The sequence below is a fragment of the Quercus suber genome, unplaced genomic scaffold (genome assembly GCF_002906115.3).
Source record: "Quercus suber isolate HL8 unplaced genomic scaffold, Cork oak 2.0 scaffold_257, whole genome shotgun sequence".
NCBI lineage: Eukaryota > Viridiplantae > Streptophyta > Magnoliopsida > Fagales > Fagaceae > Quercus > Quercus suber.
In genome coordinates this window covers 793414-862446 of record NW_027069713.1, presented here as the reverse complement: position 1 = coordinate 862446, position 69033 = coordinate 793414, and the positions used below count along the sequence as shown (strand labels likewise).

The following is a 69033-nucleotide window of genomic DNA, read 5'->3' as shown; positions in this document are numbered from 1 at the left end:
GGGCCCCACAATAGCCCCTCAAAACCCTGCTGCACGTTCCCTCGGACGGGGAGGAGGGTTTTGATACCTGCGGGCTCTCTAGACGAGTCGCCCCACTTCGGTTTGTGCTAACGCTGGCGGCTTTTTGACTGCCCGATGCGCGTTTTTAGCGTTTCAAGACTTAATGGGTGCCCACATTAAATTTTGGCGGCACCACGTTTCCCACTTTCAACGGCATGATCTTTTGCTTTTATGAGCAAGCGGTTACATTTGGGGAACCTAAGGGGAGTATAAGTACCTGTTTGAACCGCTCGATTTCATCATTTTCGCGCTTACAATTGTTGACGCGTATGATTTGAATCTGGTTGGACTTGTACACTATCTGAAGAGTACCGTCATACTTCTGTAAGTCTTCTTTTTCTATCGATCTCAAATTTCCTTGATTTTACTCCTCCTTTCTTCTCTTAGAACTTTTAGTCATCTTTGGGGAATGGGTAAGTTTAAAAAGTTGGTTGAGTCTGACGAGATGATGAACAAATTCATCGTCGACTATGGAATACCCAATAATGTGAGTTTGAAGTACTGTGAAGAAGGGGAGTGGTACCTTAAGAGGAGAGAGGGTGAAGTTGTGATCCCAATATTCGCTTTTGTAGAAGGAGGGATGAGAATCCCTATGAGGCCGGTGACCCTCAATTATCTTAGGCATTTCCGCCTGTCTCCTACCCAGTGTGCCGCGAATGTGTTTAGGATATTAGGGTGCGTAGACATCTTGAATGAGAAAATGGGGCTGAGACTACTCACCAGATGTGAACTGGTGCTATAACCTTCATCACCTGAGGGTAAGACGTATTATATGAAGACAAGGGACGATAGGATTCGTCTCATCCAGTGTCTTCCTGATTCCAACAGGGGTTGACTCAAATTTTCTTATAGTGTCAGGAGAGTGGCACAACGGCTTTCATTGCCCAACAGTAGAGGGGAGCCAGGTAGGACATCCGAAGTAGGAGATAATTTAGGTTTCAGTATTCTCAAGTTTTATAACTGTATATTCGATTTGGTTGACTAACCATAAGAGTTTCACTTTTCTTGCCACAGATCCGCACGCCTTTGCACGTCATTTCCATCTGGTTAACAAAGCGGATTTGGAGACCGTTCTTAGGTCGGACCTTTTCCTAAACGAAACCGATAACCAGGTCAGAGCTGCTCATCACATCCTCGGATGCGACCCAGCTCAGAAATCATTCCCAGTCTCGTAAGCACGTAATTAGAGCTCGTGACCCTCGCTTACGCAGATCACCGTGGTGGAAGACGGTTTTGCATTTACTGAGGGGTCTTATATACCTGAAGGCATTCGCTAGCAGGTCCCTCCTCATCCCAGCAAGTAACGGTGGCCGAGGAAGGACTATCTAAGAAGGCAAGGGAGGTGGTTGAACTGAGTTCTTCTGAGGACGAATATAGCGTGTTCAACCTAGCTGATCAGTCCGAGGATCCCTCTGGTGATCTAGGAGACCTCATTTGTCCGAAGCCGATCTCCAGTCCCTAAGAGTTGGTACTCAAGCCGAGATGGGTTTAAAAAGAAAGCCCCAAACCAATCTTCTTGACTTACTCGAAGGCGGTTCAAAGAAGGGTGGACCAGAAGAGTCGCAGCCCCAGCCTCCAGCACCTCCGCCCCAGATTTTAACTGTGCAAACTAGGTCGTCTTCTGCTCCCACAGTAACAGACCCTCCTACCGAGTCTCATGACCCGAAAAGGAAAAGACTTTCCAAGGGTAAGGAGCCAATGGATGGGAGCAAATCCCATTCCCCGCCCGAGAGGTAGGTTTCGCAGGCCTCCGAAGCAACTGAAGCTCGGTGATCAACGGAAGAGTAAGAAGGCCAGCCAGCAGTCCGAGATTCAGGCCTGCTGCCCGCTGCCATGCTTCATGATCAGCCCCTGATGGATAACGCGTGATGCGGAATCTCAAGGAGCCGAGGGCTCTTGTAGCCGAGGCCCTGAGAGAAATCTCTCTTCTTCCCACTGACATGGCCGGGCTAAGAAATATGACTGGAGTAGAGGTTGTCCTCGACCTAAGAAGTATCTAGGAATGGTGGGTCCTTTGCACCTATTCACTTTATTCAAAGTTTGTCGCTTAGTACTTTCTTTCTCTTTACGGAGTTACTTGTTTTATCGGCAGGCTATCCAGGCTCTTTTCAGGTTAGGCGAGGAGGTCGATGACCATAGCAATGCCTTAGCGCAAGAGCGTGACAAGTTCTTGGAGGCTGCCAATACTCTTAAGAGATCTGAGGCCGACCTAAAAAGGCGGCCGATGATCTGACAGAAATGACGAAGGCCAGGGATACTGCTGTCTCTGACCTAGCCGTGGCCAGGAAGCAGCTGTAGGATCAAGATAACGTGCAGTAGGGTTTTGAGGGGCTATTGTGGGGCCCGTGGGCCCGATAGCCTTGGCCCATCGGGTATTAGGCCCAAGGCCAACGCCGAAGAGGACTGACCAGCCAAGGCTAAGTTAGACAAAGCCTCTTTTGTGACCCACGCCGAGGACCTGTTCGTCCTCGGCATTCTAAGGATAATCTTTGGGAGGGGACAAGCTCAGAGCAAGCTGTCACATTCGCATTTAATGCATTCACCTAACCCCTCTGGCTGTATTAATGGGGATATAACCCCTTAGCAGGGCAACGTTGGTCAGAGTGAACCACTTGAGTACTGATAAGGCCTCTGATGGGACAGACGGCCAGAAGAGCGGCAAATGGATGATCAACAGATGGAATAAGGAGATAGGCAGATGAAAACTATATAAGAAAAGCAAGTAAAGTAAAAGGGAGGGGGGGGAAAAAAGGAAGAGAGAGAACAAAAAGGCCTCCTCGGCCACAGGCCGAGGAGCATTCCCCCATTTGTAAAGAAACTCTTAGTATTTTTTATAAAGAAAGTTCATGCATGGTGATTGACGGCTAGCGCCTAAACCTTTCACCCACTCTCTACAAATTTATTGTTTGGGCTTGATTGGGCTGAAAACTCATTCATACTCTACTCAGGGTCAATCCAAACCGAGTCCCTACATTTACTTATTTTATTCTATTTCATTTCATTCCAACAAAGTGTCATTCTTTAAAACAGAATGTCTAAATTTTACAATTTTTCAACCATTTTGTTTTACACAATCTGTCTCCTTTTATAATGGAACTAATTAGTATTTTATCTAATTAGGGGCTAAAGCATGTATAAGAAAAAATTTACTGTTCAACAAGAATATACTAAGATTCAAAATTAAATTAATATAAGGAAAACTAGTCTATGATTTTAAAAATTTCTTCTAACTAAAATCCCAATTAATGTTGCCAAGTAAAAATAATAATAAAATAAAATCGAAATACTGATATCAAGAAGAGCATAATAAGGGGACACGGTTTTATAGAATTGTACATTGTTAGGACATATATGAATCATATTAAGACCATATGTCATTTAGAATTGGCTAATCTTTTGACAAAACACATTTTACTTGTAATTGTGTAGATCTAAGATGTGTTTAATACTTCAAGAAATAAGAGTTCAAGTCCAAGTGTTAAAACCATGCAAATCTATCTAAGAAACAAATAAAGAAGTGCTGGATTTTAAATCTTGACAGATAGCATCTATCGAGGTTTAAAAGACATGTTTAGTCCAATGCTCAAAAACTGCTCGATAGATAACCTATCTATCGAAATTTATGAAAATCAGTTTTTTAGATCTGATTTCACACCAATCCATTTATACATGTTTAGACTTTCTTTGCTCACAACCCTAAACATATATATATATATATATATATAAGGATTATTTTAAGAGCCATCACAGAAGATATAAGAGAGTGCAAATTAATGCAAAAGTTTTTCACAAGCATATTGTGACCGGAGATATATGTCTTAGTTCATCTTTCTCTTGAAGAAGCTGCTACATTTGTACGCTGTAAGGTTTTGTATCCAAAGAGTTTCATGATCTTCATCGTGTTGATGAACTAAAAAACTTTACAGCTAACATCCTTCTCAAGTTGATGATTAGTCACGTACTTGGATCCGTGCATCAATGGTTAGTCACGTACTAGGAACCGTGCATTGAAAATGAGAAATTGTCACTACAGAACAAGTTCAATTGGGTATTGGGAGTAAGGGGTCCAACTTTAGGTTGGTATAAGGTACAGGAATTCATTTACTTGAAATCACTTATTGTGATAATAGTGGATTCTCGGGAGTGGTGGCCTTAAAATCACCTGGTGAGGTTTTTACCTTGGAGGTTTTCCCCATTTTTATCATACATCATCAAATAAACTAAATAATTATCTCTTTTTTTTTTTTTTTTTTTTTAAAGCTCATATACATAGACCGTATGAGTTTCTTTTCATTAACATATATTGTTTGTTTCTTAGCTACAACTTTTTATCATATTTTGTTTTTTTAACATAAAACTTTAATTCTATTTTTTTCCATAAAAAATAAGTTAATGGAAGTTCATCCAAATGAACAAAGGTGACAATGTCTTGAAAATGCTGCTAAATAACTTTTTGCTAAATTATCCGTTTATGATTAATTTACCTTTTGAAATATAGGTGACAGAAACTATTGAAGGCAAGTTATTCATTCTATCAAAATCATTTGAGAATGACCTTAAACAAAAGGAATGGGATGATATCCCACAAAATAAAATCATGCTTACAATAATGCATGAATATTCAATATGATAAAATAAAACTTATCTGTATAATTGTATACTAATACTATATGTTCCCTTTATTCATTAAGAAAAATAAATATAAAAAATGATATTCCCAGAGCATAGATGGCTTTGTAACTTGCTGTTGCTCAGGATGTAAAATCCATTTGATTATTTCAAGTTCATTAATGAAGATCGACACATTCACATAAAAAGAAGAAAAAAAAAAGTATAATAATTTTATATGAGTATAGAATTTATGTAGAATATCAAATAAATTGTTTGAGAGAAGGGAATGGAAATGTGTGGAATAAATTAATTCTTTTGGATTATTATTTCCATTTAGTCCATTGTTTGAAAGTTTAAATGGAAGAGAATGAAATATATAAAAGTGAATACTTATTCCTCTATATTCTTTTAAAACTTCAAATTTTCATTCTGAATGAAATCATGTTTGATGAAATTTTCACTAAACCTTCCAAAATACCCCCATATATTCAGCTATTTATTTTAAAATAAGATTCTAATAGTAATATTATTATAAAATTATTTCATTCTTTTCTCTTTATGTTACTCCCAAACAATTTTACTCTTTTTTTTATAAGTACTCCCATACAAGTTTACTTACCTTCCTTTATTTTAAAACATCTAAACAATGTTACTTAATTTCATTTTATTCATTTCATTTCTATTCTTTTCTATTACTTAAAAATATTCCCTTTCATTCCATATTTTTCCATATTTTTAATTATTTACTCATTTTATTCCATTCAATTCCTTTATAAACTCCTAAATGAAGTGTCATTCCTTAAAATGCAACTTTCAAAACAGAATGTCTAAATTTTACAAATTTTCAACCCTTTTTGTTTTACACAATCTCTCTCCTTCTATGATTGAACTAATTAGTATTTTATCTTAGGGGCTAAAGCATGAATCAGTAAAAATTTACCATTCAACAGGAAATATAATAAGATTCAAAATTAAATTAATACATGGAAAACCAATCTATGATTTCTAATATTCCTCTAACTAAAATCCCAATTAATCTTGCCAAGTAAAAAAAAGAAACTCAGATACTGATTTCAAGATGAGCATAATATGAGTTTTAACTATATTAGCATTCAAAGTTTGGATCTCAAACACAAACAGTCAAGAACAAAATTGCCAATAAGAAAATTAGTTCTAGAGAGAGAGATTGTGAACCTATTGCTGTATATATAGGTATATACAAAGTAGTTATAATACATGTAATTAGGTTTACTTTGAAACGTAAAAGAGTCGAGGGAATTTATAAATTAAAATTCTTGAATTTTAGTGGGCTGCTAGGAGTCCTGTGTGCCTGTGTGGTTAAATTTTGAGTTGGCAAACAATGTATTTTTTGAAGTGTCGATCGGTAAACATTGCACTTTTAGAAGTGCCAATAGATGAGCAGTCGAGTGAAGCCCAGTCTGCCTAAACAAATTAATTAAGGCATCCACATGAAGCACTCTTGAGTCTTGACAGGTAGCTCAAGCAGAGCTTAAGGCCCACCCAAGTGGACCCTAGGCAGAAAGTTTTTCCACAGAATTCGAATTTTGCAGAATACGATCTTCGTTATCTCAAATGCCTAGTAAAATATTTTTTGTTCAACCAAGGTTACTCTCACAGTGGCGGAGCCAAGATTTTAATTCAGGGGGGGCAAAATTATAGGGAACTTTGGAAACACAATCGTTCATCTATTGATCTTCCACTCAATTTTTTAATTAATTTTTAACACTTCATTGCTAAAAAGCCTCAAAGTTCATTACCAAAACATAGAATTTGAAACAATGAAAGAGAAAGAGATTGAGGGGAAAAAAAGATTAGTGGAAAGATGTAAGCATTAGAGATTTAGTGTCATGAAAAAATAAGACATAATTTGAAAGTATGGATCTGCTACATAGAGTTGGAGCCATGAAATATTTTAAACACAATTTAGTAGACTAGAAACCTTCTACCGCTTCAAAACCTCTGAACTCTTCAAAATATGAACGCCACCTTTTTTGATAAACGAATTCCAGTATGTGACTAACCAATTGCGTGAATCCCAGTACACGACTTAATCACCAACTAGAAAAAGATTACTGGCTCAAAATTCTTCACTTCATCAACAATGAAGATCAAGAAGCACTTGGTTACAAAACCTTAAGGTGCAAAGACGCAGTAACTTCTTTCAGAGAGAATAAGATATCGGTCACCTTTTGCATATGTTCTCCTTATTTTCTTATGTGACGGCCTCTAAAATAAGCTTTATATAGATCTAAGGTTGTGAGAAAAGAAACCCTATACATACATGTCATCATGGGCCAAAAATCAGATCTGAAAATTTGAATTCCCGTAACCTCGATCGATAGAAAGATGTCGAAGAGGTGTCGAGCTTTAAACTTCGACAAATATAGCTATCGAGAAGTTATCGAGGAGACAGGAGCTTTCTCGATCAATCCACCAACTATCAAGAAGCTATCAAGATTGCGATAAGAAGAAGTTGAAAATCTCAATAGATAGCCTAGCTGTCAAGAGGTGTCGAGCAGCTATCGAGCTATCTATCCACAGGTGTTGAGCTATTTGTTCAACTTTAGTAAACAATTTTTCTTCACTTGTTTCTTGGTCCAATCTTCATGGAATTAATACTAAACTTGAACACATGTTTCTTGAAATATTAAACACATCCTAGATCTATCCAAAAACAAATAAAGTGCATTTTGTCAAAAGATTAGCCAATTACATAAATATTGACATATGTTTCTAACATGAATCACATATGTCCTAACAGGAGCCATGACTCATGGAGAGAGAGAGGAGGGGGTGGGGGCAAAAGATTCAAGAGCCTTTGTGACTGTTTTTTCGTCGTGAATGTCCTGACAAGTACCAATAGCCAACAACTATATTATTTCTGATCTTATTAGTATCAAATTTTAAAGGATTTTTTCCCCAAACAAACTTTTAGAGATTCGTTAAAAGTAAACTTTTTTTTTTTTGCTTCGGTTTGGGAGAAGTTTACAAGTATGGACCTCATTTTATTTAGTTTTTTGTTTTTTGTTTTTGTTTTTAGTCTTTTAAAATAAATAAATAAATAAAAATAAAAAACATAAAACGGAGGGCATCATAGCCTTTTGTGTAAAGGTATCTCTCTCTCTCTCAAAATTACAGAACTCTTATTACAAGCTTATACCCTCATTTTTGTAAGGTAAAAATATAATCATATGGAATAATGATAAAAAGACAAAAAGTCTCTTACAATCTAAACATTTCTTACAAAGGGTATGGGTCCATTTTGCCTCAACNAAATATTTTAAACACAATTTAGTAGACGATTTTTATTTAAACTTAAAAAGTGTGATGAAAATTGAATTTCAATTGGTGTAAAGATTAAGTGTTGTGTATCTCCCATTAAAAAAAAAAAATAGAAGTGAAAAAAAAAAAAATAGAAGTGTCAATGTGTCCAATTTAGTATTATCTCTTTGTATCTTTTTTCTCTAGTATGATATTTAGTATAACTTTGTTGATAAAAGTACAAGTGTGTAGCACATTTCATGACAGCACAGCAAGTTCTTGCATGTGCTGCCAGAGAATGACCAGCCACCTCATAAGGCACTAACTCTCACAAACATTCATGATATTAAATCAATAGAATGTAAAATCTCAATTACTTGAACTTTAGGTATTTGATAGAAGCATATTAAGCAGCTCTTTGTATCAGAACACTGAGGTAGCCAATTCTAATTTTGCAGGTGACTCGAACGCTGTTAAACAGCTCTTTGTTTTCGTTTTAAGATATATCTTCTCTTTGTTGGGGGGAATTAATTTCGGCATCAAACTATCAAATTTGTATCATTTGCATAGTTAACTGAAATTATGGGTTAGAATTTGATGTTAATTGGTTGTCTTTGAAATTTGTCCAGAAATTCTTGGTGTGGGGGGCAAAGTAATCCAGAAATCCTATACTAAAGGGGCTTGGGAGGAAGGTCAGGGGGGCAGTTGCCCCCCCTCGCCCCCCCTTGGCTCCGCCCCTGCTCTCAAAAGATGTCATTTGAAGGGCCATATCTCATCATGTATAAATAATGCTAGCCACTGCTACTACATTCAAAATTTTAAAGAACTTTTCCACCATTGCTAAGAAATTCACAAGAATTCTTTTAGGTTACTATTTGTGGAATTCTTGATTTAGTTGTACCTTAGGAATAAATTTGTAATAACCCTTTAACAAAATTTATGATGGATTGAAGAGCAAATATTGTCTAAAAACAACATTAGTACGTGCCTCTATCCATTTTCCTTAATTTGATTGTCTCATTGTTTCTTTCATGATTTACTCCATTGTTCTCCAACAGGCGGAGCATGGGAGCTATTGGGAAATTTAGACCACGGTTGATAGAATTAACAAATTTTAAACCCAAGTTGTTAATTAGATTTATTATGAATCAAACTTGCTAAAACAAATAAACATCAATATTATGTCAAAATCATGCAGCGAAAAAATAAATAAGACAAGATATGATGACCCAGGAAAACCAATGAAACAAACCAGTTTCACAATAAAAAATCTTGGGGAAATCTTCTCGAAAAGCAATCCACTATAGTAATGAGAAGTTTCAGATCTAGTACAAAACCTTTATCCTTAGACTCTATAATTCCTGTAGATGAACTCACAGTAGAAACCTTCTACCGCTTCAAAACCTCTGAACTCTTCAAAATATGAACGCCACCTTTTTTGATAAACGAATTCCAGTATGTGACTAACCAATTGCGTGAATCCCAGTACACGACTTAATCACCAACTAGAAAAAGATTACTGGCTGCAAAATTCTTCACTTCATCAACAATGAAGATCAAGAAGCACTTGGTTACAAAACCTTAAGGTGCAAAGACGCAGTAACTTCTTTCAGAGAGAATAAGATATCGGTCACCTTTTGCATATGTTCTCCTTATTTTCTTATGTGACGGCCTCTAAAATAAGCTTTATATAGATCTAAGGTTGTGAGAAAAGAAACCCTATACATACATGTCATCATGGGCCAAAAATCAGATCTGAAAATTTGAATTCCCGTAACCTCGATCGATAGAAAGATGTCGAAGAGGTGTCGAGCTTTAAACTTCGACAAATATAGCTATCGAGAAGTTATCGAGGAGACAGGAGCTTTCTCGATCAATCCACCAACTATCAAGAAGCTATCAAGATTGCGATAAGAAGAAGTTGAAAATCTCAATAGATAGCCTAGCTGTCAAGAGGTGTCGAGCAGCTATCGAGCTATCTATCCACAGGTGTTGAGCTATTTGTTCAACTTTAGTAAACAATTTTTCTTCACTTGTTTCTTGGTCCAATCTTCATGGAATTAATACTAAACTTGAACAACATGTTTCTTGAAATATTAAACACATCCTAGATCTATCCAAAAACAAATAAAGTGCATTTTGTCAAAAGATTAGCCAATTACATAAATATTGACATATGTTTCTAACATGAATCACATATGTCCTAACAGGAGCCATGACTCATGGAGAGAGAGAGGAGGGGGTGGGGGCAAAAGATTCAAGAGCCTTTGTGACTGTTTTTTCGTCGTGAATGTCCTGACAAGTACCAATAGCCAACAACTATATTATTTCTGATCTTATTAGTATCAAATTTTAAAGGATTTTTTCCCCAAACAAACTTTTAGAGATTCGTTAAAAGTAAACTTTTTTTAAAAGAGAATTTTTGCTCAATTGTTGGTTATTTGTGAGTACCAATACTACAAAAAAGGCCCCTCTTGGGCCGCGTTTTTTTGGGCTGCATTTGCAAAAACGCGGCCCCAGACTAAGTAAAGCCGCGTTTATAAAAAACGCGGCCCCAGACTAGCCAAATCAGCCTATGGTCACGTTTTTTGGACCTAAGGCCGTGTTTTACAAATGTGGCTGCAGAACCTTTTTTTTGTAGTGCAATGGTAACTAAATTGATTATTGAAACAAAAAACAAGTAACAACTAAATGAATGGAAAATTGAACTACTAAGCAATTAACGAAATAAAGTAATCTAAACCACAAATATAAAAATTAACGACAATATTGCACATATGAAATATTATAAACTACAATACCAAATTGAAAGATATCTACGAGTACTTACTTGAATTAACACCTTACCCTAGATCATAAACTAAAAAAGAAATTACAATTGATATAACAAACGAAATTAATCAGAATATGATGTGTCTCTTCTTGTAATATATATGAGAGCCAAAATGAGCTTTTGCCCTTTCTTTTTAAAAAATCCAGCAAAATGTCTCACGTCTGAAACTAATTAGGAAAATACCCCTGTTTGGAAACTCGATTTTCTAAAAATTCAGTGTCAAATGTAAAACTCAATTTTTGGAACATCGAATTATAGCGAACGTGGACTTAGAATTTTTTTTTATTTTTTTTTTGGGAACTCGAGTACCATGTGAAGTACTCGAGTTCCACTTGAATTTTTTCAAGGAACTCGACTTCCATGAACTTGAGTACTTCACATGGTACTCGAGTTCATGGAACTCGAGTTCCAGATTTTTTTTTTTTTTTTTTAATTTTCGGTTCGCTATAACTCGATTGTCCAAAAATCGAGTTTCAAAATAGGGATATTTTCTTAATTAGTTTCAGATATGGGGAATTTTGCTGGATTTTTTTAAAAAGAAAGGGCCAAAAGCCCATTTTCTCCTATATATGAGCCTCTATTTATACCTAAGACCTCAACAATTATTGATTCACATGGAATTTTCATCCTTACTTCTCTATCACACTTGTCGTTGAATTTATATATACTAGGCGCTATTTGTGAAATTGAATTTCAGTAATTGCAGCGATCTTCACATCTTAATTTTATATTTCAAACTCTGGCGTTGCAACTTCATCATCATGTTTTAAATATGCTGTATTAGACTATATTTCTTTTAAAATTAATTATTTTATTAACATATAAAAAAGAAATTCAACATCCTATTGCACCATAAATAAATCCAATTATAGAGCTACGGACCTACTTAATTAATTAATAACTTATCTCACAATTGTTTTTTTTATAATAGAATAAAATTAAACTAGTAGACAATGGTATCAAGTATTAACCATCATGTTATACTTAAAGCTTCATTCCACTGTCGCAAAAAGTAGTGATATGTGGGTTCCTTTTAAATATGGCCTAAACTAGCTAGGCTTATGTATATGTATAGCTTGAATACGATGAAAGAATACTTTCACATATTGGTCCTATTAGATATGGTCTATATACCAGGCTTGTGCTGTTAAATTCCACTTTGATGAATTGGGGTCTCAGCTGATTGTGATGGTCACATGATTTCAAACCACAACATTCTCCGAACAAAGACTACAGAGCTGAGATGTCCTTTTACAAAAAAAAAAAAAAAAAAAAAAAAAAAAAAAAAAAAGGCTACCGCTTTCACTTGAAGGCTCACATATTCACAATTTCACATACATAAAAACTCTCTGATTTTTGAGTTCCTATAACAATTGGTTAAAATAAGCTAAAACCCTCTATTTACTTGAGAATTAGAAAGAGGGTACCTATTTTCTTGTTAATTCAAATGATAAAGCCTCTAATGTTAAATAATAAAACTTGGTTTGAATCCTATTTACATTAACCATTAATGTCTTGATAATTAATAAAGAATAATTAGAAAAAATATATATTCTACCCAATGGCTAATATAGCCTACTTGGCTTGTTTAAACAAAAAGGAAAAGAGAAATTGATATACTAAGAAGAATAGGTATTTGATGCACCGGCAGTGAGTTGACTCTGAAGTTTATATTATCTGATATCTTTATTATGTGAATGACAAGCAGGAAATGATCCGAATAAAGAATTTTTTATTTATTTATTTTTTTCCCACAAATTAAAGTTTGTCTTCAATCTAATGTACTATTTTTGTTTAAACTTAGATAAATAATTATGACAAAGCGTCTAGTGGTTATTCCAATGCCAACTAAATAATGTAAAAAACCAAGTAAAGATTCTGGTTCTTAATGTGACGAGGGTTGTCTAGATACGGCCAAAATGGGCATTTGCCTCTTTCGCCAAAACTTTAGAACAAAATGCCCCATATTTGAAACTATTTAGAAAATGCCCCTGTTTTGAAACTTAATTTTCTAAAAATCGAGTTTCAATTTAAAACTCGATTTTTAGACAATCAAATTATAGCGAACTAAAAATTTAAAAAAAAAAAAATTTTGGACCTCGAGTTCCATTCAAGGAACTCAAGTTCCTTGAAATTTTAGGGAAAAAAAAAAAAAAATTTTCTTAGTTCAAGTTCGCTATAACTCAATTGTAAAAAAATCGAGTTTTACATTTGAAACTCGATTTTCTAAAAATTGAGTTTCAAAATAAAGACATATCCTTAAATAGTTTTAGACATGAAGCATTTTGCTAGAAATTGGTAAAACCCCATTTTGGCCGTCTAGATACATTACACAACGTCTATACTCAGTTAGGATTACTATATATAGGTACAATTTTCTTTTTTACTGTTTTTATTAGTTAATTAATACTGAGTATTTGGATTAGTTTTAGAGGCCGTGGGACTCATAAAGAATTTGTTCGAAGGAAGGGAAGACTTCCATGCATGTAATGATTTAGTTGGTTTGCTTTATGTTATTACTTTTATTTAGCTAGCTATAGCCGCGTTTTCTGTAAACGGGGATAAAAAAGGCAATTATAGCCGTGTTTTTTGGTAGTGGCTCTAGATGATACGCTAATCATTTTTTCTAATGAATTACGGAGTTAAATCTTTTAGTAAATGAAATCCATTATATAAAAATTTACGTGAATAGTTTTCTTTCTGGTCATCAAAACTATGAAATTGAATCTGGTCCTTTCTACGTATGTATGAGGCTTAGCGGGCCAGAACTGAAGCCTAATTAAGCTCAAAACTTGGTATGGATCTGGACAATAATTATAGAACTGAACCAGGAATAGTGAGCCCAGCAATATCAAGATTATAGCATGAAGGAACATGAACAACATGTCAACATGGTCCTTTCTCTCTCTCTCTCTCACACGCACATATATACACGTGCACACACACATGCATGTTGAGGAAAGTGCAAATAGACTAGAGAGAGAGAGTAGAGAGCAAAAGCAAAACTACAAAACTTCATTAGCATTTTCGATAGTGTAAAATATAAATAGCCTACATAGAAAACCAAAACATTCTAATCCCACTAGGGCATCCATTCTTTTGGTGATTACAAGTGTGAATTTTAGACTTGTCAATCACAATATTTTGCCATGTCAAATCCTGCTTCTTTATTTGCCCTCTGCTATCAATTCCTTGAGCGACATGCTGTCTCCAAGGGCCCAGCTTGTCTTGCTTGCTGAATAATTAGACAAAAGAGAAATAATGATGATTGTTAGCACAGTAAAATTGATATTTAGGGTGTGTATAAAGCATCCGCTTAACGAGTGCATGCATGGAGGTAGTGGTAAAAATTAAGTTCTTTATTTTTTTTAATTGACAAGCATTTTCATGAGTCACACTAGGCGGTGAAATTTTTATTTGTTTATTAATTTTTGTTAATTTTTAATGTGGTGATGCCCATTAAATCCCTCATGCAAATGCATCACTTTACAAAAGTCAAATATATAGATTTCTTGAAATATGTGAAAGGGAAAAGCATGCACCTGAAAGTAAGCTTCAAGCTTCCTTTTGAGAATGGCATATTCTTTCTTCAGTTGTTGGAAAGTCCTCATGCATCTGCTCACGTTCATGCAAAACCATTGTCAAACCTCCAAACACTAATTAATGGAATAATGGATGCGTGAACTAATATTTTCTCCGCAAAATATGATTCTCTTCATTTCACTTGATATTCAGAAAGTCCATTTGTTTCTCAAAAAAAAAGTCCATTTAGTACACTCAAAATTTTATTTCTTATATGGTTGTATCTAACCGTGTGCATAGTGTTAAATAATTTAAGATTTTAATATTTAATATAAATCATTAAATATTAGATCAAATTAAAAAATTTCCTTTTTCCACACCTTAATTAATAATTTTTTAGGATCAAGACTTAATAAGATACCAAACCTCCCGTCAGCTATACACAGTATAGTACCATAGGGCATCCAATTTCTACGCCTCACTCAAACGTTTTTTTTTTAAATAGTTGTTAATCTTTTGCTGCTGACTAACAGTGAATATGACAGTATTCATCTTTTTAACACTATAAATACAGTCGAATGTGCTAATCAGGACCATAAGAATGGTATCTTGGCGCTCCATGCATGGAGTGGGATCAAGTGGAAAGTGAATTACCCTTCTGAATTTCCTGCCTTGCAATATTCCCTAAACTGTGTGCACTCAGCTTTCACCTTTTTGGCTCCGATGCTGCACCCATTATAGCAGAAATATTGAGATAAAGAATAGTATATTCTTCATGATACCAATTTATTTTTTCCACATTTTTAGTTCTCAATTGTATGTACCTTGTGCTACTTCCCTTGAACTGATGCATATAGTTATCCAGCTTATTGAAATCAAGAGGGTTCCTCTCCCTGCATAGACAAAAGATATTATTATTATCATTATCACAAGTGAAAAAAATTAAATAACAAAGAGAATTTAAAAACAAATAAATAAAACTAGGAATAAAAATACTTACAGTGCCTGATCTATGTTAAGGATTAGCCTGGACGAATCCCTGTAGTACAATGTAACAACTTCCTCCACAAAATTAGGATTAGCGTCATCTTGCAGCTCCTCCAGTTGGATAAATTGTTCATCAAGAAAGCCCTGCAAACGGTCCAATATCCAATTTAATTTCCATCATAACCATGAAATTAAAGCAAGATCAGACAGGAATATAACATAATATTTGCATGTAATATATTGACTTTCAACTATCCATGCAGTCCATAATATATATCGTTTTAATGATCGAAATAACATCAAAGAATGCAAGTATTTAGTTCTACTTATCTTCAAAACTTTGTGCATATGTATAGATTTTCATGCATGATGAGAAAACCACATAGAGAATAGAGGTTACTCATTGTAGTGGAAAGTTTAGTGTCATGTACAATGAATGTGTATGAACATGTATTTCATGCAACTGTGTTTGTGTGGTACAATAGAAAAATCAGAAGATAACTTGTGTGTGATTCTTGAATTCCCAAACAAAAGAAATTGACTTCAGGTCAGTGACAGCATGAAGAGGTTAAGAAGATGAGAAAACCTGATCAAAGAAGGACTGCCTTATGAGGGCAAGCTGCCTGCGCATCTGGTTCCTCTCCATTACAGAATATGTTTAGAGTAGACGATCAAATTAAGGGTGTTAGAGAGGGGAGGTTTGTGGAGGCTTAGGTTGAGACTTGAGTCTTGAGTGATGCAATATTGGCTTTATATAGTAGAGGAAAGGGAACAGCTTTTTTTTTTTTATATTTTTGTTCCCTCTCTCTCTCTCTCTCTCTCTCTCAATCTCTTCTTTTCCTTTCTGTCTCAAGAATAGAGGTGAGGGAAAACAAAGTGGACATCTTAGTGTGAAGTGAAATACAGATTCGAGTTATGTCAAAGCATATGTTAGAGGGTAGGTATATGAGGTTAATTATAAAATTTGATGCTGTCAGAAAAAGAACAATATTGCTGTCATTGTTTTAAGTCTAGAACAAAATGCATGTAGATATATTTTATGAGTGATCTTAAGGATATTAAAAATTATACTATATAGCCTTTATAAATTGTTAATTATGTTGCAACCAATCACATTCAAATGTTATATTAGTTTGTAAAGGTTATCTGGTAAAATGCGTACTAATATCTTTGGCATTTTCCATTCTATATAGTTTCCTATGTTTACCTTTTGACAGTGAAATTAATTAGCGTTTTTTGTACTCAATCCCCAATATTCCGTGAAACCAACTGAAGAATGTAGAGGTAATGATTAAATATTTCAGCTTTGCATGTCAACAATAAAGAAATAAAGAATAATAAAACTTTTGTCAAAGTCATTGCAAGTTGCAACACGATTTCATGGTGTTGTCTTCACAATAATTAATTAGGGGAGCTATTAAGGATTTGATTCTCATCAACAACCTTAATAAAAGAAGGAGATAATAAATAAGAGAACCATCATAACCATATCTTAATAATTTGTTGGATCTAATAACATCTAAGTAAACAAACAACAGAGAAGGGGGAGCAAGAAGCTTCAACTGAAACTGAGATAGCTAGTTTCTTGGAATTTCTTAAATCAAGCTAATTTGAACCATTGCATTACATTGACACCACAAGATAATATCATGTTAAAACCCCTTTTTTCCACCAAAAATTCAAAACGAAATCATGATAAGAGGACAAGATGCAAGCATCTTCTATTATTTTACTCCTTTCACCTATGTGAGAGTTGGTCAGTTGAAGTACTTCCCTTAGTAAGAGCCAAATATACAAAATAATTGCTTTGAAATATGACATTCTTGGTTATGATTAATTGTTTGACAACAAAAGCAAACTAAAAAGACAGGATGCTGAAAAAAACCCATGGAACAGGGAATTCATCCTCACACAACCACAAGCTTGCTTGGAAATAAAGCCAAAAAATAGATCAACTCATGAACATCAATTATTGCCATGATTAATTGTTATCACTATGACTAAGATTATCATTATATTAATACTTCCTGTTATTATTCACTTCTATTAACAGTATTACTGGTATATATACTGATTAAATATATTCTTTTTTTTTAAAGGTACATTAAGGCAGCCGAAAGTGGCTCTTGATGATTCTATCAATAGACAATTGGTTAACTAAAGACAGAATATTTCAAATACTTCCCTTCTAATCAATCCCAATCTAACATCTCTCTCCTATATGTGATTAATTAGAAGTATCTCAGATGTGATCATTTCTTTTAGAGAACTGAAAACCATGCTGGAATATGACTGTAAAGATTAACTTAATCATCTAATCACTAAGCAGGGATGATAAGCACAAAAAACCATTCATTGATTTCTACCCTTTAACTTCTCCATAATTAGTCATGTTTGATCAAGATTATAGCATGATCAAAATTCTCTTAGTTTTTTTTTTTTTAATTATTTAATTATTTATTATTATTTGATAGTTACAACAGGGTTGAGTTATTTGAACTCTAGAGTAGACATTTTTTTTTTTTTTAAACACCAAAATGTGCTAGTTGAGTTATAAGATTTTTGACATTTCTATCTTGCTGTTTAAAAGCTAACAAATGGATATTGGAGAAGTAAATTATTTGATTAGGAAAAAAAAGTATATACTTTACACAGGAAATTTCCCGTGTAAAGTTTAAACTTCTATACCTATTAGACAATTTTGTTATTTTAAATATCAATTAACACCGTTTCATAAAATATTAAATGCACCTCAATCAATAATACCACTCGTTAGTAAAAGTTTTTCATTTCACTTTTCTAAATTCAAACGGTGTAATTTATGGCAAAAACTATTGTGAGTCTGTGATCCATGATGAATTTATAATAGAAATCGTATCTTGCATGTATGTGCTTTGTTAGATTTGACCTACACTGCCTTAGGCTGGTCCTCAACCTCAACCCAAAGTTGAAACACCAAACTCAATTCTACCATATTGTAGGGAATGAGTGGTTTCATAAAATCAACTCTAGACACTGATTGATCAAAGAGATGAGATACTCTTTTACGGAGGTCAATATCTTTCACTTTTCACCAGCTTTTAGGGGGCATTGTGCCAAATGGATCTCAATATTATAGTTTTTACTATAATGGCGATTGAAGATGGAACATTCACCATAGCAGAGGTTTCTTTTATAAATATTATATTATCATTCTTGTCGATGGTAATTGTTATTATTGCCTTTTCAAGTTCGTTTGGGTTATGAAGAAAAGAGGGAATATGGTACCTTCCCCATTTTTTATTTAGTTAATTTGATTTATGTACAACTTTTAAAATTTTAAAAAAAAAAAAAACAAAAAAACTATACCTTTTGTCCAACTTCTTCGTTAAGCTAAATAAACCAAGACTCATATTAAGGATATTGCAAATTTTACTATGTATTATGAATCAATGCATTTTCAAATATTTATTTATTATGTTATAGAAGTGACACTCATCACATCAATTTACAACATTTTTAAAGTAAAATTATTATTAGTTTTGAATTCTTAAAAACCAATAAAAATAGACCATCCCAAATGAACATTTAAAAAAAGAAATAAATAAATAATTAGAGAGGTGAAGAAGGTTCTCAATTAAAGGAGATTGAGATATCGCACCTGATGCTATAGATATCAATGTCCAAGATTGAGAGTTGAAGAAAATAACTTTCAATCTCAATCATTAAAAGTCATTCATTGAGTGGTTGTATGTACATTAAGCGAGGTTAGACATATTGCCCAATAATAATAATTATAACTTTAGTTTAGCTTTATTCTATTGTACTGTACTTAAATATATATATATATATATTTTTTTTTTGGTTTTTGTTTTTGTTTTTGTTTTGTTTTTTTTTTCTGATTCTGCAGAGTTATTAAAACATGAAAAATCTTGGTTACAGTGGTAGATTTGGTGGGTGGGGAATAATGATTTGATAAGAAACACGCCAAGAATGTGAGAATCAATGAATCATAGAGCGACTAAAAAAGGAAAATAATAAGTATTTAGGAGAGAGAAAAAAAAAATCCCACCAATGATTGACTTAAGAACTTTACCTTGCATGGAAGTGGTCCTTTTCATGTTCCCACACACTCCCTTTCTCTCTCTAGCTCAGCCTGCAATTTCATCAAGATGCATGTTAAAAGGAGGAAATATTACTGTTGGAGAAAAGATTATCATTATCCCTTTATTCCTCTGCCACACCCAAGTGAGATGAGGGAGAAATAGATGTTTAACAATTCACTGTCCCACTCTCTCTTACATTTTCTTTTGCAAATGGGTGGTCACATCTACTACTTTGTTAAAAGAGTTGAAAAAGCTGAGGGGGGTTTTGGGTGGGTGGAGTGGATCAGAATATGTTTATGTGTTCTCTATACCTGGCATAGAGTGTGTGATTCTTTTTTCCTATCACTCTCTCCTATGTTGATAAGAATCCCACCCTGGACAATAAACAATCTCATGCTTGCAAATAAGGAACTATATAATTTTTGTGTGCATAAAAAAATTACATCAGCAAATCATCAAGCCACTGTTTATGACATTACTAAATCCTATCAAATGTTTACATTTCTCTTTTGAATTGCTCGTATGAATTTAAATTTGCATTGGCTTTGTCTATTACTTTCTGCCTAAAGAAAAAGTCTTGGTCTTTGAGCATTGGATAGTAGGGTAGGATAGGTTCAAGACTTTCAGCTACAATTTTTTAGTCACCACGCCACCAATTGATTAGATCATGCTTCATCACATTATACTATACAAGCATATTGCATATTACATATAATATATGTCATGGATCACATTCCTCTTAATTAACTTAAAAGAAGATTTCACCAAACTTTCCAGTTTTTGGAAGTTGGAAATTTCTTTGTTGGGTTAAATTCAATTGTTATTGTTGATCTTTTCACTTTTATTGTACAGAGACTGATCAAATCTGGCTATAGAAAATCTACTAATAAGTTTTTCTGCTACCAATGTTGATTCACCACAAAAAGGGGGGAAACCCATCTAATGTGCCCTAATGAATTATGGAACCCCAATGCAAAGTAATAGAACCAGACATCCAATAGGAGTTCCATTTTATACAAATCTCTCTCATAACTTGTTAGGTGCATTTTAATACTAAAATGATTAGATGAATTAATTAAGCACTAAGGTGGTTAACTATTACAAGAAAAAGAAAAAATCGTGAGGAGGTAGTGGTTTAGGGAAAAAAAATTTTGAATCCTATATGGATAAGGAAAGAATTTCTTTTTTATAAGAGTTTGAAGTTGTTAAGCTTAAGTGTCTTAATGCAGGATCAGTGAGTCTAGGCTGTGCACAGGAAGGTGGAGGTTTCCTTGTAATTTCAGTATTTCAACAACACAACTAGTTGAAAGTCATTTTTGCACACATCTATATTTGGCAGAAAGAGAAATCTGCATAATTCTTGGGAAACCAGCCTTTTCCCGAATCTTTACAAAGGCAAAGCGTGTTATGCTAAAAACAAAAAATCAAGCTTATATCAACTACTGGTTGCTAAAAAAGTTAAAGCTAGTACAATCCGTGACATGAAAGGAGCATGGGGTTATGATGCCAATGCCATATTGTCCTAAAGGGAGAGCTCAAGGCTGCTAGGCACATCAAAGAATTAGCTGCTTGCAGGACCTCTCGAATAATCCAAACTTGTGGGCATACAGAAGTTAGCTTTAAGCTTGCTTTAATTTCTTAGTGACCTTTACACAGATATTCTCCTCTTTGCAGCATCAATTCTGTTCATCTTCATCAGATTCCACTGCTTGCCTTATACACATTATTGATAGTAATAGAAGCATCCCCACTTTAGGCTAGCTTGTGCTCCAAGGACCGAATGATCATGATTGATTCACCAAGTTATGATAAAATCACAATTAATGTTGCCTAGTGCCTAGCAAATAGAAATTTGTAACTTTGCTGCTAGCAAATCCATGGTCCAACACAATCAAATTTCATTGTAAAGCCTTGAGGTTAGTGCTGCATTTGTGCACAAAACGATTAACGTGCTTGTAGTTGTAGAGGATTGTGTGATGGACAGAGACAGATATTGCAAATCATCTGATGTGTGACAGATACAAATATAAAAAACAATCAAATTCTAGTGATATTTTATCACTTATTCCAGAAGTTGAGCTGATGGGAACGTGTGGATTCGATAATTTAACCATTACGTCGAATAAAATTGAACATAAATCGAAAAGGCATGGCACTGAAATGAAGTATTTGGGGATTGAAGCAATCTAGCTTTGGCTCAATTAGCCAGCTCGAGTTTTACATAAACTTATGTTATGCTGCATCATCATCTTCTTGACCTTGGTTGAGTAGTTTCTGAGGGTTAAGAATCCATCATTAATGTTGTTGTTGTTGTTGTTTTTATTTTTTATTTATTTTTGCTTGAAACTAGCATATCTTGTCAGAATACCACATGAATACCGTAAATATTGTCATGCATCATGACTTTTGTAATAACATGGACTAGTGTAGTTTTGTAGTGCTGTGTGCTGTGTATATTCTTGAATGGATATATTGTAAAATATACAGAACTGAATGGCAAAGATGTGGACGTTTAAGACTATGGACTGGTGTAGTTTTATAATACTGTGTGCTGCGTATATTCTTGAATGAAAATATTGTAAAATATACAGACCTGAATGGCAAAGATGTGGACGTTTAAGACTATCTTTGATTTAAAAAAAAGTGGAAGATTAAGGTTTTATAATGCAGATGTAGGCCATTTAATATTTCAACATGCTGTCAATGACCTTTATCTAAACGACAGGTTTTCACTGTGTCAAATGTCAAGGTTGTTTGAACTTTGAAGGACTGCTACATTCTTGGCATCAATCCTATGACTGCTCAGTTAATAATTAATAATCAATCATATTCATTCAAACAGCACATTCAAACAGCACAAGTAGTGACTTTTTGTACCTAAACTTTCAAAAGTTTATTTTTTGTCCCTAAATCTTGTAACAAGTTTTATTTTTTTGTCTTTTCATTTGTCTATTAGTTTATGTCCTACGTGGCCTAACGAAATGTTGACGTGAAATTTGACCTTTTTTTGGAGAAGAAAACTTGAAAACTTTATTAAAGAAGACCGGCTATCACCCTGAAAAACAAAATAAAACTATGGCAGAACATGCTACAAACATCCTCCATCCACAATATAATCTGTGACATTAAGAGAATGCCTAGTTAGTTTATGAGCAAGCTTATTACCATCTTTTTTAACGTGAGAGTATAGCAATTAACTAAAAGAACTAGAGAAAAACTTAGGGCCCGTTTGATTTAAAGGTGTCTCAGTTTTCATAACTCAAACCCAAAACTCATAACTCATTACTCAAACCTCACCTTCACTCAAAAATTGCAAAATGGACTCTGTGAGAGTGCCTTTTTTTCTTCAGCACAGCGGCCCAAGGATCCTAGGCCAAATAATTGTTGTTGGTGGACTGGGCTTAGTTCACCGCAGCTAAAGGGCTATTTAAGAACCAAGTGGTGCACAGGGCAAGTTTCCTACAACACAAATAAACTAACAAGCGAGAATATCTATATTGAATGACAGCTCAAACAGCAAAGAAATGCATAGTAATAAAAAAAAAATACAGTAAAACAAGAGTTAGGGTTCCTCGGATTAATGAGAGGCATTTTATTAATTTTTTTTTATTATGATTACAGTGTGCTCACTAAGACGTGATACAAGGTTCAAATTAACTCAAAAATTGCAGACTTTGATGGCTATTTAAGCCTCTAAGACTTGCAAAGTTTGAATACTTTCGAATCCAAGTATGTGCTATAGTGGTTGTTTTCTAGGATACCAGGAGACGATCCTCTGTTTTCCCTTGAATTTTACAGAGTTCTTTCTATAGTTCTATTATGATATCTTTTCTCAAATCAAAATGATGACGAATGAATGAATGCCCCTCAACATGGGTTTTCTCCTCCTTTTATAGTGCGACACTAAGGCTCCGAGGTATCAGTGATTTCTCTCTTTTACCCCTCAGAGCTCATGCTGTGTCAGTTACCCAGGGGCTGGTCCTTTCCATCTTTCTCATAATTTCTTCCTTTTGGTCTGACCAAGCTGAATGCCCCTAGCTAACTTTCTATTCCAAGATCCCCTCAGGTTGTTGATCTTAGCTATTTGGCTCTCTTCACCTTTTCAGCTTTTGACTACCCTCCATCCTTGTCATTTTTCCCAAACAGTCGGAATCTTTTACTGCTAGGTTGAAAGCTCCCTTCCAACCACTTCTTCTTATGGTTTTCTCATTCTTGGTCCCTTAGGGTACAGCTCATTTGTTCATGAATGTTTGCTTTATACTTTCTGATCCCTCATTGCATGGCTGGGCGCTTGAGACCCTTTTGTCCTTCATCCTTTATGCTTTCTTCCTTTGAGCCGTTCCAATCTTACTTAGAGCATGTTATGCGTTCTAGGGATCCCCGGGCTCTGGTAATCTCTGAGATCCCGACCTAGTTCCTCCTATTGGGCTTCTTTTGGCTTACTGATCTTGGCCAACTAGGCCTTTCCTTTACTTCATGGATTTTAAAGCTCGTTCCTTCGTGGGTCTTCGGATCCTAATTCTTTAGACTTTTCACCCTTTTCTTCATTATGTGAGCTCAGCTCTTTTATTTTTCTAGCTTCATTTCCCATGAAGTTAGCCCAATGTGTTATTTCTTTGGGCCTTGGGCTATGATTAATTTTGAACCTCAACAGACTCATAACTTAGTTACATATTTTTACAACTTTTTTCCAAAACCGTGGACCCCACCCACTAACACTACCCATTGTTACTACTATTGCTACCCACATCTCACTAACAAAAAAAATCTTCCCCTTTACTTCTCCTACACATCCTCTCACCTTTCATTTCACTAACTCTCCCTCTTTTCTATAAATTTTTTTTTGTCTATCTCTCTTTCTCTATCTCTCTTCTCTTCAATTTGTATTTCATTTTTTTTTCTCTCTTCTCTGTTTCTTTCTCAACTGTTTTTGGTTGGTTTGAATCAGTGATGGTGGGTTGTTTCAGTGGTTGCTAGGTTCAGATTGGTGATGGTGGGTTTCGGTGGTGGTCATTTGGGTGTTGGCTGGGTTTCACAGTGGAGATCGGGTTTAAGATTGGGTTTTTGGGGCTAGGTCACGGCATGGCTTGAAGTAGTTAGGGCTAGCTTGAATCGGTTTGGTGTTTCGATGGTGTGGATTGGCCTGGGTTTGTTGTGGTGGTGCTATGGCGACGCTGGGTTTGTTGTGGTGGTGCTGTGGTTGTTTGCAACGGTAATATATAAACTGATGGGACAACACAGAATCTCTGGGTCCCACAGAGTCCGAATATTTATAGCAATGCCACTAAGTTTCCTATCTCAATTTTTGAACACACTGATTTCATATTTTCTGTTTCCATCACTCTAACTCAAAAATTTTGAGTTTTAAGTGATGGAAACACAATGTGAAAATTAAGCCAAACAAAAAATTTGTGTGAGACCCAAGTTTTTTGATAACTCAGTTATGAGTTTTCAATGATATCACCCAAAACACCTCTAAACCAAACAGGCCATTAGCATCTTGAATTAGAGGATCAAAGGAGGCTAAAGACATCCCATCCTTTCCCAAAGCTTTCATAATCACTGCAGAATCTACCTCTAAAATAGCTTGATGAACTTCGACTACTATACCAAATTCAAGAGCTTGGCTTGCCACAATAGCTTCAATCTCCAAAGCTTGAAAGGCTTGGGAGAGCTATTGGGATAAAGAAGCAATGACTAAGCCCTGTGAATCACGAACTACCACTCCGATTTTAGACTTATTCTCCCCTGGGAAGATTGCACCATCAAAATTAATTTTGAAGCTACCGAAGGTGGAGCCTTCCAGGAAACACGAGGCCTGCATGGATGAAGAAGCTGAGGTGGATGCACAGCAATGAATTCCTCAAACCGATATTTGGAAAGTTGAGCTAATTGAATTTACATTGTAGCATGGTTGAACCAAATGAAATTGGTTTCTTTGATTCCAAATGGACCAGGTGATTATTGCAAATAACTCTGAATTTATGTTATGTTTTAAGACCCATGAAAGAAGCTTCTTGAAATCCAAGAAAGAAGAGGTATTGCAAAAACCCCATGTAGTAGCATTAGACCAAACCGAATCAAGTTCCTAGCAAGACCATAAGGCATGCAGTGGAGATTCTGGAACAACTTTGCACTGATCACAAAGATGACAATTGATAATAGTTTGCCATACCAAGTTAGACTTTGTGTAACAACCTAAGGAAAAGCGCTAGCCACATCTGCGCTATACTTTAAAAGGACTAGTCACAATTGAGGCTCCTTGTAATTATTTATAAAACCCAAATCTACCCAGTAAATACTTGATGTGAGACTAATCACACACCCACATACATCACACAATCAATCAAATTGGGGTATCACAATCTCCCCCCACTTGAATCCCTAACGTCCTCGTTAGGGCCCACTTTATGGGGTAGTGTCTCTGAGTCCATAAGGAGTTACTGGGCCGGCTCTAATACCATATGTAACGATCCAAGGAAAAGCGCTAGCCACATCTGTGTTATACCTCAAAAGGACTAATCACAATTGAGGCTCCTTGTAGTTGTTTATAAAGCCCAGATCTACCCAGTAAATACCTGATGTGAGACTCATCACACACCCACACACATCACACAATCAATTAAATTGGGGCATCACACTTCGTGAGCATAAAATTTCAACAAGCTCTCCATATTAATTTTTTGACTTTATTTGGCGAGTTAAGAGACCAAATACCTTTCAAAAGATTTTTCTCATCTAGCAGAGGCTCCACATGGCAATCCATAGCTGGTTCTACATGGTGATCCATGTTGTAGCATCAGACCAAACCGGATCAAGTTCCGAGCAAGACCATAAGGTATGTAGTGGAGATTCTGGAACAGCTTTGCACCGATCACAAAGAGGACAATTGATAATAGTCTGCCATACCAGGTTAAACTTCTTGAGCATAAAATTTCGACAAGCACTCCACATTAATTTTTTGACTTTATTTGGCAAGTTAAGAGACCAAATACCATTCCAAAGATTTTTCTCATCTAGCGGAGGCTCCACATGGTGATCCATAGCTACTTCTACCTTCAAGAACTTGTAACCCGACTTGCATGAGTATTGACCATCTTGTGACATGGACCAAAAGATAGAGTCTGCCGATACACACTAAGCTAAGGGTATATGCTTAGTGAAATCAGCCTCTTAAGGTGCAAAAATGCCATCAATCATATCACTATCCCTTTGTCTTGTAGATGCATTAATCAAAGAATCAATTGTTGCCTCCTCGAGAGAGTTAACAACAGGAGAAGAAACCAAGGTAGGGTGTTTTATAGGTAGCCAATGGTGTTGCCATATTTTAAACAACTCTCCATCACCTAGACACCATACTTTTCCATGCATAAGAGCCTAATCTAGAAACCTTCATGTCCATTATTGAACAATTGGGAAAGAAACGAGCCTTGAAAACTTGAAAAAACAGTGTGTTCTTATCATGCAAAAGCCGTTAGGCTTGCTTAGCAAGAAGAAAATCATTGAAAAAAGTCAAATCCTGAAATCTCATACCTCCAATCATCTTAGATTTAGTCATTTCATCCCATTTAAGCCAATGAATTTTTCTTTTATCTCCACGTTGTCCCCACCAAAATTTTATGATCAAAACCTCAGACTCGTTACACAAACCCAATGGGAGCTTGAAACACCCCATAACATAAGTAGGAATGGCCTGAGTAACCAACTTGATTAAAACCTCTCATCCTACTTGTGATAGTAATTTACCTTCCCAACTTTGGAGCTTCCTCTAGACTAGTAGTTGAAGCTTGCTCTCTTTCCCTTCCCCACAAGAGATGGGAGACCTAAGTACTTTTCTTAATGCTTAATTTCATGGACACCCAAAACACCTTTAATGATCTGTCTTGTAGCTTCTATAACAGATTTGCTAAAAAAAAAATAGTCATTTTATCCTTGTTAGCTTTTTGACCAAATGTGCTCTCATAGTCGAATAAAAGATTCAAAACATTGCTACCTTCTTCAGAGTTAGCCATGCAAAAGAGAAGAATGTCATCTGAAAAGAACAAATGTGTTAGTTTTGGCCCTTGTTTGCGTAGAGAGAACCCATTAATCTTCCCTAGCCTAGCTGCTTGTTTAATGAGACCATGTAACCCTTCAATGCAAAGTAAGAAAAGAAAGGGAAATAATGGGTCTCCCTGTCTAATCCCCCTAGGCCCTAGTAGCGTGAATCAAGCATTTGGACTCTCCATTAACAAGAATAGAGTAGGTAACAATCTTCGCACAAACCATAATTAAACTAATCCATCTTTCATTGAAACACATCCTCCTCATAAGTTCCTTCAAGAAAAACCACTCAACTCGCTCATGTGCTTTACTCATATCTAACATAAGTATCATAAAACTTGTGTCTCAAAATTATGATTCTTCATGCAATGCAATGTCTCAAAATCAACAAAAATATTATTTGTTATCAAACAAACTTGGACTAACTATTTTACTTTAAAAAAAAATATATATATATATATATATATAGACACATAGCTCACAATTATTTGCACAAGTAGGTCAGTCTGGCAATGTGGGTCACAAATTATTCTGCAAGCCCAAAGGTTAATTAATAATCGTATTTATTTATTTCTCAAAAAAAAAAAATCGTATTTAATTCAAGCAGCAGAAATAGTGATGGGACTGAGTGGCTCATATTGACAATGTGGGTCACAAATTATATTGCAAGCCCAAAGGTAAAAGATCGAAGAATAAATTAATTTGTCCACTGGACAACAATTTTGTCTAGACTGAAGAGAATTCTGTGTATCAACTCAATGCAATTTATTGAGTTTATTTGCCTAATTAAAGCACGATTTGGAGCCCCCAGGCCCCGGGCCTATAGCCCAGATAGTTAGTTGAGTCAGTTTAGTCTTGCCCAATAAGATAGTCATTAGTGAAGCAAGGCCAGTAGCTGCCTCGCTACAATCTGAGTCCTCAGGAATGTCATTTCAAGAATGTCTTGAGTCTGAACTGGAAACAAACATAGACAACCTGTTAAATTCACAGAATGCAATGAGAATCCTACTAATACTTCGCAAACCAAACGGCCTCTAAAGGAAAGGCCAAATTGGAAATTGTAAGCACACAATATTATGCGGGAGGAGCCAAGGGAGGTGCATGTTTAGTAGAAGTATTGTTAATGTCGAAGTTCCCATTTTAGTATATCCGTTGATAATCCTCTTGGAATTCAGTGGCACATTTTTGATAGATTAGGGTCCAAATGCAATCTAGTGGAGGGATGATTTTAATCCTTAATGTCTCGTTTGACGATTGTAAAAGAAGTGTAAGGGAACTATCGTAAGACATCTGCATTTGTTTCTTTATAATATCATTATAATGTAGCATTTTGGTTTTTTTTTTTTTTTTTTTCCCCTCATTTTTGTTCTTGACCACTGCCTAAGCCTATCACCGATCTTGTTTCGTATTTCACAATTTCCTTTCAACTGCAGCATTCACCATTAGCCTTGATGTTACCAACCTCGTGGCAATGGATCTCTCCCTAGTAAAGACACAAGTTAAGACACTCCTCAAATGTACCAGGAAGAAATTGAAGCTGTATATGCCTTCTGCACAAAATACAAATTCACCATACATTTGAATTTGTTCCTTCGGTACAGTTCGGGATCTGAGGAGCTGATAGCATATAGCAAAGACCTCTGATAAAATGTAAAATATAGGGGCCTCTGAAATGCAGCAAGGACCTGGGGCTAGGCTTAGACATGGAGGACAGTGGTGGTAATTAGATAGGTCATAGACCTTAAGATGAATTCTTCACTAGCTAAAAGACATACTACGATCGGGGCAACTTTTACCATAAGAGCAGTAGAAATAAGGGTTAGAGCTTTGCCTAAGATTGCATGAACAACCAAGTACGAAAATGGATATACCTATCATAGGTCATCATCTACAAAAACCAGAACTTTTGTGCCAAATCAATTCAATTATTTCAACAGCTAGCTGTACGTTTACAGTTGAAAAGAATAAATATTGCCTAAGATGTTGATCTAACCTATGTTATAGAGACTGCAATTCTTCGTACTAACAAAAAATAAATCAAAATGACTTTAGTGAAGATGCAATTGTACAAGTTCATGAAAAAGAAAGGATCTTAATACAGATCTCTTCACCCAATTTCAAACTGCTTGGATCACACTACTCTCACCCTTGTTTAAGTCAGACCCACTGACTGGAGCATTTGCATGAAACGCTGACTGCCTTGAGGGCGTACCTATCAATTTTAAGGACAGCGGCGAAGGCTCTCTATGGAGTCTCTCAGCCTCTCTAAGACTAAGCTGAGACAGGCCAACAAGTTCATCAACATTGACAGGTTCCTTGGGAAGGATTGGAATTGGCTTCAAGACCTGATGATGTGATGTCTCCGCACCCTTCTCTTCTTCTACAGGAGCTGTATTTGGTTGCCACATTGGGAAAGGAAGAGTTAAAAAAGCAGGGAAAAATTCAGGAATCATTGGTGCCATTCCACCTGATCCTGTCACACTTTCATCAGATTCTTTGGCTTCCTCTTGAGGTATGGCTTCCATAGGTTCAAATTCCGAGTTGAGGGAAAGATTTAATGAAGGTAATGGGTTTGCAGTATCAGTTTCTCTTGCCTGAGCAGAAGGCAGCAATACTTGTTCTTCTGGCACAGATGGTGTATCTGTGGACTGACAACAATAACCAAAAATAAAATCAATGAGAAGAATTTATTACTGCCACCATTAAATTGCATTTGATTAATGCCCTGCTTCAACAAAAATAACATACCATTTTCTTTCATTAGATTATGATATATGTTTGTAAAAATATGCAATAATCACAATTGATATTCTCTCCAGCTGAGTTATGGATTTTAATTCAGAGAAATGATGGATGATGTAACTGACATGGAAAATCTCAATGCGAGGGCTAACTAAGAAGCTATAAGCATTTGGCAGTGACTGTCTGTGTGCAAAGATTCCAGTGTCTTTTTATGTGTGAAACAACTAAGATAATGCAAGAAGCTAGACAAACCATATCAGGAACCATGTCAAAAAGGCTGGAACGCCTCTTTCTTCGGTTCGCATTAGTCTGCCGGATAAAGTACTTCTGTGCATGGCTCGCCACCTGTGTAGGAGTCCGTGACATGACAAAGTTTCGTGCTATCCCACGCCAATCTCCTTTCCCCAATTTCTGAAGGCCTAATAAGAACAGTCGATGTTCCTCTTCTGTCCATGGGACACCTGAAAATCAAATCCAGTACAGTAAAAAAAACGTTTTGACAAGACAATTGGACTTGAACAATAACTACGCTGATTTGATAGATAACTGATTTATTGAATGCAAAGGTAGCTGTCCGTATTTCTATATATGCATTCAATGAGCAAGCATTTGATACATCCACCATAACTCAATAGAAGCAAGTCAAATTTAGGAGGTAAAACCAGTCAACTAGAGCTCTGAAGGTTACGCAACTATATAGAGAAAAACGGTTGTAATAGATTGATGCACTGTGTGAATTATAGACGCTAGAAAGTAGATTCTCTTGATCTTGAGAGCCAAAACAATAGGATAACTTAAGTATGGTAAGAAGCTAATGGTACCTAATTAATGATGCCCCTAAACGGTAAGAGAAACAGAAACATGGGATAATGCAAGACAATCAAAGCAATGTGTAGTAGGAATCATCTCAATTGTGGCTAACATGATCTAGCTCAAAATTCAAATAGCATCCCTCCCCCAATAATAATGGATTGCAGGGTGTGTCACGGGTTCAGTAAAGTTATAGGCCACAAGGACAATCAAATAGATGCCTCCTACAACATGGCAGAACAGTCATGATGAAATTTATGTATATGTGAAAGTTTTCTTGATACTAAACGTTTGATTGAGAATTCACAATTATAATGAGGCCCTATGCGCAGCACAGAGGATCAGAGAAAACAGAAAATGTTCCTCTGTACAAAGAGAACTCAGAAATATTTCTTTTATAAATGAACTGAATATGCATAAATGTGGACCAACAACCTCATCTTATCCACTGCAATAATTCCTTTTTTCTTTTTACATGCAATAGGATTTAAGCCTATAACGTTTGCTCCATGATAATTGTTAATTATCATCAAGCCAAGACGCCTATTGGCGTTTGGAGTAGGAGGACACCAATTGGGTTTTTGAATAGGTGGGATTTGAAACTAGGTCCATTAGTTGATAATAATAGACTTTACCAGTTCAACTAACTAGAACTCACAACTTATCCTCTACAACAATAAAAACATATCATTTAGGCAAAGACTCCAAAAGGCTTTGCAAATAGCAGCTTCCTAGAGGTTCAAGTGATAGCCCAGTGATAATGGCATCCATTATGGTGCCCAATGTCTGTGGTTCAAACTCCACCTCCCCCTCCCCTCCCCTCCCTTACTATCTACCTATCTCCTAATATATATATACACACACATATATATAGGTAATGTGGCAAACCATTCTCAAAAGTCATAAAGCATGAGAAAACTACTGCTTTGACGAAATAATTTGATTAATTACAATAGCAAGGATTATAGTGAATGCTTATTTATGTTCACATAACACAGATTTGGGTGCGTCCATTGCTCAAAAGTTTACCTCCAAGTTACACATTATTTCTCTGTAAAGCACTAATGTGCTGTAGTTCTTAAAGGAAAATTAACAGAACTCCATAGAGATACAAAAGTTGCCTTCAACCTTCCCCTCATCAGTTAGAACTTCGAAACCCAGTGTGCTTTTTAAAAATAGGCTGCCATTGCAAAACTCATATTCATCTAGCCATTCATCAGGCTATGGTGATATCTAATCTACCTCAGAACTAACTATAAATAATGCTGCGTAAACGTAAAATAAGATGTATTGGCCTCAAGAGTTACAAAACCTCCAGCAGTCCAGCCTCAGAAGCAAATACAACTCAATTCATTAGATGTCAAACAAAAAGGATCGTCCTTCAGTGCTTGGTTCACAAAGACAAAAGTGTTTGGGAATAAATAATTTAAAAAAAAAGAAAAAGAAAAGAAAAGCAGAGCATTATAATATGTCATGTGGTCCAAAAAAGAAACTACTAAAATCTTTCACAAATAAATTTTTTTTTTTAAACCAACCTTGATTCCCACTATTTCCTTCTTTATCAAATGCATAAAAACATGAACAAGCTTTAATATAAATCATACTGCAATGGTTATCCAGAATTTTTTTTATTATTGGCAATTGCACTCATTGAGTCTCTCTAGCCCATTATTAAATAAGAAAGTGTCATTTGAGCCGGAGCTTATTAATGGGCATCCACAAATTAAAGTACACTCAACAAAGTTGCTGTTAAGCACATCATTTTTCATCTATATAGAAGCAAACTTCAAAAAAAAAAAAAAAATTTAAAAATTTGAACAAAACAAATATATTGGCTTTTGGCCTTGTTTGTGTTAAAAAAAAATATATATATATATATATATATTGGCAATTTTATTTTATTTATAAAAAATAAAAAAAAAACACTCAGAAATTTCAAATTACTTTGAATTCTTTTCAACAATGGTGAAAAAGACAACGAAGCAGTAAATAATTCTAAAAATGAACACCGCCAACCCCCCCAAAAGAATTACTGCCCTCTCCCCTTCCAAAAAAAAGGTTGAAAGGGACTGAGTCAAAATAAGACGAAAGATGATAGAACCAGCCCATCTACCGCAAAAAACAAACAAAATTTTTGAGGGCCAAAAAGAAGTACATAAAAATAAATGAATGAAAATGAAATTTACTACTACGAATGATGACACATAAATTTACTACCTAAATTTAGTCAAACGTAAAACACACCAAACACAGAATCAAACCTCTAACACCTTATCCTAAATCACCACAAACCAATCAAACCTCAAACACCCATAAACAAAAATTTCAAAAAATATACTCTATATATATATATATATATATATAAATAATAAAAGATAAATTTTATTAATTACATTATTATCATAAACAGAACCAAAACTCAAAAACCTTATCCTAAATCACCACATATACCAATCCTAATCCCAACTATATCTACAAAATACACACACATATCAAAAAAAAAATTCATAGATATTCACATGATCATGTTTTATCTCAAATAAAAATTTAAAAAAAAAAAGGTGTTATTTTTTGAATAAAAAAGTGAATATTAAAAAATAATGGTTATGATCACGCTGTGTACCACATCCCATCAAAACGTACGTGCTCGAATATATATATATATATATATATATAAAAGGGATCGTTGTAGACCTGACGCCATAAGTTAAAACAGTAATTAACGTACCTTTTTTACGGTCGCCACGTCGATTGGTGGAGCAAGAAGCGTGAGTGGGGTCATCAGACAAGTAACCATCGGACACGTGGACGTGCGGGTCGGAGGAAGGCGAGTCATGCTGGTTGTTATTGGGCGAAGCGGCGGCGGAAGACGAGGAGTGGTAGTGCGCACTCGACAGATTCCCCATACTCGCACTCTTCTTTATCATCGACCCATCTGTCAACCTCACCCCAAACAGCCTCAACCCACCACCACTCCCACCCACACCACCACCACCGCCTCCGCCACCGCTGCCTCCACCTCCGCCGCCACGGTTTGGGCACGTGCGGGAGTTATGCCCGTTGTTACTGCAGTGCGAGCACCGCCGAGTCATGGCCGTGTCGCTCCCACACCCTCACCACCAACCCCGAGTCAATTACTCCAACTCAGATATAAACCCACAAAACAGAGATAGAGAGAGAGAAAGTGAGCGAGAGAGAGTTTTTAAGATCAGAGGCTGTGAGCGAGAGAAAGAGAGAGACAGAGAGAGAGATGGCTATTTATATTTGGGATTTTGGGGAAGTGAGAAAAAAGGGTAAAATGGGAAATGTGTAATTTTTAATTAAAAGGTTAATTTAAGGGATTAGAGGAATGCGGGGGTTCGTTCGTTGCGTTTTTAATTAAATGACGGTTTTGCCCTCCCACTCGGAGGAAATGTATTATAGTAAGGATAACGTTGTAATACGCGTCTCCTGTTTTTTTGGTGTAGAGTTTTTCTTAGATCTTGGTTGGGGAGAGTTTGGCCCCCCTTTTGTTTTGGACAAAGGTTTTTTCCAAATTCAAAACCAAAGAATCTCTCTCCTTTTTCTTTCCTATAATATAGCATGTTGACCTGTTTTTTCTTTTTTATTTTGAGTAATATTAAGAATACTTCCCAATTTTATTACACTAGTTGTACTGATAAACGTGTCATCAACTATAAAATAGTAATTGTGGAGATATATTTATTGATTATTACTAGTTGACACTTCCTATTGTTTTCAAACAAAAATGTCTAGAATGTAAATACTCAATTTCCAATTCTATAATTATTATAAAAAAAAAAATAAGCCTTTAATTTTCTCTAATTCAATTTAGATGAAAATTTTTACTTTATTTTTTAATGCAAAAATTTGTACTTTTCTTTTTGAGAATAAAGTAGAAGTTTTAATGAAAGATTAATGGGTCTTTATGAGAAAAAAAAAAAAAAAAAAAAAAAATGGAATTACGATGGTGGTTTATTGTACTATAGGAGAACAAAGGGGTGGCGATGTCAGTTTGGCTAGATTTTGGATTAGTAATTAGCATTGTTGGTCCTTGTTTTTAGTTGGTGGTTGTTGTACACCTTCTCAAAAGTCATTATGAATATTGAGTGCCAAGTTTAGAAGTTTTGGACATTTATTTGGGAAGAGTCGATTTAAAGAAAGATTATGAAGAAAAATAGTTGTTTATTATTCATTCAGAATGAAAAATTATTCATCTGTCATCTGATTTGATGTTAATTAATGTATAAATATTGTAAGTTGTTTTAATAATTGAAAATCTTATCAGAATACAATGAGCATTCAATTTGAAAGGGATTTTACAAAACAATAGATTAAGATCACACGCAAGATTTATGGCACATATGGCTTGCATTTTGTCTTTTGCCATTTGTTTCTCATCAAAACGTTTTGTGCATGCCATTTTGGATAAAAATATCTTGCATGAGTGACAGCAAGGTTTTTCTTTCTTTTCTTTTGCCCAAAAAGAAAAAGAGTAGGACGCAATCACTATGTTGAAGATTTTAGCAACATCTGTCCATTGAGAAACCATAAAATCTTATCAGAATACAATGAGCATTCAATTTGAAAGGGATTTTACAAAACAATAGATTAAGATCACACGCAAGATTTATGGCACATATGGCTTGCATTTTGTCTTTTGCCATTTGTTTCTCATCAAAACGTTTTGTGCATGCCATTTTGGATAAAAATATCTTGCATGAGTGACAGCAAGGTTTTTCTTTCTTTTCTTTTGCCCAAAAAGAAAAAGAGTAGGACGCAATCACTATGTTGAAGATTTTAGCAACATCTGTCCATTGAGAAACCAATCTTGAAAGTCTTTGGTTGGGAGGGACACAAGGCCTTCTTTTGGTGAGTTCAACTGTAGCTTAAATATATTCCCACAATAGTAGCTTCTTTTTTTCTTTTTCTTTTTCTTTTTTTTTTTTTTTATTTGAAAGAACTTAGCTTAAAAATACCCCAAGTCATTTTAGCCAAAATCTAGCTAGGCAGCCCAAAAAAAAAAAAGAAAAAAAAAAAGAAAACACTTCATCAAGTTGGACACATGTTGCTAAATTTTGAGAAAGCTACCTACATTACCACTAGTGAGATATTGTAACTCACCAAGAGATACCAAGTAAGAAGTAGAGAGAGAATGAAAGAAAGGGTGTCAAATTGGGAAATAAAAGCTCGTATATATTTAGTTTTTGACCCATTTCATGCTCCAGTCTATATAAAAAATAGCAAAGAAACAGTATTCAGAGAAAGGATAATGAAAAATATAAAAAGATAGGAAAATGAAAAATATGAAAAGTCTAATAGAGATATATGTGCAAAGTGGATTTTTAGCTAAAACTAAGTTAAGTTCATGATCTTTATAAAGTTCTTTTCCAGAAGGTTTGCTCTTTGATATTTTACATTTTTTCATTTAAAATAGTCGAAAAAAGATACAAGGTAAGAAGTAGAGAGAGAATGAAAGATAAGGTGTCGGTTATAAATATATAAAAAAGCTTGTATTTAAGTTTGATACATTTCCTTCTCTAATTTATTCTAAAAAAAAAATAGTAAAGAAATAGTATACATATAAGATAAAGAAAAATATAAGAAGTATGATAGAGATATATGTGATAAGTGGGTTTTTAGCTAAAACTAAGCTAAGCTCATGATCTTTATAAAGTTCTTTTCTAAAAAGAAAAATATAATAAGTATGATAAAGATATATGTGAAAAGTGGGTTTTTAGCAAAAACTAATTTAAGGAGCTCATGATCTTAACCTTCTTTTCTAGAAGGTTTGCTCTTCCATTTTTCTTCTTCTTCTTTTTTTTTTTTAGATTGCACTTTTATTTTAAACCAAGCTCATTTAAAATAGCCGAAAATTTTGTTGGTTGTTGAATTTTTTTAATTCTTAAATATGGAAGTTCAATTCTACTGTTGGGAAAGTTCAATTCTACAGTTGGGAAAGTTAAAAAGAGAAAAAGAAAGGTGGCTTCTAAATTTGATTTATATACGAAAACATGGAAACCATGCCTGAATCTGAATGCGAAAGAGCCTTGGAATTTCACAGAAACAGGAATACAGAGATATTCGCTTTGTCTCTGAGAACAAAAAGGTCATTTTCCTATATTGGGTCAATCTATATAGCACTTTTGTCTTTAGATTATTTATGGGAATTGCATGGTCTGGCTATAAACTCGGGGAGCATATTTTATCCAAAAATTACAAATTTTTTTTTTTTTTTGTGTGTGGGTATTTATAAAACATTACGAAATTTTTGTGGGTATTTATGAACGAATCCATTTCATGTCAGAAAAAGAAAAAAATGTTTTTCTTTACGAAAAAATTGCACTTTTTTAATGTCACATAATGGGACACACTAGCAAAAAAAAAAGGTTTTTTATTTGGATTATGGAATATTCATAAATATACACCTATCTATTATTGTGGTACCTATTAATTTGGATAGGATATTATTGTGCATGGTACATATTTTTTTTTTTTTTTTTGGATAGGGTTGTGCATGGTACATTGATTAGCCATGTTTATCAAATCGATTGCGACTCCCAAAAGGCCTAGTGGATGTACTTAGCCAACCAAAATAAACCATGTGGATTTAGATATGGCCCACACTAGCTTTATGTGGGGTTCAAACTTCAAAGACTTGGTACGATATCAATTTTGTTGCATGGATCGCCACACACGTGTACACGTTAGACCGACGTGTTTTTTCCTTTTTTCTAATCCACCGATTCTTTTTGCTGAAACTTTTTTTCTAAAAATCCACCTAACCCATAAAGGAATATCTGCTAATTATGCTTTGGCTCTCGTAAAGATCTTTTGCGTGAAATGCTTAGCAATAATTATAAACAGGAAAAACGATTGTCACACACTCACATCAAAAACATGCAGCCCCATTCAAAAAGCCTATTTTGCTTTGCCCAAAAAAGAAAAGCCTGCTTTGTTCAATAATAGAATGGGAATAGATCTCAATCAAAAAAAAAAAAATGTGAAACTTTTTTACCATAATCTGTGTGTGCGCTTGGGGAGATCGCATGTGAAACTTATTTTTTATTTTATTTTTTTGCAATTTAATAATTGAGTGAGGGGAACTTGTAGTCATGAATCCTAAACTTTCGTTTAAAGAATTGATAATTAAGCTATGAGACTTTTTGCCATCTATGAATAATTTAATTAGTTTATATTGCACTTTGCTTACACAAAAATTAGTGTATTATATTTCTAGAAATTTTAATTGAACTGCAAGATTCTCTTGGTTATTTATATATAATTTAATTAGATTTTTTCACTTACTTACACAAAAATTAGTATATTATTATATGAATGACATAATGAGTGATGTTAAAGATATATTATAAATTTTATTATGTACCATTTGGTTAGCTCGTTTGGGGAAAATTTACACCTTTGCAATTTCAAAACATGATTTAATGTATTTAGAAAATTTACTAATCATTTTTTTTTGGGATCTAAGAATGTGATTTATCTATGTTTTCACATTGGACCAAATGAATAACATTAACAAAGGACTACTTTAAAAGCTGAACCAAATAATAACTTTACAAACTAATATGTTAGCTCTTAAATACGAAAAAAATAAATAAATAATTTATTTAACATCAATTATATTTATATTTATTGGCACTTTAGTTTTTAAATATTTTTATAGTTAAACTGATATTCATTTTAGCATTTTCCATTATAAATCAACAATTTATTATAAAATAACAATATATGTAAGCATCAACCTAAACAAGGCTAGCTATTTGCCATTGACCCAACTCCAAGAAATAGAATTGTTATTTTATTGTTTAAAGTTTAGTTTAGTTTTTTTTTCGTGAAGTTTAAAGTTTAGTTATTTTAATACTATACATGGTCGTTTCTAAAATATTAAAAAAACTATATTGGTAGTTTTATCCAATTACTTATGAGCATATTATTTGGAGATATATACTTAAATGATTGGTCCAAAGACTAAATGTCAAAGCTTTGGATGCTTTGGATACAATTAATTAATTAACAAGACCAAATCGTCATCTATGATCTAACATTTATCATTTGAAAATGGAAAAAATAGTAGTCTACTATTACAAGATGTTATTATTGTCTTTTAATTGTCCCAAAACCTAGAGTATATCATCAACTTGACCCATATAATTACACTAAACCTAGTACTATTAAATATTAATTACCTTAAAACAATGAATTGAGCTAAACTTACTGATGATTAGGAAAAGAAAAATAATTGGGGGTGCACTAGTTATTGAAAGAGACCGAAGTTTCATGATCCAATAATCACGACCATTGGATGTGTTGACTAGATCAAATCATTGACCATTACTGCACATTCGGATAGCCAAAATGGTCGAGTAAAAATCTTATAATATTTTACTAAATTAAAAAAATTAAAAAAAAAAAACATTTTCTTAACCTAAAGTGTCAAAGTTAAAGGTTGACAAGCACGGACACGTGAAAGCATGGGATAGGGCAACTTTTGATGCCACGTGGCATCACATGCTCCGTGAAAAGAAAAATTGCTCCTAGAAAATGGAGAGGATGGTGAAGCAAAGTCAAGCTTTGCTGAATTGATTATGATACGCAAGAGAACAATAGAGTATTTTTTTTCTTTTTTTTTTATCTTTCCCATGTAAAAGAAAAGAAATCACATAAAGTACGTTATCTTGAAGATGAACTTCCAGGAATCTCTGGGTGTGTGAGACTTTTTATGATCCTGATGAGATAAGTTGTGACTTGGAAAGAGATACCCTAGCCCCAGCAATGCTACTCTTTTGTAAGCAAGTTTTTCTATGGCCCCAAATAAACTCAGAACTTTTCTGTGTATCGAATTATTTACTATTTTTACATGAATTTATTATTTTTTATCTACCAATCACAATTAAGACATAGAGAGTTATTGCAAAAATTGTACATTATTTTGTGGTGCTAGATTTTTATTTTTTAATTCCCCGTTCGATCCTCTCCTTTTTGTTTCTCAAAAAAAAAAAGATTTTTATTTTTTATTTTTGTAATCCTCTCTTCTTTCTCTTCAAATAAAAGTATATTTTTCAGAAAAACAGAAATCAAAATTGACAAAGAGATAAGTGTGACTCTATCATTTGAGTTTTGAGATTAGTGTAACCTTATCTTATCATATATCTAAGATAAGATTTGCTAACCCTTGGTTGTGGTTTTTGAGATAGTCTCAAAACAGTACGTTTTTACCAACCTTGAGCTGCGTGACTTTTATCATATTTTAATCAATAATCCGTATAAATGATTTTTTTTTTTTTGTAAAATGCAAATTGATATATAATAAAGTATTTAATTAATATTTTTGTATTAATACTTATAAATATGAACTCAGTTTTACCATGTCTTATAGAATTTTAATCTCTTCTATTATTTTTAGTCTTATCATGTTGAAATTCAAAATATATAATAAAGTATTTAATTAAAAATATTAGTTTTAAGTGAAAATGTAACATTTTAATAATCCTCTTAATTACTGTGTTGAAATTCAAGATATTATATCAAAATAGATTTATATTTGAAGATTCTGTAAGTAACACACAAGTTCAATGTATTTGCAAAAGATACTGTATATAAATAACATTTTTTTTTTATTGTTCTTCACCGACATTTCATTGAAAGTACATGGTAATGAGCATTACTTTCACGTGGGATGTACTTATAATTTACTTAAAATTAAAATGTGAAATAAAGAACAGAAAAAAGATAATCATAAATAGATGTTCTTAGTCAGTATGGGTATATTATAAATTTAAATGAAAATTTGGGACTAAAAGAACGATATATATATATACTATTTTTTTTTTTNGTATTAATACTTATAAATATGAACTCAGATCTCTTATTTAATAAAAAATTTTACCAGTTGAGTTATTACTTGAACCTCAATTAATAAATATTATAAATAAGTGAAATTTAACAATTTAATATAATTAATACTCTTATAGGTTAATATGAATCTTATTATTATATTTCTATTATGAGAGTAAATTCTATAAGGATGGGTGTAAAACCTATGATTTTAAATTGTGAATCAATTTTATTTCTTTTAATATATTTCAATTTAGTAGCATACCTATATTACCTTAATATAATTTTATAAGATGTAATAAAAATTCAACTAATGAAGAAGTTTAATAAATTTAGTATATATATACTTTTAATCAAATTTTAGTTGTGTTTTTAAAGAAAATATATAACAAGTGAATGAATAATAGAATGTTTAATAGAGAATATTTTTTCATGCAACTACTTAACAACAAAAAAAAAAAAAAAGGTAATAATAGATGAAAAATTTCAAGATTATAATAAAAATATGAATAAGTTGATTTTTAATAAAATAATAAAACATTAAACTAAAAGTATTAATTTTGATAATTTAATTGTTATATATAATGACACATCTTAATTGAATAAACAATTATATTCTCGATAAAAGGATTACAGTTCAATTAAGTTAAAGTATTTTTTGTATAGAGCAACATCTAATATGTTTAATTATGGAAAATGTGTATTTTTCAAATTACTTTTATTTTTTATGATTTGTTTTTAGAAGAGTATTTTGTATGATAAATGGGAGCTTTATTAAAAAAAAAAAATACATATGTAAAGTGTAATATATTAGTATAGTACGCAAACTTTACTATAATGGAATGGTAAATCTAATTGGATTAGAGAAAACTAAAGGATTACTGTATGTGAATTAATATATATATATATATATGTGTGTGTGTGTGTGTGCGCGCGCGCGCGCACGTGCGTGTGTGAGAATTAATTCATGTGGTGCAAAATTGATAAGTTAAAATCTAATTAGATTTTCTCTAAATTTTTGCTATTAATATATATATATATATACACACACACATATAGATTGGAATTATTTAATATTTTGGGAGTTTGAGCTATGATTTCTCAATGTTTTTAAGTCACCATATATATTCCCTACAATCTAGAGGTGCAGCTCCTACTGGGTAGGGAGGTGGAGCTCCTGCAACTAGGGCTGGACATGGCGCTCCTACTGATGGTGGCAGGCATGGAGCAGGTCACAGAGGTGCAAAAGGACATGGGGCTGGACGTGAAGGTGCAAATGGACGTGGGGCTAGTCACGGTGCATGAGGTGGTTAGCTAGGACAAAATAAAACAAAGATTTGATGGACGACATGCTTGGGACACTTTTGCATTTTGAAAAATTGTGGGATGTGTCATTTATCTTTTATTTCCTTTCAATTAAATTTTCAGTACAATTTATCTATTTATCTTTTATTGAGTCTTTTAGATCTTATTCTTGCTTTCTTGAATTGATATATGATTAAGATAATTAGGTTTTTCTGTTGCTAAGAAAGTTGGAGCCTTCACCTTCTCTTAGGTAGTAGAATTGGCATTCCTCGAAAGGTGTTTTGTGTTTCTCTAAGATAATTAGTTTATCACTAGTTAAAACCAATAAAAAGTTACCACTTATAATTTATTGAGAAAATATTATGGAGGTAGCACTTCTCTAAAAGAATAAGTGTGCAATTGGTTCCATTTAATTGGATGCCTTATCAAATTAAATTAATGGCTATCTTTTTAAGCACAACATTTTGGACTCATTGAAAATGGTGAGATTGTGTACATCTAACTTATTTCTTAGTTTCTTCGCCACTAGCTTTATAACTTAACTGACACCTTCATGCACAAAGTATTTGAATTTAAGGGGAAAAATATTCAAATTGTAGATTAACAATATATTGTAAATATCTTTTAAAAATAAATAAAAACTTATTTATTTCTCATATATATATATATATATATTATTCATTTATTTCTACCTCACTTTAAGTAAATAAACAAATAATTAAAGTTACAGAAAATTGAGCTTATTCAAGCTAACACGAAGTCATTTTTTATTATTTAAAATCTAAAAATATGACTTCATTAGAATATAAGTTAAAAGATGAATATGAAAGTTCATGGTAATATATATATATATATTATTCATTTATTTCTACCTCACTTTAAGTAAATAAACAAATAATCAAAGTTACAGAAATTTGAGCTTATTCAAGCTAACACGAAGTCATTTTTTATTTTTTAAAGTCTAAAAATATCACTTCATTAGAATAGAAGTTAAAAGATAAAGAAGAAAGTTCATGGTAACTCTAGTCTTGACTCTTTAGAGGCATTTTTCAAAGTCAAAGTTTTCCTTCTCCATGGTAAGATGGAAGAAAGTAATTAGGTAATCATAACTATCCAATTATACTACAAAAGGACAGCATAAGCACGTAATTAGGTAAAGTGTGGTGTGAGTTTGTGAAATTAAATCCTATATTGATTTTCTCATTATAAATAATCTTTGATCCCACCTGATATAAATGTTATTTGAGAAGAGAATTTCAAAAAATAAAAAAGTACAAACTTCTATACAAATTGATGATGCCGAAAAAATCACCAGTAAGCCACACGTCCTCGCACGCATAATTGACTCTCTCTAGCACTTTGAAGTTGACAAAAATTCTAACTTACCTTCGGAGGGTATTCGGCCGGCACCACACTGGTGCTCTCTGTTTAGGTCTTTCTCCTTTCTCATGTTGTGTAGATTGGGTTCTGAGCGTGTAAGGACGTGTGGCTTACTGGTAATTTTTTCGGCATCATCACAAATTAACGTGAAGTATAATTTGTGAAGCACCAGGCATCACATAGTCGGCAATTATCTACAGGTCAGTTTGTACAAGTTGGGACAAAAATAATAAAAATGTAGAGAGAAAAACAATGGCCTTTGAAATGTTGACTTTGTTTATGTGCTTCATTTAGACAATTCACTATACCAAATTTGATTAGGAAATATAAAAAATTAGAAATTTTTGAAGTTATTATCGCGCACTCCTTTATATGATGATCACTCTATAGGTACAAAATTTTGTTGAGTGAGAGAGACAAAAGCTGAGATTCAAATTTTCAAGAAAGAGTTTTACATACATATACACTTAAATTAAATTAAGTAGAATTCTATCTCAAAAAAAAAAAAAAAAAAACCTTAATAGTTCATTCTTTTTCTTTTTCTTGATAAGCTCCACACAACTGAATAGGTTAATAAAACTATTTGAGTTTTTTTTATTAGAATCAGCGAGGGTCATTATCATTCAAAAAAATAGAATCAGTAAGGGTCTTTCCAGTTCATCCATTAAATTAAAATGACCCCATCCATAATGCATATAACATATGCACAAGTCAAAAGTGATTCTTTCCTATTCAGACCCAAAAAAAAAAAAAAAAACAACAACAACACAACAACAAGTGATTCATTCCCATTCCTTGTGCCAACAACTTCAATTTATTTTTCTTCAGCCATAAATTTTTTTTTTTTTTTGAGGGGAATAAAATTAATTTGTTGATGGCCCTACCTGATGGGTTTTTATATACCTTTACTACAGCATAAAATAAGAATAAGGTTTCTAAATTTCTTGGGCTAAATAAATAAGTTATTGTTGATCTCAAAAAAATTAAAAAAGCATGACACATGCATAAAGATGGGCCACCAATGCCTTCCCTTTTTTTCAAATATAGGCCAAAGTTTGGTGCTCTTTTTTCTGATGAAAAGATTTGATATTCTTAAACACAAAGCAATGGTTATTTGCATATAATCAAACTTTAAAACCAAAATTCGACAAATCAGTTCCACCAAAACAAGGACATTAATAATTTCCCGATTGTCCTTTTTTTTAGAATTACAACTTGAAAGACCCAAGTCATGGACAAATGAGCCCTCAATTTGTTCAACTATTGACTTCATGCCTAGGAAGTTCCGTGTACCAATTTTTCTAAGGTATGACTATTAAGTGATAACCAAGAAAATGTCCAATTGGGTTTATGTGATATTGCTAATAGTGTACATCATGTGCTTTTTGATAATTTAGCCCCATGAAGCCAAAGAATATCTGAAATCTTTGTCCTTTCTTTGTGGTTGCTGAGAAAATTCGATTAGAATTAGATATATATTTAGGTTGAAAGGTTGAGAAGTGGACCCAGACTCAATTTCGTGTCAAAAAAGTAGACTTCTTTGAGGTCTAAAAAATGATAGCGTAAGGTAAAAGAGACAAAAAGATGTGTCTGTGTTAGCATTTTCAACATGCTGTTTTTCTAGTTTTTACTAAACTTCGAAAAGAAACGTGAGCAAATTTACTCTGCTAGGTTCTCTAAAGAGGAAAACTTTGAAATCAATAAATGACAAACAAAGGTCATTTTGGATCAAATCGTGTTCCTATGATCTTTAATGGTTAAGACTAGTTAAAGAGGTAGAGATTAGGTCCACACGGAAAGAGCACAGAGTTGTTTGATACTTTATGTTGGTCAAAGGTAAAAGAAACATTATATATGACCTTGAATAGAACTTGCTCGTAGACCAAGCTGGTTCTATCGTCTATTCAGCAAAAAAAAAAAGGCTGGTTCTATCGTCTATGTTCCAACAATGGGGGCTAAAGTGTGCATACTTAAGTTGAGTGCCCCATGATTGCTGTCATGGACCATGAAATTTCATTCGCAGAACAAATTGGATGACCATCAACTGATATTTTGACTATAATATGAAAAGACATCAGTATGACATCAGTATGACACAAGTACAACGCCCTAAATAAAGTGTCCATGCTTCCTAAGTTAAAAGTACACATAGATCCTTACTTAAATCGACACGTAATAAGTTCGAGAAATTTTCTAGACACTATTTTCAAAGAAAATTAAGTTCGGAAAGATAATTTAAAAAAAAAAAAAAAAAATCTATAATCTTAAAGCAATTTTAGGTTTATTTAAAAAAAAAAAAAAAAAAAAATCTCCTCCAAAATTGTTTAAAAAGAAATTAACGTTCAAAAAGAAAGAAGAACAGTAATCTTAAAGCAAATGTCGGCTAGAGCCTAGAGTGCACAATTCAGCTGACTGGTGGTCCACACGAAAAATTGCTTCTTTCCATTTACACGGCTTTAGGAAAAACCCAGTCGTGGTCCTTTCTTTGTTCTATAGTTTGACTACTTTGACTTTGAGTTTGACAAAGCCCAAGAGGGTTTCAAAGTCAAACATGGAGTTGCTCAGCCCAAGTTGCACTAGAAGAGACTAGAGAGTCCCCCAATTTCTCATCATTCGGATTTAGGAAGAATTTCAAAATTGGCCCAAAAATGCTAGTTGGGCCAATAAATCCTTAAAGTCATTGTTGTTAAGGAATCTAAAATTTTTTTCGGTCCAAAATGGCTAGTACAATCATGAGATTCAAGGTCCGTTGACCACCGGAATAATGCTAGCTAGCTAGGGACACATCTACCTACACCCCTAAATCCACGACCTATTTAAGTGTTATATTATGATTGATGCACCTAAATTTTTTTTCGGAAACTATTAGTGAAGGTCTCGTGGGTAAGTGCTAAAATTCAATTATAAGTTAATATTTAAGTATGTTGTAAAATTAGATGTGAATTTGGGTGTATCTGTAATAGGAGGACTCTAAGCACTATTTGCGATAACTCACATCAATATCTAATAATACAATATTCTTAGTGAAAAAAAGAAAAACAAAAAAAACAAAACAAAAACAAAAACACAAAAACAAAAACAAACAAATCTAGTCAATAAGTTACATTTTTAATTTTAAACCTACCATTCACAACTTTCACAAGCACTTTGATTTCCTAATTCGAGGTTCTTAAAGATGGCCTTTAATATAGTTTTTAATTTGAAAATCCATAAAATCATTATTGAAGTATATCTTGAATCAATTTTTATTCCCACCAGAGGAATTGAATTATTATTATTATTATATGAAAGAGGAATTGTATTCTCTTAAAACGAGTACACGACCATGGCACCAACCAAAACGATTAGTGCATTCGTGTTGCCAAACGCCCCCACCTTAAGGTCCATATTTAAACATTTCTACCTTCAATTTTGATCTCGGCTTAACCAAACTCAAAGAGAAGTCTAGGCCTACAACCCGCCAAAAATACGCTCAATTGGGCTAGAAGACTACGTTTTGCAATAAATATCTTTTGTTCTCGCTCTATGGATTTGACTCACAAGATGACACATCTTAGTTTTGAGCTAGCACAATTGCACAAACATCCCTTTCAAAAAAAAAAAAAAACAATTGCACAAACATCAAATACTTTTTATGGATTCAGTTTGAACTAGTTGTCATCTTTGTTTCCAAAACATAGTTATATATAGTTTTATACGTTAAAAAAAAAAAAAAAAAAAGGAACTGTTTTATGTATATAGTTTTATACGCATTTTTGTGGGCCTATTTAAACATTTTGTTTGGGCCAGGCTTAATCCAGTACTCATATCAAAAGTGACTAGATGAAACATGAACTCAAACCCAAAAGAAATGCTTATTAGTTATGTTACATGGGTTATGTTAATGAGTGTCATATCCTTCGGGTAATTATTAATAAATTATATTAGAAAAGTTTTAACAAAAATTTTAGGGAAAGTATAAAAAGCTGTCAACAATATTAATTACTTTATCATTTTCCCATAAAAACATTTATGAAAATAGTTTCTAAACCAACGTTAATATTTCCCATGTTATATTAGGTCAAATGGGAGTAGAATTATTTCTCCCTTCCATTATGAGTCTTCGTTGACTTTTTATGAAATACACTCTACAAAAGCAACAACGCATCTCTAATTAACTATAGTTTGTAATAATATTATAAGGGCTGTTTATGTGAGTATCAATTTAATCCATGCATTTAATATCACCTTTATTTTACTCATTCCAAAAATAAAAAATCCAAAGAAAGTATCTGATTTTCGGCCTATTGGCCTTTGTAATGTCATTTATAAACTTATTGCTAAAGTAGTGGCTAATCATTTGAAGAAGTTTTTGGCTTAATCAGTTCCTAATTCCCAGAGTGCCTTCCTTTCGGAGGGGCTTATCTCTGATAACATTCTTGCGGCATTTGAAACTCTCCATTACCTTAAGAGGAAGACCACAAGGAAGCTAGGTTACATGGCCCTAAAGTTGGATATGAGCAAAGCCTATGATCGAGTTAAGTGAGAGTTCTTGGAGAAAATTATGAATCACCTAGGCGTTGAAGAGACAATGGTAAAAATTATCATGTCATGTTTGAAATTTGTCTCTTATTCTGTTCTTTTTAATGGCTAACCTCTGGGTCATATTTAACCATCAAGAGGTTTACAGCAAGTTGATCTTTTATCCCCTTATTTGTTCTTATTGTGTGCTATTGGTTTTGCAAAGCTTAATCCAAAAAGCTAAGGTGGTGGAGTAGGAGATTAGAGGTGTATCTATCTATAAAAATGGGCCATGGGTTTCCCATTTATTTTTTGCAAATGATAGTGCGCTATTTTGTCGAGCTATGGAGATGGAATGCCAAAAACTTTTAGATATTTTGGCTATATATGAGAGAGGATCGGAGCAAAAAATTAATCAAAACTAGAAAAACATTTATTTCAACTCAAAAACACAACACCATCTTCAACCTCAGATCTAACTCCTTTTGGGGGTTCCAGCCTCTCACCAACATGTGAAATATTTGGGATTGCCAGTTTTGGTGGGTAGAGCAAAGAAACAAAGCTTCATTTATCTTAAGGAGAGAGCGTGGAAGAAATTACAACGATGGAAGGAAAAACTGCTTTCACCAATGGGGAGAGAAGTTCTTATAAAATTTGTGATCTAAGCCATTCCTACTTATACCATGAATTGCTTTAAACTTCCAAAGGGCTCGATTAAGGAGTTGGAGATTCTTATTTGAAAATTTTGGTGGGGTATGGTGGTGATTGTAGGAAGGTTCACTGGGTTAAATGGGAGAAACTATGTGAGGCCAAAGAAGTGGGTGGTATGAGTTTCAAAGAAATTGAAAATTTTAACAATGCTCTGTTGGCCAAATAGGTTTGGTGTATGCTAAATAATCCAGATTCTCTATATCATAGAGTGTTCAAAGCTAGATTTTTCCCGGATTGCTCCATTCTTGATGCAAAGGATTCAACTACCAGTTCATATGCCTGGAAGAGTATTATTGGTGCTAGAGATGTGATTCATAAGGGGATGGTTTGGCGCAGTGGTAATGGTAATTATGTTCGGATCAAGGAAGATAAGTGGCTGCCAGTGAATGCTAATCACTCCATTATTACCCCCTTGCTTACATTTCTTGCTAAGTCCAAAGTTCAAACACAAGGTGGTTGTTTGTATTAGGGCTAACTCATTACTCAAAATTTATCACTCAAAACTTATATCTCAAACTCATTACTCATATCTCAAAACTCTATTTCACCAACAACCCAAAACTCAAAATTCTTTGTTTGGTTCATAACTGGGATTTTGTTCCTCATCACTTTTTTCCTTTTTTTAGTGGAGCCCACACCCTGCCAAATACTCAGAACTGTTTGAACTAGTTGTCATCTTTGTTTCCAAAACATAGTTATATATAGTTTTATACGTTTTTTTTTTTTTTTTTTTTTAGGAACTGTTTTATGTATATAGTTTTATACGCATTTTTGTGGGCCTATTTAAACATTTTGTTTGGGCTAGGCTTAATCCAGTACTCATATCAAAAGTGACTAGATGAAACATGAACTCAAACCCAGAAGAAATGCTTATTAGTTATGTTACATGGGTTATGTTAATGAGTGTCATATCCTTGGGGTAATTATTAATAAACTATATTAGAAAAGTTTTAACAAAAATTTTAGGGAAAGTATAAAAAGCTGTCAACAATATTAATTACTTTATCATTTTCCTATAAAAACATTTATGAAAATAGTTTCTAAACCAACGTTAATATTTCCCATGTTATATTAGGTCAAATGGGAGTAGAATTATTTCTCCCTTCCATTATGAGTCTTCGTTGACTTTTTATGAAATACACTCTACAAAAGCAACAAAGCATCTCTAATTAAGTATAGTTTGTAATAATATTATAAGGGCTGTTTATGTGAGTATCAATTTAATCCATGCATTTAATATCACCTTTATTTTACTCATTCCAAAAATAAAAAATCCAAAGAAAGTATCTGATTTTCGGCCTATTGGCCTTTGTAATGTCATTTATAAACCTATTGCTAAAGTAGTGGCTAATCATTTGAAGAAGTTTTTGGCTTAATCAGTTCCTAATTCCCAGAGTGCCTTCCTTTCGGAGGGGCTTATCTCTGATAACATTCTTGTGGCATTTGAAACTCTCCATTACCTTAAGAGGAAGACCACAGGGAAGCTAGGTTACATGGCCCTAAAGTTAGATATGAGCAAAGCCTATGATCGAGTTAAGTGAGAGTTCTTGGAGAAAATTATGAATCACCTAGGCGTTGAAGAGAGGATGGTAAAAATTATCATGTCATGTTTGAAATTTGTCTCTTATTCTGTTCTTTTTAATGGCTAACCTCTGGGTCATATTTAACCATCAAGAGGTTTATGGCAAGTTGATCTTTTATCCCCTTATTTGTTCTTATTGTGTGCTATGGGTTTTGCAAAGCTTAATCCAAAAAGCTAAGGTGGTGGAGGAGGAGATTAGAGGTGTATCTATCTATAAAAATGGGCCATGGGTTTCCCATTTATTTTTTGCAAATGATAGTGCGCTATTTTGTCGAGCTATGGAGATGGAATGCCAAAAACTTTTAGATATTTTGGCTATATATGAGAGAGGATCGGAGCAAAAAATTTATCAAAACTAGAAAAACATTTATTTCAACTCAAAAACACAACACCATCTTCAACCTCAGATCTAACTCCTTTTGGGGGTTCCAGCCTCTCACCAACATGAGAAATATTTGGGATTGCCAGTTTTGGTGGGTAGAGCAAAGAAACAAAGCTTCATTTATCTTAAGGAGAGAGCGTCGAAGGAATTACAACGATGGAAGGAAAAACTGCTTTCACAAGTAGGGAGAGAAGTTCTTATAAAATTTGTGATCTAAGCCATTCCTACATATACCATGAATTGCTTTAAACTTCCAAAGGGCTCGATTAAGGAGTTGGAGGTTCTTATTTGAAAATTTTGGTGGGGTATGGTGGTGATTGTAGGAAGGTTCACTGGGTTAAATGGGAGAAATTATGTGAGGCCAAAGAAGTGGGTGGTATGTGTTTCAAAGAAATTGAAAATTTCAACGATGCTCTGTTGGCCAAATAGGTTTGGTGTATGCTAAATAATCCAGATTCTCTATATCATAGAGTGTTCAAAGCTAGATTTTTCCCGGATTGCTCCATTCTTGATGCAAAGGATTCAACTACCAGTTCATATGCCTGGAAGAGTATTATTGGTGCTAGAGATGTGATTCATAAGGGGATGGTTTGGCGCAATGGTAATGGTAATTATGTTCGGATCAAGGAAGATAAGTGGCTGCCAATGAATGCTAATCGCTCCATTATTACCCCCTTGCTTACATTTCTTGCTAAGTCTAAAGTTCAAACACAAAGTGGTTGTTTGGATTGGGGCTAACTCATTACTCAAAATTTATCACTCAAAACTTATATCTCAAACTCATTACTCATATCTCAAAACTCTATTTCACCAACAACCCAAAACTCAAAATTCTTTGTTTGGTTCATAACTGGGATTTTGTTCCTCATCACTTTTTTCCTTTTTTTAGTGGAGCCCACACCCTGCCAAATACTCAGAACACTAACCTATGTGTCCTCTCAGCCCATATAAAAATTGTTTAAAAACAATTTCCTTCTCTCCCACACACTCTGACTCTAGCATTTCAACAAATACCCTTCTCCCCAAATCTCCAACACTCTTCGTATCCATCTCCAGCACCTCCCACACACTCTGATTTCCATCTCTAACACATTCCATCAAATACCCATCTCCCTAATCTCCAACACACTACATATTCCATCTCTAGCACAAATACCCATCTCCCCAAATACCTATCTCCAAAAAACAGAGAGACCCATCTCATCATCTAGATCGCGGACCCATCAAAAGTAAAGTTTGAAGCTTCTATTCTTCTCCAACCAAAGTCGAAGACCATTTCCAGAAAAAATTAAAGATTATCGATGAGTTTTTTTTTTTCGTTTCCTAGTTGTAGTGCTTTGTTTCTCAATTGTAGTGCTCTATTTCTCTTGCTCTATTGGTCCTCATTTTGTTTTCTTTCTTTGCCCCAAAAGGAACACCAAAATTCATGAATGGGTTCTAAAACTCATATCTCTACTTGCTTTATTATTTTCCCCACATCTCTTTTTTTCCCAATGTATGACTTCATGAATACTGAAAATTGTGTTTTAATTTTTTTTGTGCAAGGTTGAGTTTGTTTAGCTTTCAGTGACTATGCTCTGAGGTCAGGAATGTGGGTACTTGGTTTCTTGTCTCTATGCTCTAAGTTTATCTAGATTGTTCTCATGTGATTCTACCTTTGTGGTTTTGTTTGTTTTTACTATAATTGTTATCTAGGAGAGTAGTACTTTGTATTGACATGTAGCACTTTGGTGAATAATTTTCATAACATTTTGCATTAATGGAGTTAGTTTAGCTGAGATGCTTACTGTAGTGACATTGGCTGTTTTGAGCATTTGAAAGGAATTTGCAATCCTATATTCTTACATAATCTATTTTCTTCCATGATTCACTTTCACTATATGAAAATTTTGAGCTGCAATAAGGAGCAGATTGGGAATGTTGGAAGGACTTAATTGAGCGACATAATCTATTTTCTTCCATCATTCACTTTCACTTTTACAGTATTCCTTGCAAGCATATAGCAATGGGAAATTAAAATACTGCTCATTTTGTGCTATGCGCAGAGGCTGTGGTATTTGAACTAATGTCAAAAGGAAGTAACTGCTACTCCAGCTGTAATGGCCATCTATGCGACATGGATCGCCGTGTGGTTAGGATATCATTGTTACTTCATAACTTTGGTAGGAGGTTTTATGTTTGTAGGGAATGGATGCCGGTGAGTTTACATTTGTGTTTAGTTACACTGTTCATGATATGCCATAAATTCCTTCATTTCACCTGTATTGATATTGTCATGTACGGTGCAGGATGATGACCAACATTGCACAGCAACACTTGCAAGCGTGGCACGAAAATAGTACCTATCATGATAGCAAAGTTTGGGAGGCTGGAGAATAAGGCAATGCTTGCTACTGAGGGTGAGAAGGAAGCATGTGCATCGCTTGAAGAAGCACGAGAAAGGGAAAGAATTGCAAAGTGAATGACAGAAAAATGTAAGGTTGCACAAAGGATTGCTGAAGAGAAGATGAACACGAATAAACAAGTTCTAGTTCTCTCATGGGTGTTGTTTATTGTATTCTACTTATTTAGTACTAGGTTTGGGGATATTGGAAGACTCAATTTTGTCTGCCATGACAGTGTGGTTTATGTAATAGGCAATATGTAACTCATTGAGTTTGGACACATGACTCCAATAATTTGCTGTAACACTTGACATTTTAATTTAATATAATGACTCTTTTATGAATATCTTTCTCCCTATTAGTTTCAGCTTGGTTAAAAAAGGTATCCTAGCTATCGAGCCTCATATATAAGAGTATCCTAGTGATACAAAAATCATATTAAGTAGTTTTTCTTAGTTTACTAAGCAGGAAAAAAAATAGTTCAAGGCAATAAGTAAAGCTCATTTGCAGTTAGGGATGACAAAAAGATTGCATAGACTTTTTTATATATGAAAACAACATAAGAAATGGAAAATTTACAGCAGCCAAAATATGACATCCTTGTTTCTCATTGTGTTCATTAAGATCACAAACTTTGTGTAAAAAAATGCAGGTTTAGCTAGATATAGTAATACCAGTTTCTACCCTCTTCCATGTTTGATGCTAACAAAAGTAACAAATTGCAAGTTCAAGCATCCATTATTGTGAAGTTGTGCAGAACTCTAATGCCACCTAAAAACTTGTATCCATTATCTTAAACCACTAATTTACTAATAGTGTCACACCAATAAGCTGCCAACTCAATTATCAAATTGTTCTCATATCCCTTTGACAACTCTCAAGTAAACATGAACAAGAGGAAGTTCATGAAAACAGAGGAATATTCCAAGTCATATATTATGGGAAATACATGACTTAGCTATCAAGCCCCATTCCAAAGACTCCAACAATTTGTAGGTTCCAAGATACTCTTATTTAGCAGAGTCCAAGCCCCTCACAGAAGACTAAAACTGCCTACAACCTCGCAAATTTGCAGCCAAACATAACTAGAGCATCAAGGTTTGCAGCCAACTAGAAGAAGGACTACTTGATGCGGCTAAGCAACCTTCTAATTGTATCCTCACTCCATACAATGGAAGTGTGGCTCTATTTCCTTATATAACAACAAGTTTACATCATGTATAGAAAGCAATTTGTACAAGGAAAGATTTTAGAGTAAATTCAAAATATATTCCTAAAGAAATTGCAAAGAACAAAGTCAGCCCTTAGGCTTGATATTTGGATTTGGGAGGCAATTTGTCATGCTTTATCTTTGGTAATTCAGCTCCTTGATTTAAGGACTGAGGTTGAGAATTTGGCTTGTGTATGTTACCATATTGGAATTGAAGCTACAACCCTTTATGATCCAAATGTTGCTATTTGTGTTAATCTAATTTTCTATTATGATAGATACAACAGAAAGCTCATATAAAGAGCACTCTTAGAACTTAGAAAGTCATGTTGTAGTTAATGTTATTCTTGGTTGTCATAAAAGAGAATCCTGGTCGATGTCCTATGTGTGTTTTCCAAATCTTGATCACTATAACTAGGATAAAAGCATACAAAAAGTTAAGGAATTTGAATAACCAAAAGACATATAATTGCATTAATACTCCATTAAAAAACCTGTTCACTTGTTATAATTTAACAAGACAATCAAGCACAGGAATGAAAAGAAGGAAGCAATGAACCTTGATAGTATCTATTTGAAAAGGGATAAAAAGGAAGACAAGAAATGGAAAAAAAGAAGTGGGGTAGGGGAGATGACCAAAAACAAACTAAGACAATATGTTGTAAGCATGTCTCGCAAGATCAACATGAAACAATTTAAGATTACTATTTCACTTGCAAGCCTATTTGTTTCTAAATTTTCCACACATGAAAAGCAAGATCAGTTCTACCTCCATACAAGGTTTTGAACAATAATTTTTCAATTAGATGCTCTCAGTTAATTGATATATGTAATTACCAGTATAAACAAAAAGGGTCATCAACATCAGTCCATGGAGGAAAACCCATTTTCACATTCAAAGTATAATACCAACAAAAAACCCAAATCAGACAATGGACATGGAAAATGGAAGGGGAGAGAGAGATATATATTGCACCTAGGAGAGGGAGAGAGAGGTATGGACACGATGACAAAGGTTAGTATGGACTCGTCGGTGAAGATTCAAGCCTAGTTCAGTGCTTCGATCACGGAGTGTTTGTCATGGAACTAATTCACTGGGGATGAAGGGGGAAGTGAAAATGAGAAGAGGCCTGACTCTGATGTGAGAGGAGGCTGAGAGAGGGAAGTGAGAAGAGGGAAAATTTTTGCTGAAAATTTGGGGGAGAACTGAAATGAAACAAGGGAGTTGCAACGGTAATAACCCAGCTTGACTCTGATGTGACAACACACTGGTAAGGGGCTCACAATGTCATCTTATTTGCCACATTTGCCACTAAGTTTCAGTTTTCAACTTTTAAAAACACCAAAATCATGTTTCCATTTTCCATCATTCACATCCAAAATTTTGAGTTTTTAAGTCATGAAAACAATCATCCAAAACCAAGTCAAACTGATTGTCATCTGAGGGACCCACTTGGTTTGGATGATAGATCATGAAAACTGAGTAATATCACTCATTTTCATGATATCCAAATAAGCTCTAATCAATCCAGATTTGGGTGTTTGGGAATCGGACCTGATTCAGCAATTGTTCCTGCCCCACAAAGCCTCTGTGATCCTAGGTATCCCTCTCAGCAGTCGGAGCCCACCTGATAAAATTGTTTGGGCTCATACCCCATCAGGTCTACTCTCCACTAGCAATGCTTATAAATTATCGGTATCCTGTGACTCGGCTGGCCATGCAGGTAGTTCCATTGTTGAACCACAAAAACTATTCTAGAAGGGTGTTTGGAGGCTATCCCCAACAAGATTAAACATTTTATTTGGCGAGCGTGCAACAATGCTCTGCCAACAATGGGCAATCTTTTCCGTTGCCAGATTTCGACTTCGGATAAATGTGAACTGTGCCAAATCTGCTCGGAGGGTCCTTTGCATGCTTTCCATGGACTTGCAAAGAAGTTGAAGATGTCTGGCGATCATTCAACTTCTTCCACCGACCGAGCTCTCTCCGCCCATTGGATTTCAGTGACTTACTTAATCGGTTTTTGCAGGTTCATGATGATTATCGAAAGGAGATTTTCACTCTATCGGCCTGGTTTTTTATGGAACAGGAGGAATGCTATCCATTTTGGCCGAACTACGCATCCCACTGCAATTATTCTCTCTTTGGCAGGCAGTTTGCTGCAAGATTTCCTGGCAGCTCAGGATGCGGATCCAGTGGCTCCTCGGCCTCCTATCTCTCATCAGTGAGCCCACTAGAAGCGGATCAGTTCAAAGTTAACTTCGATGCAGCTGTGTTCAAACTTCAAAGCTACCAGGTTGGCTGGAATTGGAGTAATTACTCGGGATTGGTGGGGGTGAAGCTGTTGGTGCGTTGTCCATGTCCATTCCCCTGTCTCATTCTGTTGCTGATATGGAAGCCTTGGCGTGCCAAAGAGCAGTCCAATTTGTTGCTGATATTGGGCTCCAAAGGGTGATTTTTGGAGGGGATTCGACTATGGTTATCAGTGCTCTTAATCAGGGTGATGCTGAGTTTGGTTCCTATGGAAGCATCATTGAAGACATTCGCTGTAAAGCTGCAGATTTTCAGTCTTTTGAATTCAATCATGTTAGTCGTTCTTGTAATTGTGTAGCTGATGCTTTAGCGAAAAAAGCTTAAAGCAAGCTGGGGCTTCAGGTGTGGCTGCCAGAGCCGCCTGCAGACATTGCTCCTTTACTGTTATTTGAACTTCATTGAGTTTGTTTTAATAATATTATGTACGTGACTTGTGCCAACTGACAAGTAAAAAAATTTTACTTAAAATTTGAATGAAGTTAAATCACATTATTATATGTACATGATTTTGTCACACACCCATATTTCTTAACTAAAGTCATACCTTAATTTATTAAACCTAGTTAAGAAGAAGACTAATGATTGCCTACAAGGCTCAGTTCAACATTAACTAAATCGTTAAAATTGATCATTCTCTTAACTTCATAAGAGTCAAATAATATAAAAGAAAAAAAAAGTGTAATAAACGACACCACTTAAAGAAACTAACTTACAGAAACAATACCCGTTTGTTAGAGAGGATTCAGTTGAACGATAGACTCTTTTTTCAAATTAGAATTTTCCTTTTAAAGAAAAAAATTTTAAAATTAGAATTGTATGTAAGATAAAAATTAAAAAAATTAATCAATTGAATGAAATTGGGAAAAAAAAAATTCTTCAAATATTCATTTACATGTGCTTTAAAATTATATACGTGGATGAGTCAATGACCATGTTGGTCTAATGGCACCTCCCTAAGTAGGGGTTGGGGTATAATTAGTGTGTGTGTGTATATATATATATTTCTAAACCAAGCTTAAAAAAAGAAGAAGGAAGACATACGTGGATGATCTTATTTCTAATCAAAATCAAAACTAGTTGGGAAATTAGTATTTAATAAAAGATAATAATGTGAATTGTTAACCCCTCAAAAGATAAAAATAAAAATGATAGAGATCAGCCATCATTCACTTCTCTCAAATTTCACAAAAATAAAAGCATCATGCACTAACTATGACCTTTTATAGTGTCATTAAAATATGTAAGTGCATGCCATGCGATATATTTCATTATGGTTTGAGAAAAGAGGTTCTATTTGTCACAAGCATAGCATTAATTCGTTAAATAAAAAATGCAAGAACTAAATTGATACATGAAAATCTAAGGATGATATTTATTAAAACCCCAAATTATAAATGTATAATGCACACTGCACAAAACACATTAGGTCAATCTTTTGGTCACAGCCCTTCATGCCCCTATAGATGTAGAACATGAAAAATATTTAAAAAGGATTCTGCTAGGTTTAACTACTTGATAGGGTTGGATCCAAGAGGCCAAGACCACAATCTAATTGAATAATTGATTGGTCTAATGATTGGTCATGTCATATAGGCTCAAGTCAGGCATCCTTTTTTCTTGTTTTTTTTTTTTTTGGATTTTGGTTGAATACATCCAACTTCACATCATTTCTGCGCTGGGGTGACTTGAAATGGCTACAATTATTTACCTGCAGGCTGCAACTTGTCCTTGTGCAATAAAGAGGGGGATGGATTGGTTGTATTGCTTAGGTGGACCACATGTATGGTCTAATCAAATTAATGGAGCAGGGCAATATTGCCTTAGACATCTGCTACAGAGACTGACCATTAGGTCCATTACTGCCTACATGTACTTCTGTTACTATAAGTCTATGATGGACATTCTAACTTTCTAAGGTAATGCATGTGATACTACATGGGACCCGAGTGAAACCTATGTATTATAGCCGCAGATAATATAGTTCAGAACTTTCAGATCTCCAAACAATTGCAATTTACAAGTTAGGGAATCAAGATGACCTGAATCATAAGTGCCACCCCCTAATATCTGGGTGGGACATACATTTGTGTAACTCCATAAAATTTAGGGGGTGTTTGGTAGAGTAGTTTGAAAATTGTTGTTTATAGTTTTTTGAAATACGTGTGGGTGAAAAAGTGTGTTGAAATGCGTCAAATGTTGTTTAAAAACTAAAAAATGTTGTTTAAAAACCCAAACCAAACAGGCCCTTAATGCTCCTAATTTGAAATTTTTGAATTTTTATTTCTTGTAAAATGATAAATTGAATAGTGCACAACATTTTCCAAACCATATTTTACTTGTAATACAACTATCAGCACCCACCCTATTCCTTTACCCACCCAACTTATAGGATAGAATAAAGGGGGAGAGAGGCTTTAAAAAATGAAAATAACCAAAATGAAATTGACAAATGACAAATGACAATGAAAGGTTATATGATTATGGTGAACTTCATACAACAAGTTCTAGAGAAACTTCTACTAATTCACCGGTAATTTCGATAGGCAGGGCTGTACATACAGCTCTCTGCATACTTCACCAGATCTTTAGGCTCGGAAAGGCGAGTGGCCAAACCTACAAAGAAATTGTAAGATGTTAACTGCTGAAGTTGTTGGAGTTGGAAAAGCAAAATTTTCGCAATCTCAGCGATTGGATGACTCACCAAGTTCGTAAGCTTTGGCAGCTACATTAGCAGCAATATGAGCCGAAATCTTTCTGATGTTAGTGAATGGAGGGTATATGAGACCCCTGTCAAAGTTCTCCTGGCTCACCTGTGCAGCCAAAGCTTCCGCTGTTCCAAGGAAGCATGCACAGCCAAAGATGTATTAGTTATCAGTAGGAAAGTTTTCCTTGACCGTTAAAGAAAATCAGATGCTACAAGTCTACAACTAAACAAAAACCTTAATCACAATAATTGGGTTAATTGTACGCTACAACATACACAAGAACAAGGAAAAGGTTCATCATTCCAATGGACTAAGTCAGTCCCAAGAATTCTTCCAAAGAGATCAGGCATGAGTCATTAATTATCATTGTCAACCTTCGGATGCAGCCCTTTAGGGTTGAGTTGACTGCATCAAACTTAGAAAATTACTTTTTCGACATTCCATGTCTACTGAAGGTAATTTTAAAAGTAAAAAATAAAAATCGATGCAATATTTTGGCAAGGGATAGACCACAAACTCTTTCATAATTTTGGTTCCTTTTCCTATCTCCACCAGAAAGTCTGGTTCCAGCTTAGGCCAACATTTGGCCCACCTAAAAAGAGGTTCAGAACCTTTTTTTTTTTTTCCCCTTATTGTTAAGTAGCACGTGCATACAATGGGTTGTAAATTCACAACCTCACCCTACACCCATTATTTTGGAGGAAGTGCCATTTGAACCAGAGTTCATTGGCACTGAAAATTGCAGAATCTAATAACATTATACATTAGATGAAAGTTAATGAGAATAACCACCAATTTTCCTAGGAGTTGATAGGTTGAAAAAAGTGCCCTACATCCTGTTTTCCAAGGCAAAAATAAAAATTAACTCTTAAAAATCCATGTTTTATTGCACTTACAGGCTGCCAGGAGCATATCGTCATGAACACGGATGGCACCAGACATTATTAGACCCAGACCAAGTCCAGGAAAGATGTATGCATTATTTGCCTGAATCAAAAAGAAAAAAAAAATACCAAAATTAGTTTTAAGTTTCTCATGTGTCTACATTTAGCACATTATTCATTAAATACATCAGATTTAAGACCTGGCCAGGCACGAAAACCTTCCCGTCATATTCAACAGGAGGAAATGGGCTTCCACTAGCAAAAATGGCACGACCCTGTGGGTAACAGAGATGAATAAAGAACAAAAAGAAGTCGGTCATCGTTAGTAATCTAGAAGAGCAATAAAAGCTGAAAGATATCATTCGATAACAATTTAAGATTCTTTATAACTCAAAAAACACAAGTGCATGTTTTTCTTACCTGACTCCATGTATAAGCTTCCTCAGCAGTACATTCAGACTGTGAAGTTGGGTTCGAAAGAGAAAGAATAATAGGTTTCTACAAGCAGTAAGCATATACAAAGACCAGCTTAGCTTCTCTAGGGTGTAAATACAACTCCTAAAACACAGAAGTAAATGGATAGACAAATTACCTCATTGATGGAGGCCATAGCCTCAACCACTTCTTTAGTAAATGTTCTTCCTACTCCTGAAGTCCCTATCAACACAGTTGGCCTAATTGCCTAATGAAAAGAGAAAAGTTAGGGAATAGAAACTAAGGAAATGTTAGGTGTGTGTGTGTGAGAGAGAGAGACAGTCAGAGAGTGTTCAGACCTTAACAGCATCCACAAGTTCCTTTATTGGTTCATGTTCATGAGCCCAGGGCTTCTTGAATTGTTGGAGTGATTCCTTGCGGGAACTTACAATCAATCCCTGCAAAAGGAATTGTATGCAAATTTTAACTGATGGAAAGAAACAACAATCTACTGCACACTGCTAGGAGCTATATTAGGTTGTCCCTACCTTAGAGTCCACAAGCCAAATCTTCTTGCGTGTCTCTTCTAGTGGGGCCTTTGTCTGCACAAATTAGGAGTAATACTATATTTAGATGTATCTACTAATTCTTCCATAAATCACATCACCCAAAAAAAAAAGTAAAAGGAAAAACCCTAAGAGCAGCTTATAACCTGTTTAGACATCTCAAGGGCTATGAGTTCTGCTATTCCAGTACCAGCCTGTAACCACCAGACAAAAGTGAGACAACAAAGTCTCGGCACTTGCAGTAAGGAGAAAAAAAAAATGAAGAGAAGGGTTACTAAAACAAGTAGGGAATTACAGTTGAAATAAGAATGATCCTATGTTCTCCATTATAGAACAATGTAATTACTTTTTTAAGAAAGAGTTATTAAATACGGCAGGCATGAGCCCACAAGGACCAAGCAAATTAGAGGCTCACAAGCGCTTATAATAGCCATGATTGAATAATATTACGGTTTTCCACTATCATCAACTCAACCATTTAATAAGTTTTTCAAATCCAGAAAATTGTTATTTCTTTTTTTATTATTAATTGTTTAATACAAGAACACAGCCTTAATCCCTTTATTAATTGTTCAATACAGCATAATTTATACCGACCTCTCCAGCACCAAGAAACAGAAATCGGTGGTCAGCTAAGGTTCCCCCAACTAATTTCTGTCCTGCAACCAGCCCAGCAAGGACCACAGAAGCCGTCCCCTGCAGTAAGTGAATACCCAAATATTAAAGATACATGTATCCCAATTTGCCAAATATCAATAATGGAAATCAACATTAGTTTACCTGAATATCATCATTGAAAACAAGATGTGTTGTGCCATATTTTGCAAGCAGATCAAAAGCATTGTGATTTGCAAAGTCTTCAAACTGCAAGACATGGCAAACAGATTTAGAAAACACTAACCTACAAATAGATAAATAAGCCATTAAGCCCTGCAAACCAGATTACAATTAAATGGTGTCTTTGGCTGGAGCCAAATACCTGGATGAGGACTTTTTCTCCATAATTCTGCTTGACTGCCATCATGAATTCATCTAGAAGTTCAGCATATTCCTATGGTTCAAAAAGAAGGCAAGTAAACTTTAGAATAAGTGTATAACAAATAATTTCATGACCTTCATAAATGAAACTCAAATGAATAAATGAATGCTAGAAGAATTTAGCACGCAAATTACAAACCTGCCCGGTAGCCCTCTTTTGCTTGAGTCCAATGTAGAACTCATCATTCAGTAACTTCTCATTGTTTGTACCCACATCAATGGTTATTGGCAAGCACTGAAACAATCAATAAGTTAGAAAATATTTCTATTAATTATATGACAAGAAACAGAAAAGGTGAAATTGTAGCAGACTGCTGAATCAACTAGTTGTCAAGTTTGCAGAGTTCAGGTGCTCCATAATAACTTTTCCCACAACTTTCCATCAAATTTATAGCCCCCATGTTGCAAAGATAGAGTAGCATTATCATCAGTTCACTTACAAAGTGAACAAAGTGCACTGCGTGAATTACAGAAACATCACTAGCTACTTCGCTTTCTCTATATGACTGATGGCAACAACCTGTGTACTCTGATGGCACAATAACTGAATATCCAAAACTACGAGTTCTATGGCAGAAGCTAGTATAGAAAAACGGAATTCAAATATAAAAACTATGCCTTTCCCCCTCCTTTGGAAAAGAATTGCTACCCAGTGATAACTTGGTCATACACATGCATTTTGAATCAGCAATGACAAGAATGAATAGCATTGGTTATGTGGATACTTACAGCTGAAGGACGAATTCCCCCAAGTGCGGTATATAAGGAAAGTTTTCCCACTGGTATTCCCATCCCCTGTCAACATTTCATAAATTGACATTTGTCATATGAGAGAGAGAGGTAAAGAGGTAAAAGACCAATGACCTAACCAATGTCACACTTCAAGAAAACATATTTCAGATGATAAGACATATCCTTAATAACAAAATCTTGATAGAGTACCTGACAGCCAAGATCTCCTAGCCCCAAAATCCTCTCCCCATCAGTTACAACAACGACTTGAATATTCTTCTCAGGCCAATTCCTCAAAACCTCAAGAATTTTCCCCCTGCCAATAAACAGTTTCAGTTTGAACACAATTATAAAGAAAAAATTGCATCAGAATTGACCACTAAAGCAGGGATTTAGAAAGTGTGCAACTAAACATACTTTTCTTTCAAACTAATAAAGAGACCCTGAGGACGCATAAAGATGCTCCCATATTTCTGGCAAGCTTCACCAACAGTGGGAGTGTAGACAATTGGGAGTAACTCCTCAACATTGTCAATGAGAAGTTTGTAGAACAGCCTTTGATTTCTTTCCTGAAAAATCAGCATAGCAAAACTTTCATTTTATTAAATTTCAGCAGGAATACGATCACCCATAATTGCATGAGGGAATAGGAAGATCAGCAATGCATATTTTAAGCAAAAACATGTGTTCTCATTTTATAAGATTTTGAAACAAAATTGGAGTTATCACTAGTGTATTTACTTAAAAATTATTGTGTGCAAAACAGAAATTCAGTACAATCCAATATTGAACAAAATTTGAGAACTGTGCCGTGACGTCTCCAACTTAAAAACTCAAGCACAAAATTAAAATGAATTGTGTGAACCTGAAGATCCATCATGGCCATGTACTTCTGTAGTGGAACTTGATACTGGCGGATATTGTGCATCATTTTCTTTACCTGGTGAGTAGTTTAGTGATAATGTTAAGTTGATAAAATAAAATAAAATTAGAAAACCAAACAGCTATGGATGTATAAAGCTAAGTGATAACCTGAAGATCTTGAGAAGCAACTGTTGGGGGCAGAAGGCCACGTAAAAAGTGGGCGTCTCTCTCTCTGATAGTGAAGGCAAGCCCTTTATTGTGGTGTGGATCTCTCAATAAAGAATAACCACTGCAGAGCAAGAGAAAAGCCAATAAATGAGAAAAGTAATATATACACATCATGAAAAATCCTACTCAAGTTTACGGGCACTTCAGGTACTTCATCCAAGAATTATTAGAAACTTTTTGGAAGATTGACTGCAAATGGTGGTCATATATTTGCATAAAAATAGCACTGAACAACATTGTTCAAAGAAACTCTGTTTTGAAGTTAACTTGAAAAATCTTCTTGCACATCCTAAGCTATAAAGTCAAAATTTTAGATTTCCATCCAAATGATCGGGATAATGTTAAAAGAAGCAGATTTTTTTTTTTTTGGGTAATAAAGAAGCATATTTTTGCAGAAGGGTTCTTGTCATCCTCATATCCACTACATTCTACAAAGAAAATTTTGAAACTCCTCACATAAATTAACTAGTTCTTAGTTTAATGCTATGAAAATTGGTTGTAGTATAACAGAAAAAGCACTGGTTTTTCATTTTTCATTCAAATGCACAAATTTTTTTAAAAAAATTTTTAGTTAAGGGTTTGAACCCACTTGGAAGTGCATTTGTTATTTAAGAAACAGTCCTAATATATATATATATATATATATTTTTTTTTTTTTAATCAGTAGAAAGTCCTAATATTATATAACTTCTTTTTTCCAGAAGGGAAATTTAAGAAAGTCTAGTTGCCACCAGATCAAACAAAACAGAGACAAGGAAATGAGCAGAATATTTGTGCAAACTTAGCTAGTATGCAATTTATTTATGTCACAACAAAAATCACCACCAGAATGATCGGATTCAGATCAGAATATTATATTAAGATCTTCTTGTCTGAACATTAAGATCTACACAATCATTATTAGACCAAGACCCTCAATCATAAATAAAAACAAATCCACAATGGAGATTAAAATTTTAGTTGAAAAAACGAAAAAGTCAAAAAAAAAAAAAAAAAAAAACATGTTTTGGTCATGAAGCGCCACACCACACGCCAACAGAGAATATAAAAACACCAAATTATTGCACTTTCACATAAAATATTTCTATATATAAAAATGAAATGATTATAAAAGAGAAGTGAAATCAAAACAAAATTATGTCCCCCAAGCATATGTATATAAATACAGAGAACATCAGAAAATAGAAAGAAATCCAACATAATTTTTAGTAAACATTATTAATGTAAATGAAAACATATCTAGCAAAAACAAGAACATGGATATCATCGAAAAAAAAAAAAAAGGAAATTCATAAAAGCAAAAAAGGCAAATTAGCATAAAAACAGATCAATGATCACACAAAGTCTCATTCTCACCTAGCAACAGAAACACTCCAAGGTGTGACAAACTGGTCCTCGGTGGCTGAATCCTCGCCGTACACATCTCGGACCCCACCAGCAACGGTGGGTTTGGAGTCCACGTCATCAATCAGGGTTGATGAGGATGAGGGTGACTCTGTCTCTGACTCTTCTCTCATTTCCTTCAACTTGTTCTTCTCTACCAAAACGGCTGCGTTTCCTTCACCAGCACGACTATTTGAGCCCAAAGCCACCACTCTCACCGAAACTGGACCTTTTCTCTGAACCCGAGAGATAGAGTAGCTACCGGACCCTGATATCCCAGTATTGTTCTGTGCCACCAAAAAACATATATATATCAAATAAATTAAAATTAAAAAAAAAAAAAAAAAAGAATTGACCCACCAATGAAAAAGAACAAAATTTGATAAATTAGTAGTTTTTTTAAAATGTGAATTAGATAAATAGAAAAGACCCAGATAAGTAAATCTGGTTCTTTGGCTTTGAATTGCGTTATTACCAAATTATTAACAATTGGAAAGTTGGGAAAGTTAAGGAATTTCGTGGGTTCCAAATTTCCAATGTGAAAGAGCATAACATGGAAAACCCAGAAGAAGAAGAAGAAAAATTGATGTAATTGTGTTTTTTGGTGAAATGGGTGTGCACAAAAGTGTGATCTGAGAAATGGGTTTGAGTTATATTACCAGGAAAGAGCTTCCATTCAGCGAGATCATCTTGAAGAGAAAGTGAGAGAAAAAATGTGAAAAGACCGAGTATTTTGCGAGAGAGAGAGAGAGAATAGGCACAGAAAGAGAGGCTTGTTTAGCTAATATTATAGCTCTCTCTCGTTCTTTGGTGTCTTACTGTTTCTTCTCTCCAACTCTCTCCCTCTCTTTCTGTTTCTTTCTCTCTCTTTCAGCTTCTGTCTGGTTTCGTTGAGAGAGAGATAGAGAAAGAGAGAGATCAGAAATAGCAAAAGAGGCTGTTATATACAAATGAGAAAACAATGGGTGCAAATTGAATTTGCCTCGATATTACCAAGGAGCCCCTTTACACAATTGTGTTTGTGTTTGTGTTTGTGTCACTTTTATTTATTTTTTAAAGGAAATGTTATAGGCACGAGGGGATTCATGAATCACATTCGTTGGGTGGGACCCACATTAGTGTGGGGTCTGTGTTTTTTGGGTACTTGTGGTTGTGATCTTTGGTGAATGGGAAGGAAGGTGATGCAGACTCACAAGAATGTGTTGCTATATGATCCAAGGAACGGATTTAAAGAGTACTGTCCCAAACAACACATGTATGTGATTTCCGCGTCCAGAGGATAGTCTCTCGTATCAATGAGTTCATATTTGTGGGAGTGGACTCTGCGTGTTATTTCAGAGGACATTCAAAAAAAATTTATCCATTTTAGTATAAGGATTTGTTTTTTCTATTTTATATGTTCATTTTTTTAAACAACACACTTGATTGTCTATTTTATAATATATTTTATTAAAGTATTATTTTTATTTTTTTAAATATGTGGGTCATTTTTAAGAAAAACTGTGTAAATTTTACCACTTTTTCTATTATATACAAACTAATACGAGTGCTCTTATTCTCAACTCTCAAGCAATTGTAAAATTGCATGTTAATATAAATTTTTTATCCATATATCTCATATAACGAGTGTACTTAATATAAAAATGTTAATATAAATTAATAGAGTTGCAAGAAAAACATAGTGTTTAAAATAAGCAATTATTTAAATATAAGAGTGACATGTTTTGATAAAAAGTTGAAAAAAATACCTTTAAGATTTTTTGGCCATATACGTATGAAAACGATTAGTACAGTAGTGAGAAAAAGTGAGTTCATTCACGTCAAACAAAAATAGATGTAGAAAAAACCTAAAATAAAATCAATAGAAAGGTATAACTTTGAATAAAATAAAAATAAAATAAAATAATATATATACATATAATATGTATATGTACATGTGGCTAACGAGATTGGCTTACATTCAGTACTTTTTAAAAAAAAAAATTTTGATGAGAGATTTTCACATCACCAACTAACTAAATAAAATATGGAGATTAAAACTCACTATCAATAGTTATTATGTATTTAAAACAAAAGACATATTTAGTTTAAAAATCAGTAAAAGTAAGTTAAACCGTGACAAACCTAATATATTAAATATCCATATCCAACAAATTTTGGGGAATAAAGTTGGTTGTTATTATAAATAAGTTTTGTGTTAAAGATTGTTTGCGATAATATTATAAACAGGTACTCTTTCGACATAAGGGAAAGAGGCTGAGATTGTGATTTGTAGTATGAATCTGGGAAGACTAAACTCATTGCAAGAGACGAGAGCTCTTTATATTGACCGTAGGATTGGTATCCCTTGAGATTTGCATAGGGTTTTGTCCTCTTCCTAGCTTTTCCTATAAGATTCTTAACCAGATTATTATTGGCTAGTTCATACTTCATACCCACGATTATTGGAATTCACTCTAATGGATGCTTTTCTTTTTCCCTCCATGAGGACATATTTGGTAGGGGCGGCAATTTGATTTCGTATGTCGAATTTGTATCATGTCAATTCATAAGTATCTGATTATATAAGTTAGCACTAACCCTGTTTATTAAATAGATCAAGATTTTTCAACCCTAACACGACTCATTTATTAAACGGGTTAGTCGTGTTGATCTATTTATTAAATATTTTCAAAATGAAAAGAAAAAAATTATGAAAAAACAAACAAAAAAATTTTTTTAATATAAAATTTTAGAACTAATAAGTAATTGCACCACAAATAGTCATTCAAAACTAAAGCATATCTCAATATCACAAATAATCAATCACTATATGTCAAAGAAAATAAACCACAACAACTAATAAATGTATATATCTAGGGTTTGAAAGGTATATTGGTAAAATGTCATTTAATTAAACAGGTCAAACAGATTCCATATGTTGAACACTAACCCAACCTATTTATTAAACGGGTCAGTCGTGTTAATCCAAATATGACACGAACCCATTGAGACTCAACCTATCTCTTCATTGTTTTTCCTTACTTTCTTACCATCTTTAGTCCATTGTAAGCGTTGTCCAATTCATTGAAATCTAATTTTTAGCCCACTCTCTACAAATTCATTGTATTAGGCTCTTTGGGCTTTAATCCATTTACTTTTTGGGTTTAGGATCCCAAAACCCGCCCCTACAATTATTATTAATGACATTAAGAGTTAGTGATGATAATTAAATAATAGGGATCATGACGATAATAGCAACAACAACATAACATAAAAAAATTCATTGGGAACACTTGCATGAGTGATCTCAAAAATATACAAAAATTGGGAGGAGAGAGAATAAAATACAAAAACTAGAATTCGGATATTCCTTTTAAAAGAAAAAATAAATAAAATTTGAAATTCATATTCACTTCTATGAAGAGAGAAAAAGTGAAATCCAAATGTTCAAAATCCAAATTCACTTTTACACGCTAAAAAAGGGAATCCTGATATTTCATTAGATGTATAAATTGTTAAATTGTTTCAATGAACAATAATTGTTTAATTTATTAGTCTATTAGCAATAAGTTTTTTTTTTTTTTTTTACAAGATAGAAATTCTACTTAACCTAATCTAAGTGTATATATGTGTGAAGCT

At 34.1% G+C, this 69033-nt stretch overlaps 4 protein-coding genes across 4 annotated transcripts; 1 reads left to right on the top strand and 3 right to left on the bottom strand.

Moving 5' to 3' along the window:
• Nucleotides 1-13773: 13773 nt before the first annotated feature.
• On the bottom strand, nt 13774-16075 carry LOC112033302 (histidine-containing phosphotransfer protein 4). Its single transcript, XM_024066087.2, has 6 exons — nt 15882-16075; nt 15309-15439; nt 15133-15201; nt 14963-15034; nt 14329-14401; nt 13774-14021 (listed from the first exon to the last, which is right to left on the bottom strand). Exons 1-6 carry the CDS (start codon nt 15939-15941, stop codon nt 13971-13973), a joined length of 456 nt encoding a protein of 151 aa, XP_023921855.1. The 5' UTR covers nt 15942-16075; the 3' UTR covers nt 13774-13970.
• A 13252-nt stretch (nt 16076-29327) lies between these two features.
• On the bottom strand, nt 29328-34222 carry LOC112033299 (transcription factor MYBS3). Its single transcript, XM_024066080.2, has 3 exons — nt 33704-34222; nt 30418-30626; nt 29328-30071 (listed from the first exon to the last, which is right to left on the bottom strand). The coding sequence occupies exons 1-3, from the start codon at nt 34065-34067 to the stop codon at nt 29541-29543; spliced, it is 1104 nt and encodes a 367-aa protein (XP_023921848.1). The 5' UTR covers nt 34068-34222; the 3' UTR covers nt 29328-29540.
• Nucleotides 34223-42025: 7803 nt separating this feature from the next.
• On the top strand, nt 42026-56922 carry LOC136070755 (uncharacterized). The gene is made up of 8 exons (XM_065781139.1): nt 42026-42139; nt 48893-49178; nt 51014-51066; nt 51120-51297; nt 52736-52887; nt 55946-56008; nt 56315-56597; nt 56684-56922. The coding sequence occupies exons 1-8, from the start codon at nt 42026-42028 to the stop codon at nt 56920-56922; spliced, it is 1368 nt and encodes a 455-aa protein (XP_065637211.1).
• Nucleotides 56923-58854: 1932 nt separating this feature from the next.
• On the bottom strand, nt 58855-66395 carry LOC112033289 (NADP-dependent malic enzyme). Its single transcript, XM_024066058.2, has 20 exons — nt 66072-66395; nt 65386-65699; nt 63970-64090; nt 63803-63877; nt 63355-63506; nt 63148-63253; nt 62935-63000; nt 62345-62440; nt 62147-62218; nt 61948-62031; nt 61765-61863; nt 61314-61361; nt 61150-61203; nt 60961-61059; nt 60780-60869; nt 60608-60685; nt 60388-60462; nt 60200-60290; nt 59300-59428; nt 58855-59211 (listed from the first exon to the last, which is right to left on the bottom strand). The coding sequence occupies exons 1-20, from the start codon at nt 66099-66101 to the stop codon at nt 59123-59125; spliced, it is 1968 nt and encodes a 655-aa protein (XP_023921826.2). The 5' UTR covers nt 66102-66395; the 3' UTR covers nt 58855-59122.
• Nucleotides 66396-69033: the final 2638 nt, after the last annotated feature.

Bases quoted from the DNA above. Each gene is read 5' to 3' on its own strand.
- LOC112033302 (XM_024066087.2), bottom strand. From the start codon at position 15,941: ATGGAGAGGAACCAGATGCGCAGGCAGCTTGCCCTCATAAGGCAGTCC. The intron at 15,440-15,881 runs GTTTTCTCATCT...GACCGTTTGCAG, and splicing joins GGCAGTCCTTCTTTGATCAG to GGCTTTCTTGATGAACAATT. The intron at 15,035-15,132 runs GTACATACAATT...TAATGGGTGCAG, and splicing joins TTCAAGGGAAGTAGCACAAG to CATCGGAGCCAAAAAGGTGA.
- LOC112033289 (XM_024066058.2), bottom strand. From the start codon at position 66,101: ATGATCTCGCTGAATGGAAGCTCTTTCCTG. The intron at 65,700-66,071 runs GTAATATAACTC...TTGGTGGCACAG, and splicing joins TGAATGGAAGCTCTTTCCTG to AACAATACTGGGATATCAGG. The intron at 60,870-60,960 runs GTCTGAACACTC...TCTTTTCATTAG, and splicing joins AACTTGTGGATGCTGTTAAG to GCAATTAGGCCAACTGTGTT.
- LOC112033299 (XM_024066080.2), bottom strand. From the start codon at position 34,067: ATGACTCGGCGGTGCTCGCACTGCAGTAACAACGGGCATAACTCCCGC. The intron at 30,627-33,703 runs GTACGTTAATTA...TTTGATTTTCAG, and splicing joins ACGTGGCGACCGTAAAAAAG to GTGTCCCATGGACAGAAGAG. The intron at 30,072-30,417 runs GTTTGTCTAGCT...TATTGTTGTCAG, and splicing joins TTGACATGGTTCCTGATATG to TCCACAGATACACCATCTGT.
- LOC136070755 (XM_065781139.1), top strand. From the start codon at position 42,026: ATGGCGCTCCTACTGATGGTGGCAGGCATGGAGCAGGTCACAGAGGTG. The intron at 49,179-51,013 runs GTGGTTGTTTGT...TGGTGATTGTAG, and splicing joins GTCCAAAGTTCAAACACAAG to GAAGGTTCACTGGGTTAAAT. The intron at 51,298-52,735 runs GTAATTATGTTC...TGCTATGCGCAG, and splicing joins GGTTTGGCGCAATGGTAATG to AGGCTGTGGTATTTGAACTA.